Genomic DNA, 60,948 nt, shown 5'->3' with positions numbered 1-60,948 from the left:
TGGCAGGTGGAGGGGCAGTGATGTTACAGGTGGAGGAGCAAAACTGCAAGACAGCAAACTCACAAGACAGAGAAATCGAAGTTTGTTCTCCAGAGATGAGGTTGATTTCCCTTCAATTTTTTCATATTTTCTAAAGATGTGGAAATGGCACAAAAAAAAACTTGAGAGCTGTAACCAAGACAACTGTAACAACATGAGTAGACAGCCACCAAGGTTTTTCAAGTCCCTCTCTTACTCCATTTTGCCAACCCAAACTTCCAGGTACATGACGGGACACCTTGCTTGTTTTTGTTGTTTGCGCTCCTCTGGCAGGTGGAGGGCAGTGATCCCTTCCCTTCTTCCCTCAATCTTTGAGACTAATGTAAGTAGAAGACATGGCACTGTAAATGTTCGAACATTTAAAATATTATACCACTTAAAAATAAGAAATATTACTTTTGTTACTAAGAGTTCATACTTATTATACCTGTGTCACCTTTCACACTATCGCTGTGATCATGAGCTATGGGCTTTGTAGATACAGGTCCCGGGGTGAATCGTGGTGCAGGGGCCCTTCTCTTTTTGACCACAGGGCGATGCACGAAGATGGTGGGTATAGCCTCTGCTCTCAGCCTAGTCTTGCCCTTTTTTGTCTTGACAAACTGGTCTGCATCAAAATGTGCCTGCGGAGTGACTTGAGGTTACTTCACACACAGAACAACTCAGTTTTGTCTGCCCACATACATATTCCATAGTGGTTAAATACACAGTATTAGGAAACACTTTATACTTACTGGACATGTTATACTCATTACATACTGTATATACAATATGACCAAGAATGTGAGACAACTTTATAGAAATTCATATCACATATGTTACTGATGCCATTTGTCATACTTTGTTAAACTCACAAATAATAAAGTTCCATAACTTCAGTTGGGAACAAAGACCACACCTTATCTCCCCAAGGCAATTTCCCATCCAATAGGTGTGCTATATAGGTGTGTATAACCCTTTCTCCTGTCTGTTTATCCCTCTTTCAGCACAAGAACCAGAGGGGGATTCAATGGAGCCTGAATACCTGCACTGAGACCCTCACCCTGCACCCTGAGTCTCAACTCTCAGTGTTTTTCAAGCCTTTCCCTGTTTTTTGTATTAAACAAAACATTAAGCTTTCCCAATGGTGTGGTTTTCGTTTTGTGAAAAAGTGCAAATGCAGTGTTTGTATATAAATCACATATTTTTTTGCTGTTGGTCGTGAAATTGCTCCTACTTCCTCCGCTCTGTGTCAGTGGGGAAGCTGTACATTCGTACTCCTTTCTCTGAGCGATTGGAGCATCCCCAGGCAGCACAGCAAACCATGGTGGCGACTAGGAGGCAGCACAGCAAACCAGGACAACAAGGAGGAAAAGGCACAGACAAACTGCATGATATGCTATTCAATGTTTATTGAATTCCATGTATTTGCAATGGATGTTACTAAAACAACACATTTAACATCATCATCATCATCATGCTGCTGCTGCTAGTCCTTTGATAGTCACCTGTCGGTCTCCTGTCCTTTCTGAAAGCCATAAAGATGACATTAGTCATTTAGATAACTTGTGTCCTCAATTACCATGGTTACTGAAACTACCATGACTTTAAGAAAATTGTAGACATTAATCTAATCTGAATTTTAAAGCATTACTTTAGATCCCCTCCCTCTAAATATATCAATAAACATTAGAAAGTGATGCTCCTGACTACCATACAAATTTAAGAAGATAATATTGGTTTTAAAGAATTCAAAGCTATAAATAAACAGCAACAGGCTCTTTAACCAAGGCACTGTTAGCCTAACATGTAAACTAGTTGTTCACACTAATCCTAATATTATCACTTAATATTAGCAAATTCTATTTTATTTTTAAAAACATATTGATGTAAATACATACACATATCGATTTGTTGTATAAATATTGCAAATCAAAACCTTTATTCACTAATAATGACCAAAAATCGTAGTTCTATCTCCTGTTATCAATGCATTCACATTGCCCGCCATGAACTTCCGGGGAACGATCCTCTTCTACATGAACCACGTGACGATAACCGTTTTTGGACTTGAGGCGAAGTCCCTCCCCTTCCGAAAGCCTCCATGGGACCCCGGAAGCGGAAAATTATACATTGAAGTCAATGGAGAGAGAAAGGTTATCTTTTGATCCCGTTTGAATTGTGCCACGAATGACACATATGATGTTTGTCAATTTAAAAGAACATTTTGCAAGTCAAAAAAATAAAAATGTGTCGTAAAACTGTGAAGTTACACATTTTTTCGTGTGAAACCGCTCAGTGAACTACAGGTCTCTCGTCTCGCACAATACGCGTCACCAACATAAAGATGGCCGTCTCGTTAGCACATTTCACCACATTCTTTCAGAATGAGAATAAAAGTATTTTACGAGGTGAAAATCACTACAAGTCTGGGCACGTTGAGAGCTGTACCTATATGAAAGGGGAGTTAGTCGGTTCTGTAAGAGCCAGCATGCGGGACCGGCTTTACAAGGTTTCGGTGAGTAATATGAGTGCAATGTGTAACGTTAATGTCAGCTAGCTAACATTAGCTAACAAGGTACACTAACGTGTTTTGTTTTAGCAACTAGTTTTCTCCTTAAGAACTTCGTGGTCTCTGTGTATGCTGTGGATAACATTAGTGTTCACAAGAACAAGGTACACTCCCGTGTTTTGTTTTAGTTGCTCTTCAGATTGAAGCGGCCAGTTTTATATCGACTATACTGTATGTGTGATCTCCTTTTTCTCGTTGTGTCATTTGAGTTTATTTGCTGTGTGTCGATTCAAGGATTTTGGTTATCTAGTCACAGCTGTGTGTGACTCCCTCTGGTACACCGGTATGTGTTTTCCTAATGTAGAGAGCATTGATTAATTAATAAACTACACACTGAGTCTAGATCCTGACCAAATCCTTTTTTATTGTTGATCAAATGTTTTTCAAAAATGTATTCATACACATTTAGAAAAATACAATGTACAATCACAACCAATACAACACAAATTACAAAAAATACAGAAAAAACAAACAATAACAACAGACAAGAGGACAAAACTATGGAAAAATAAACCCTCCCACCCCCAGATCCGGACCATCCTTGTATTATTGCTCATTCAATCTATTATAGCATGCTAACAAATGGTACTTACTTTATTTTTACAGATCTGCATGGGAGACGATGGCGCGATGCAGAGCGCTGTCTGTGATTGTGCACAGGAGATGTACAAATGCAGCCACGCTGCAGCATTGGCAATATTTGCCATGTGGCAGATCAGCTCCACAGATGTTGAGTGCCAGTGGAGGAAGCCTGGCACTTCCAAAGTAGTCCAGCCGGTGTCTCAACTTTACCAACAGCGAGAGGAGACATACAACCCACTGGCCAGAGACATCGCCAACTGTCAACTGGGGGGTTGTAAACGAGGCCGAAGGGGTGAAGGCTTTTGTGGAGGCCTATCAAGTGACAGTGTTCGAATCGAGTCTGGTCTCTTTGTGAGTGAGTCGGGTGTTCTGGGAGCATCACCCGATGGACTTGTGCAGCCACCTGCCCTGCTGGAGGTGAAGTGTCCACACAGCCAGAGGAACATGACCATCATGGAGGCAGTCCAGTTACCATCCTTCTGTCTCCGTGAGGAGGGTGGGTCATATATTCTCAAGGAGAATCACCCATACTGGCACCAGTCCAAGGGCAGCTGCATATCACAGACCGGAGTCTCTGCTACTTTGTTGTGTGGACCACGAAGGAGGCGATCATCATCCCCATCCCCAAAGACCCTGCATGGCATGGAAATCTCCTCCTCCTGGAACAATTCTACACCCAGCATATGCTCCCTGTGTTGGCCAGTAGAGAGGAGGACATTTCAATCAATCAATCAATCAATGTTTATTTATATAGCCCAATATCACAAATGTTACATTTGTCTCAGTGGACTTTACAGTTTGTACAAAATATCAGTATGACAATACGACACCCTCTGTCCTTAGACCCTCACATCGTACAAGGAAAAACTTCCGGAGAAAACCCAGTTAAAACAATAAACATACTCTTAACACCCTCGGACTCTGCGTTGTGTTTCGTATGTGTGATGGGGTGTTATGCAGAGGGGAGGAAAACAGGACACAGCAGATTGGGATTGTGGTGGAGATGCTGAGCAGTTATTTAATTGTTGCATGTAATTATTATTATACTGCGTGCTTCTTAGTTATTCCATCTTTTGCTGTAACATGGATCTGTATGTAACTCTATATTTACTTGTTATCTACCACACTTCCTTCTACATCATACACCATCATTATACATGATGGTGTATATAGGATATATATATTTGTATACATATCTGTAAATTGTATAATTTTATTTAAACGTCTTTTTGATCTCTCAAACTGAGTAAGATTGACAATAAAGTTGACTTTGAAAAATATATATATTCTTTATGAAAATAGTTGACTGTTGTCAAATGAATCCAAATGAAACGTTGGACTGAACTACAACTACGCCTTTAAATCTCTACGGACTGTTTTTCAGTGGGATGGCAAGTTCCTATCTTTAAACATTTATTAGTTTTTTTCTCAGAACAGATTTGATTTTCTGAAGTTAATTTAACTTTGCCGACCATGTAAGGTCATCATTAAAAGGTACAATCAATTTGTTTAGGGTTGACTAAAATAATGAAAAACATTCATTTGGATAATTTACTGACAGAATAAGAAACTCAATGATGCTCTACTCACCTGTTCCCTTTTTATAAAGTGAAACAGTTGAAACGATAGATTTTAGTAAACTTAAAAACAACCTTCTCCAAAAGCTATCAAGGAATATACCGAATACTTGTTTTAGAACTTTATTACATATTTTTATATAAATAGTTTGAATGATCCATAATTGACAGAAGCTTGTGTTTACACTGACCTGTTACTCATATATTAATGTCTTTGTAACTTCAGTAAACCACTACCTCACTAATTTCTTTCATTCATCACGGTTCAGTAAACTAAGTGATACATGAACCAGTTTAATCATTATAATAACGTAGGATTGCAACTCTTTGAAAATGTATGTGGCTCTTAAAAGAGCTGTTGTGTTTGGGTGTGCTGGTCTCAGGTCAGTCTAAGCCCTCTCTCCGCGGATGCGGCGGGCCAGCTGGATGTCCTTGGGCATGATGGGGACCCTCTTTGCTTGGTTCATCTTACTGGGGGGCAGCTACATGGATGTCGGTGCAGTCCACAATCATTGCGCAGTTGAAGGCAGAATGAATTTATTATTGACTCCGAATGAAGCACAACTTCATGTCATACAATGCAATGACTTTATTTGTAATTGTGTAAAAAAATATGAGCATTGATTAGCAAGCAGGACCTGCAGGAACAGAGAATGGTGATGGAGTTGGGAAGAGAGAAGAATAAAGAAAACAGATCAACTTTATTATCGGATATTAAAAATTCAATTTCAAAACAAGTTGCCGCTCCTACAGTTTTCTAGTATGTAAAGATGATTTCACATCCATCCATCCATCCATCTTCTCCCGCTTATCCGTGGTCGGGTCGCGGGGGTAGCAGTTCCAGCAGAGAGCCCCAAACTTTCTTTTCCCTGGCGACATCAACCAGCTCTGACTGGGGGATCCCAAGGCGCTCCCAGGCCAGCGAAGAGATATAATCCCTCCACCTGGTCCTAGGTCTACCCCTTGGTCTCTTCCCAGCTGGACGTGCCTGGAACACCTCCCTAGGGAGGCGCCCAGGTGGCATCCTAACTAGGTGCCCGAACCACCTCAACTGGCTCCTTTCGACCTATGCAAAATATCACACTCAATACATGTGTGTCTCTGGGGGGTGCATTGTGCCTTTGATGTATATAAATAATATACCATAACCAAATACTATTACGTACAGTGGAAATCAGGTTGCCAGAGCAGGTCAGTGTGCATGTTCCTCAACGTCTCAGCAGTTACAGGTGAGGTAAAGAAAATAAAAGAGAAAAAGGTCAGTAACAACACTTTAAAGTAACAACACTTTGAATAATTATCTCTTCTAACAATTTTCTCTCAATAAGCACACAACGACTGTCTTTCCAACAAACAGATTGTCATCACAATGAAACACGTCCAGAAGAATGTCATGCAAAGCTCCATGCCTGCCTTCGACTCTCCCTGAACTGCTTCCTTAGCACCCGGTGGAGGGCGCAGTAGGCTACTCTTCAAAAGTTTCACGAAATACTTACCATCATGTTTGGTTACTGTTTAACATTTTGGTTTACCTCATGTAATAAAATAATAACTTCATGGTAAGGCTACTAAAAATGACAAGGCTAAGTAATGTAATGCTAACTAACGTGCTCGCTACTCGTCGCTACTAGCTAGGTAGCTAACTTGACTATGTTCCATGCACAACATGTATATTACCTATTATATTACCTGATATGTCTGATCCAGCGACTCCTGGTCCTTTCATCAGACGGGAATCGATAGAAGGAGCAAGTGGTATGATCACTTTTATGACTACAACCTGGTACAAAGCACACAGGCATCTTGTAAAAGTGAATTTATTTTTAGCTATCTATAATTTATTGGAGGGAATAAATCAGTTATGAGATCTTTTTCTTCTTCGCTTTAATTACGAGTCTTATTATAAATCACCGAGCATGCCTGTGACATCACTTACGCGACCCAGAATGGGATTTGGGATTTGTAGTCTTTGTAGTAGCGTATTATTCATAGTCTTATATTTCAGCAGTTTTACGACAAAATGTGACTTTTTTGACATGGAAATGATTGTTTAAGATTGACAAACATCATATGTGTAGTTCGTGGCACAATTCAAACGGGATCAAAAGATACGTGTTCTCTCTCCATTGAATTCAATGTACATTTTTCGCTTCCGGGGTCCCATGGTCCGGAAGTAGATGGGCGTGACTTCGCCTCTCCATTATATGGCTCTGTGTTAACCCATGTTAACCAGTGGAGAAATAACCGGAAATACCAAGCAAATGCTACCCCGACGTAATGATTTATTTTTTAATAGTCACACTCGATTACGGCGATTTTCTTGTTGCCCCAGCTGGTCGACACCTCTTTTAGCAGAAACAAAGGCTACATTAATGTATTACATCGATGTTAATCCGTGCGTGTGGATGTGGAATTAACGGACGTGACGTTGTGCGATTGAGTTGCCAAGCAACAGCTTCGGTTCATGTTAATTTACAAACTATTCAACTACAACCGTAGTTATATTTAAAAACATGTTAGAAGGCCTCACAAAATACTTTAATGCACATTAAAATGTAAATGTGAAGGAATGTGTGTATAACAAAATACATCGGTCATTAAACGAAACCGGAAACAGACGTAGGCAAGATCCTCAGCTCGATGATTGGATGGTTATCCGCAATGCATACTGGGATTTGGTGTTTATGTGATGTGAAATCTGAAAACGTTTTTAAAAAATACAATAATACTTTATTCCGAGTGTGCTTGCTTTTCTCTTTGAAAGTCATCACATAACGACATTGTAATACACGGTTTCGGCTGCATTAAGTATGACATATCTGCCGTAATTCTCTATTTATAGAGCCGTGCTGAGAAGACTTCTGGACAAACAGGAGAACTGCCGCCAAAACTGAAGATGTGACGTGGATCATAAATATATAAGCAATTAAACAGCATCTTACATTTATTTTCACACAATACGTCTCCTTGCAGTATCAACACTAATTCGGCTGACTTTTATATTTGATCCAATTGGTAGATAGGCTGTATTTAAACCATAACCGTGCACAGCTGATAGAAAGGGACACCTGGTGGTCAAAGCACGTTATTGAATTATATTATTTTATTATTAGACATTAATAGGAGGATGTGCAAAACAGACAAACTAATAAGGCTTAATTTAAACATTAAAGAGTACTTTAGGTTAAGGTCTTATTTTGAATAAGAAAAAAGCTTTAAGAAGAATATGGAGGGATGAAACCCTCTTGAAACCGCAGGTCCTTCCTTCCTGCAGCGGTCAGACTTTACAACCAGCACTGCCCCTAGTAGACCCTCCTACACACACCACAACACAGACTATAACACCCCTTGCTGCTAAATACAAACCAACTTTGTGCAATATGTGCTATATGTGCAATATATATATGCCATTAATAACTGTGTAATTTATACCTGGCCACTAAATCAATATATATGCCGTTTTGTTTTTGATCTGTATTTTTGAAAATTATGTAACATTTTATCTTTTTTTTTAGCATATTGTTTATTATATTATAACTTAGTACTTTTTTAGCATATTGTTTATTTTATTCTAACTTAGTACTTTTTTTAACGCATGTAAGATATGCAACACTAAGCTGTCTGTGGCTCTTTCCTGCTGTAACGCTGCACATTTTCCCTCTGTGGAACTAATAAAGGTATTCTGATTCTGATTCTTTAATGGTCACACACATGCAGAGCACACAGCACACACAGTGACATTTGTATCTACAGATAAATATTAAGCCTGACAAAGTACTTAACGTCTAATATATTGCTTTACTGCAATGTTAACTATGTTTAAGCACTTATTTGTTATTTATTAAACTGATATTATACATATGTATTATACTCTTATAAGATGTATGTAGATAGTATAAGAAATGTGCAGAATGACAGTTTAATGGTGGAGTATACACACATATTGATAGATGTCTTGTAATGCACTGTTGAGGAACCTGCGACCCAAGTTTTTCATTCATTGCATAACTACACATTAGTTGTGTATAATATGATATGTCAATAAACCTTAGCTTATAAAATCTTGAAATCTTGAAAGGGATGTTCAAACTAGTCATTATATACAGTCTTTAATGAACTATTAGTAGAGAATAATGAGTAATGAATATACTTTATAGGGATCCTATTCATATCTAATAATAAAATAATACAATTCAATAACGTGCTTTAACCACCAGATGTGCCTTTCTATCAGCTGTGCACGGTTATGGTTTAAATACAGCCTATCTACCAATTGGATCAAATATAAAAGTCAGCCGAATTAGTGTTGATACTGCAAGGAGACGCATTGTGTGAAAAGAAATGTAAGATGTTGTATAATTGCTTATATATTTATGATCCACGTCACATCTTCAGTTTTGGCGGCAGTTCTCCTGTTTGTCCAGAAGTCTTTTCAGCAGGGCTCTATAAATAGAGAATTACGGCAGATATGTAATATTTAATGGAGCCGAACCGTGTATTACAATGCCGTTATGTGATGACTTTCAAAGAGAAAAGCAAGCACACTCGGAATAAAGTATTATTGTATTTTTAAAAAACGTTTTCAGATTTCACATCACATAAACACCAAATCCCAGCATGCATTGCGGATAACCATCCAATCATCGAGCTGAGGATCTTGCCTACGTCTGTTTCCGGTTTCGTTTAATGACCGATGTATTTTGTTATACACACATTCCTTCACATTTACATTTTAATGTGCATTAAAGTATTTCGTGAGGCCTTCTAACATGTTTTTAAATATAACTACGGTTGTAGATGAATAGTTTGTAAATTAACATGAACCGAAGCTGTTGCTAGGCAACTCAATCGCACAACGTCACATCCGTTAATTCCACATCCACACGCACAGATTAACATCGATTTAATACATTAATGTAGCCTTTGTTTCTGCTAAAAGAGGTGTCGACCAGCTGGGGCAACAAGAAAATCGCCGTAATCGAGTGTGACTATTAAAAAATAAATCATTACGTCGGGGTAGCATTTGCTTGGTATTTCCGGTTATTTCTCCACTGGTTAACATGGGTTAACAATACCGTGTAGCTGTCACGTTTGAAGGGGACGAAACCGTGACATGTTCACGTCTCCCAGCATGGTAAATCGTCACATGTTCACGTCTTGCCGTGATACCGGGTTGATTTTTTACGAGTGGGGGGCGGACCTCACCTCCTCTAGGGGGTTCCTCAACTCCTTTAGGGGGGTCCGGGGGGATGCTCCCCCAGGAAGATTTGTTTTTAAATATTGAAGCAACATGAAGAGATCTATTGAAGCAACATGAAGAGATCTATGGATACATCTCTCAAAATCCATATGAAACAGAACTGTAAACAGATTTTCTTTTTCTTTATGGATATTTTACAAATCACTCCCCTTTTAAACTGTATTCTGGTTTTACTGCCATATAGTATTTCATACCTGTTTTTCATTTATTCTCTTATTGTTTAACTATAATGATCATATGAAGGTTTGCCGCGGAAATAATTTTTTGAATAATTGTGACAAAACCGTTCTAAACACTCAGAGAGTCCTTTAGCTCACCTGAGCCCCTCAGTCTGACAGGGGAGGACTCTCCTCTAGCTTGTTGTAGCTTGTTGTGGAAACAGCTCCTTAAATCCGTTAGTGCAGCTAGCTAACCAGATGCTAACATCACGGTCCCCGCTTGTACCGGTCCCTCTCTCTCCCTCTCTCTCCCTCTCTCACTAAATGCACTATTGCCACACACACACACACGCACGCACGCACGCAAAAATGTTTGACCTCACAAGGACCAACGGACTCATAAGGACTCTTAAGGACTCCAACGGACTCTAACGGACCCTAACGGACACTGAAGGACTCTGAAGGACTGTGAAGGACTCCGAAGGACTCTGACGGACGCTGAAGGCATGGTGGCCTGAACGCCTCATCAATCGCGCTATCCTCCACGTTCGTTTCAACGTTTTTTAAGGAGTGCGGCTTGGTTTGGATAAAACCTATAGGGGACGATGTTTCTCCACCTGTTCTTTGCTCTTTCCTCTTTAGACTAGGACAGGCGACGATGAGGTGTCCTTGCTCACGGCAGTAATAGCACTCCCTATTATCAGCTGTTTCGGTGCTACCACAGGGAGGAGATCTTACCCGTCTGTCACTTGCCACAGGCTCACGGTGAACTGGAAGATAAAAAGCATTTTTATGAGTTAACACAAATTCATCTGCCAGTACTGCGGCAGCAGCAAGCGACACAACTTTCTGCTCATTTAAATAGGTGTAAATTCTTTCCGGCAGTTGATTCTTAAAATCTTCCAAAAGAATGAGCTCACGCATGTCCTCCCTGGATGTGACTTTGCTGGCTTGACACCACCAATCAAAAAGGCCACCTTTTTCCTCTTGCAAACTCTACATAGGTCTGGTTGACATTTTTCTTACCATTCCTAAATTTGGGTCTGTATGCCTCCGGTACCAATTCATACGCTCGAAGGACTGTGGTTTTTACTATATCATAGTCAAGGCTCTCCTCAATAGTCAGGACATTACAGACTTCCTGAGCTTTACCCACCAATTTGCAATGCAACAACAGAGGCCACACTCTCTTTGGCCACTGCAGCATAATAGCGATGCGTTCAAAAGCACTAAAGTACGTGTCTACCTCTGACTCTCTGAAAGGTGGGACTAATATAATGTGCCTACTCACATCAAAACTATCATCGGGATTTGTGTGTGATCTATGGGTAGGTGTTGGACTGGATGGTAGAGCGACTCCCCGCTCTATCTCCAGAACTTTTACCCTTAGGTGCATGGCTTCCACCTCCAACTCCTTGTGTCTCAGCTCTACCTCCCTGATGCGCAGAGTCAGCTGTAGCTCCTCTACAGACATCCTAGCTTGGGAAGGCAGGCCTTGGAGTGGGGCAGAAAAACCTGCCACATCATCCACTTCACCTGTGCGAGTTGTCTCAAACACACCCCTCTTGATTAGTTTTTCACACAGGAGTTCTTTTAATTCCTGCTTTTTGGCATTTATAGGCACAAATACATCATAAGACTGGGCAATTAACACAAAATCTGCTCTTGTGCAGTCATCTAAACTCTGAATGGAAGGTTCTGTAGTAAACAACTCCAATTTACTTTCCATTTTAAATTTTAAACAGAAAAACTGTCAACCAGAGATCCAGAATGTACAAGAAAAAAATATATAGATAGCAATGCTTACCCGACACGACGAAAATAACAGAAGGACCGGACGGACGAGCCCCCAATTATGTTACGCCCAGGCCTAGGGAAACCTAGGCGCAACACAAAGTGTGCACTCTCTCCTCTTTTTCCACTCCCAAGAACATAGACAATGAGACAGTGAATGCCGTTTGGTAAATTTAATTACCAACGTTTTCTTTTTAACAAATAAGTGCAACAACCCACAAAAGAAACAAATCTCTGAACACAAAAATCTTGCCTAACAAATAAGAAAATAAACATACAAGACTCTTACCTAAGTACAAAGGGACAGATACAAATACGCAATGGTTGGGAGCAGGATAAGCTGAGTCAGAGAGAGGGCAGAGTGACCGCAGAGTGACCACACACACACACACACACACCCACACCCACACCCACACCCACACCCACACCCACACCCACACCCACACACACACACACACACACACACACACACACACACACACACACACACACACACACACACACACACACACACACACACACACACACACACACACACACACACACACACACACACACACACACACACACACACACACACACACCACACACACACACACACACACACACACACACACACACACACACACACACACACACACACACACACACACACACACACACACACACACACACACACACACACACACACACACACACACACACACACACACACACACGCAGTTTCATTCAAGCTCGGCTCTGTGTGTGTGTGGCACGAGCGCATGTTTGTTTTTGGAATGTTGTTGTTAGCATCTGGTTATCTAGCTATGCTAACAGATATAAAGAGCTGTTTCTAGAGTTCTGTCCATCTTCATATCTAACTAAGAAGGCATATTTCCCAAAACGCAACACTATTCCTTAAAATCATTTATTTACATTAGTCTACCAATCCACCAGTCTTGTTTTGGTCTGTGATAAAAGAAATACAGAAAATGTTGTCAGCTTTAATGAATCACCATTTTAACTTAAAACATAAAATTAAAAAGCACAATAGTGGGGTGTTGTTCCTGAAATGATGTTACTAATTGCAGTGTAGTTTTTTGGAAGTGCAGTATTCCAGATTATTATCAGTTCAGTTGAGCAGTCGTATCCTCAGAGTGTTCCTGATCACATGCTGCTCAGCCATAAACGCCGCCACAGTCCAGGGCACTGCATATTCCAGAGTCACCAGTCCTCCCAGGTTGTACCTAAAACCTGAGTAGTCCCAAGGACAGGCCCCCAGCAGACTCAGCCCCACCCCCCAGCTGAACTCCCACAGGTAGATGAACATGGTGTAGGCTGCCAGACGCAGAGGCAGCGGAAGATGCAGAGCCAGCAACCGCTCTCTCAGGCTCTCAATGAGGTAGATAGCGATGGCGTACATAGGCAGTGCCCACAAGCTGCTGTGGCCCGCCAGCCTCCTGTCCGCGGTGCTGCACCAGTCCCACACTGCAGTGAAGGCCACCTCGCACAGGCAGCCATGAAGCGCGTACACGTACAGACGAGCTACAGCAGAGAGAGGACGACCTGGGAGGCTCCCATGTGGTGGGGCTTCATCTTCAAAACCACTTCCTGTTATAAAGGAACACAATGTTCACAAAAACAAACATTATGGTACACTGACCTGCTTTTTGGACCATAAGCAAAGATGATTTATGTTTTTGAAATATACTAAAGTTTGAATAATCAGTGTACAGGGAAAATGGAAAGGTGTTATGTGCCATCGCTTTGCTAGCTGGCAGCAGTAACTTCCTAAAGTCTCAGTTGATTGTCTGTCAATGTTTACAACAGGGCCTAAAAAAAGAATTGGACAAACAAAACCCATAAGCCCACAACTTGTGTTTTTTTTAGGGCTGTCAGTCGATTAAAATATTTAATCGCATGATTTCCATAGTTAATCGCAAATGAATCGCACATTTTTGTATCTGTTCTAAATGTACCTTAGAGGGATATTTTTCAAGTTTTTAATACTCTTATCAACATATGAGTGGACAAATGCTTTATGCAAATGTTTGTTTATTATCATTTGAACAATGACAAATATTCTCATGAATATTAAACACAACAACCTCTGAACATTACAAATATTTGCCTCAATTCAACCTGGAACCTCTCTCATACAATACAATAGAGAGACACTGTGATGGATCGTTGGAGCTATGTGCAGCTCAAGGCATATGCTGCAATCATGTTGCGCGCACTATCCGTGGTGAGTGTGCTGACTTTTTGTACAATGCAGGGCCGTATTCACCATATACATTGGGGGGACACATCCCCCCAATATTCAGATACACTCAAAATGTCCCCCCCAATAAATAGCAACAAAAAAAAAAAGTTTTAATTTTTGTATTTGGTGTATTTCGCTGTTGCACGTCTGAGTCCACCTTCAGTTAGCTTGATGCTCCAAGCAGGTCAGTCATGTTTTAATTTGCCCTCCATCAGTTCTGGTATCTTTTCTAGTTAGCCCTAAAGTAATCTATATTATTTTATTTCGTAATGGTAATGTTAATGAAACCTCCGGTTTAGCTTCTTTGTGTAAGTAACTTGTAGTTCTGATGTTAAAACCGAACTTTTCAGGAATAGTAGCTAACTAGCTGTGGGCTAGCTGGTTTCAGTTGTTAGTCAGGGTTTGGCGGGCTAGTGTCAGCTATGTGGAAAATGACGGTGTCGTTTTGGATGTAATCCAATAGATATTTATTCATGTGGATTATTTCTATTTTATTTTGTAATTTGTAGGGTGTGGAAAGATTTAAAACTGTGATGTGTGACATCTATGGAATACCAAAGGTGCCAGAATTAATTAAATAATAAATACTCTACAATTATTATGAAATAGTATTTCATAATCGTCAGAAGCATTTAAAATATACTCACACGCAGGAGGTTTGCAGTGTGAATCATAGCTTGTGCTGGGTTTAGAACGCTCAGAATTGCTAATAAACATGTTTAATTATCTTATATCCAGCGCTTCTGACCCGTATTCATCACATCAGCAACTGCAGATCGCCGAGGTCAAGCTGTAAGCATGAGCAAGAGGAAGGGTGGCAGTGACATTAGACAGTTTTTTGGGCAGCCTCAGAAAAGAAAAAAAGTAAGTTAAGAGCAGTGAGAAAGTGAGTATTGTTACCAGTAAGTTGGGGGTCTTTTTGATTTTGAATGAGCGGCAAGCAGCTAGTGCGAGTCGTGGCTGTAAAACAAAAGGGCAATAAAGTGTTCCTGTTTCTACTGAAATTGCGTGGCACAGACCTTTCTATGGATTGAAATGCTTTAATGTGATTATGGTTATAGTTGTACTTTATTCATCCCTAATCTCTGCCATTACAAACAACAAAACAAGAAAAGCTAAACTAGATAAAATAGGGCGATGTAATACAATGCACAATTAGACATTATGGTAAAACATTTTAACCAGTTAAGCCCCAAGCCTGTTTTTCAGGTCTCAGGTTTGAAAATGACATTCCCAGAACAATTGACTATATCTTCACTTCTAAAAATGGTTAAATGAATAATCTTTTTTCTCAAAGCAATGATAAACCTGTGAGTTGGATGTAGAAAAAGTCAGAATCAATATAGATGTTTTTAAAGTAAATGCAGATTGAACATAGTAAAACAATTTAAATGATAGTGTCTGTGCAAAAAATAAACCATTACTTATAGTGAAAACCACCCTTAAATGATGGGATAGTAGACTAAAAGCTTTAGGAATCCAAACTATAACATATAATAAGTACCCTGTATCAAGATTGATTCAAAACAAGTATTTCCAAGGCACACCTTTATATGATCATTATAGTTATACAAAATAAGAGAATAAGAGAATAACAGGTATGAAATCATTCCAACTCACACTACAGTTTAAAAAGGGAGTGATTTGTAAAATATGTATAAAGAAAAAGTAAATCTGTTCAGTTCTGTTTCACATGGGTGTTGTTGAGATGTATCCATAGATTTAGTTCCTAATGTTGCTCTCAAAGTGCACCAGATTGATGCTTTTAACTTCAACATTAAAACAAAAATCTTCCCGGGGGAGCATGCCCCCGGACCCCCCTAGAAGGGGTTAGGTCCCCCGCCCACCCACACCCCCCATCAAATTGTCCCACCCACATTGAGGATGCTTCCTATACCCATGCCTGAGACACAGTTTCGTGACTATTGTTGTGTTTTGCCCCCACAGGCAGGGGCATGGGGTTTAACAGGTTTTAAAGTATCCAATGTGTTAGTGATTTTTTATGTATTTCCCTTTAGAATGGCAGCAAATTAGTATTCAAATTTTTATTGAATTTTTGATCCCCCCCAATGTTGACTCCATGAATACGGCCCTGGTACAATGTCCCACTGTCTGGCTACCTGCATAAAGTGCTCGGCGCAGTTGTCTGCAGTTTTCATAACTGTCAGAGCATGAGACTGAAGTTCCTACTGTGGGTCAAAATAATACGCTGTGACCCCGAGGTAACTGTCATTACTGAGTGAAGTCTCCGGTGAGCGTGGAAGTGTGGTCTGCAAGCGGGCGGCAGGAGCGGGGCTGTCAGCATCAGCCTGTAGATGTTATTTTAAACTCGATGCGCACTGAAACTACGGGGCGGGCAAAAAATACACATGCGTTAATCGCGTTAAAATAATTAGTGGCGTTAAAAAAAAATTGCGTTAACTTGACAGCCCTAGTTTTTTTTCCAACAAGTCCTGCAACTCAAGCCTCGGCCACACAAGGACGATAACGCAAACAGACTGCAATCGTTATCAAAAAAGTCTTCCGTCCTCACGCAACAGGCACCAGAAACGTGTCCGTTCACACGAGACCGCTCGAAAGCGGCGGAATACATATGCCAGGCCCGTAAGTGGCGCTGTAGTCCTGCCACAAAAGCAGTGAAGAAGACTTACCGCACATGGTTGCCATGTTTGCCCTTCTGTTTATTCTCCACTTTGGACGCTCTGGCTCTTTTTCTCCCTCCCAGAGGCAAGCGCTGTAAATCTCTCCAGTAGTCCACCAGCAGATGAAAAACACCCACCACTCCGCCTCTTCCAAGGGACAAGGGGACCGTGCCAACACACTCTCACTCCATAATCGTCCAGGAGCGACGTTTGGTCAGTGTCCGTGGCGTGCAGTTGTGACGCTCCTAGGCTCCTTCAGCTTCATAAAGGGACGCAAATAGCTTTCAACTGATTGCAATGTATTCCCATCTGCGGCGGGATTTGACGCTCATGGAAGCATGGCATTCGTTTGTGTCGGCTGCCCTTCAAGGCAATGTGAGCGTCCATTCTCATTCGATAACGGAGAATTGTACACCCGGAAGTAAGTATTCCCCTTACTGTCGATTGATTTTACAGTGATATCTGCACTACTCATCGACTAAAAAACACCAGATTATCCTTGTTAATTACACAACATTGATTGGTTTAAATTGTGTGCAATGCTTTTGTATTTTTCCCCTTCGATTCGGAGAAACAAATATTTTTTCGGAGTAAAGGATGGCAGAAGACACACTACCCAGAATCCCCAGCTATTGCTGATATGGCAATTGGCAATTTGACTTAATACAACATTCGCAAGTTGTACATTTGACTCATACAATAACCCAACTTCGAGTGATGCTCTAGTTTCTTCATGTTTTGTTTTTTTCCCTCTTGCTTGCGCCGGACTGAAACTGTCTTTTCACCGACATCTCTTCACCTGCACTAGTGGCCATATCAAAGCCGTGATTGGTCAGATGTCGATTCATTGCAACGGTGTCGGGTTACAGACGTGCTCCCCTTGTCACCTCTCACCCCCAGTTTCCACTGGGTCCGTCTGCGCCGTGCTGCGCTGCGTCACGGCTGCGCCGCGATTTTGGTCCAACCTCCTATAGCGCCATAACCCACCGGACGCGTCCCAGAAGCGTTTCAGAAGCGTAGCATCGTGCGTGCAGGCTCGCAGTTTTGTTATTGATTCGGGCATCCTGGACATTTGTACTTCTACAAGAAAGTAAGTAGGCTACGTAGTTAAATGTTTTATTTTTGTGTCTGTTTAAATTGTGTTTATTGTTGTTATACATTTCCTATTTTGTTAGTCTACAGACACAGTTAATAATAATTGTAATAGTCCACTTCCATGATGAAAACCTCGTCGTCCATTGTGCGTATCGTAGTGGAGGTGTTGTGATGAAGGAGGGAGGTCTGCTAAATTAGTATATGTGGGGGATGGGCCTGGCCCGGATGCTCACCTTTCCACTTCCTGCGAGGGGGGGCTGCCTGCCCGACCTTAAGTTACGGCTGCGCCGCGGCAAAAATAGGATTCATCCTAATTTTAGAGAAGCGCTGCACCGAGCAGCTTCTGGGACATGTCTGGGACGCGTCTGGGACGCGTCTGGGACGCGTCTGAGCCGTAACGCGGTGCGTGTGGTGGAATAGCACCCATTGACTAGAGTGGCCACGATCCTGACGACCGCCACGGCGCCGCCGTAACACGGCGCAGCGCGGCGCAGACGGACACGGTGGAAACTGGGTGTCACTCTCACTCTCGCGGGGGGTGCGCGGATAACTGCACACAGCAGCTGAGGCCCTCTGGGCAAGGCGGGGCCCCATGCAGCTTGCGTGATTGGCCTGTAGGGAGGGGCGGCCCTGGGTAAATGTGTGCATTTTATTATAAAGTTGTGTATATTTACAGACTGTTGCAAAAACTAAGAAGCTTATAAACATCAGGTTTAAGACTAAAGATGTTTGAAGTTGTATTTGAGTTATTAATTTACATTTTTTGTCAAAGAGATGCTGATTTGAAACCGTTACATACAGTTATGGCATTTCCTGTTTCTGCCGGAGAGAGGGGAGTTTGTCCCAAAGCTTGCCGCTGTATTTACTCCCTCCATCTGACAGGAGGGAGCCTCGTTGAGCTGCGAGTGTCACTCCACGGAGTTCATGGAGGGGTAGGGTGTAGGGCAGGGGGTATCAAACTCAATTTCATCACGGGCCATGCACAACAGCATTTTGGTTGCACTCAAAGGGCCGGTTGTAACTTTAAGACTATATATATATATACATATGTAAATATTTAATATACACGTATGTATTATATGACATTATTGCCTCTGCATTGGATCATTATCGGATAGGGTAATAACTTCATAATTAACTATGTCTGAAAGCAGAAGTCTAGGGGAAATCATTGGAAGTCTCTTCAGTGAGAATGTCACAAAATGATTTTTTTTTTAAGCCAAATTCTGGGGAAAAATTGAAAATGTAAAAAATAGTGAAATTCTGAAGAAAAAAAAAGGAACATTCTGAAAAAAAGTCAAATTCTGAAAAACAAAGTCAAATTCTGAAAAAAAAAAATCAAATTCTGAAAAAAAAATCATATTTGAGATGCATTGTGGGACATGTCGTTTATGGGCAACGTGCTTCTGTAAATCGGCATGTAACCGTATAATAAACGTATTATATTCTTTCAGAGCTCTTGTGGGGCCGCTGCATTCTGGATGAGCTGCAGAGGTCGGATGGCACATGCAGGTAGACCAGCCAGGAGGGAGTTGCAGTAGTCTAGGCGTGAGATGACGAGAGCCTGGACCAGAACCTGAGTCGCTTTCTGTGTCAGCTGGGGACGTATCTTCCTGATGTTGTAAAGCGTGTATCTGCAGCAACGGGTTGTAGCAGCGATGTTTGCAGTGAAGGACAGATTGTTATCTAGGGTCACACCCAGATTCCTTGCAGTCTGAGTCGGGGAAACAACTGAGGTGCCGATGTTGATTGTTAGGTCAAGAGTGGGACAATCTTTTCCCGGAAGGAAGAGCAGCTCAGTCTTGTCAAGGTTGAGCTTGAGGTGATGAGCAGACATCCACTGAGAGATGTCAGCTAGACAAGCAGAGATGCGTGCGACGACCTGGGTCTCTGAGCGGGGAAAGGACAGAATTAATTGGGTGTCGTCAGCGTAGCAGTGGTAAGAAAAACCATGCGGGCTAATGACTGATCCGAGCGAGTTTGTGTACAGGGAGAAGAGGAGGGGACCAAGAACAGAGCCCTGAGGGACCCCTGTAGTTAATTGACAAGGGTCGGACTCAGACCCTCTCCAAGTCACCCTGTAGGTACGGTCTTTCAGGTATGAGGTGAGGAGGGAAAGTGCAGAGCCTGAAACTCCGGGTTTTTGGAGAGTGCGAAGGAGGATCTGATGATTCACCGTGTCGAATGCAGCAGACAGGTCCAACAGGATGATGACAGAGGAGAGGGATGCAGTTTTGGCAGTGTGCAGTTCCTCCGTGACAGCAATGAGAGCAGTTTCTGTGGAGTGACCTGCCTTGAAACCAGACTGGTGCGGATCCAGAAGGTTGTTCCGATTGAGATAACAGGAGAGTTGTTTAAAGACAGTGCGTTCAAGTGATTTAGACAGGAACGGGAGGAGAGAGACAGGCCTGTAGTTTATAACATCAGACGGGTTGAGAGTGGGTTTCTTTAGGAGAGGGTTTACTCTTGCCTCCTTGAGACTGTTTGGAAAGTGACCAGAAGTTAGAGAAGTGTTGATGAAATGGGGGAGAAACGGTAGAATATCAGGAGCGATAGTCTGAAGGAGGTTTGAAGGGATAGGGTCCAGAGGACAGGTGGTAGGGCGGGCAGAGGTAATGAGGGTAAGAACCTCACTTGGAGAGAGAGGGGAAAAGGAGGTAAGTGTGTTGGTGGAAGGAGGGTCTGGTGACCCAGCGGTGAGTAAAGGGGAGTCAGAAAAAGAAGAGCGAATATCATCAACCTTTTTTTCAAAGTGGGTAACAAAGTCGCTTGACAGAAGTGAGGAGGGGGGAGGGGCTTTTGGAGGGTCCAAGAGGGTGGAGAAGATGGAAAATATTTTTTTAGGATTGGAATAGGAAGATTGGATCTTATCTTGAAAGAAAGTGCTTTTTGCCTGAGAGATCGAAGCAGAGAAAGAGGAGGAGAGCCTGATAGGTTAGTAGGTCGTCACGGTGTTTGGATTTCCACCGTTTCCGCTCTGCTGCCCTAAGGACGGTTCTATTAGCATGCAGTGCATCATTTAGCCAGGGAGCAGGAGGATACTGACGAGCCTGCCGAGATGTGAGAGGACAGAGAGAGTCCAGAGTGGATGAGAGAGTAGAGAGGAGAGTTTCTGCAGCAGAGTTTGGAGGCAGGAGTTGGAACGAGTCAGAGGAAGGGAGGGCTGAGAGCACCGATGAGGCAAAGGTAGAGGGGGAGAGGGAGCGAAGGTTACGGCGGACAAGTGCAGGATGAGAAGAGATTAGTTTGTTATGTTTGGAAAGGGGTAGAGAGAATGAAATGAAGAAGTGATCGGATGTGTGGAGCGGGTTTACAGAGAGGTTAGAAGTAGCGCAGTTCCTTGAGAATATGAGATCAAGGACATTGCCAGCTTTATGAGTCGGTGGGGACGGAGACAGTGAGAAAGCAAAGGCGGTTATCAGAGATGTTAGTTCGTCTATCTTCCCTGTCTGGAGGTTGAAGTCTCCGAGAAGTACAGCGGGAGGGCCAGTTTCAGGGATGTGTGAGAGGAGATTATCTAATTCCTCCAAGAAGTCCCCCAAGGCGCCTGGTGGACGGTAGAGAACAACAATGGTTAACTGTATAGGATGGGTTACTGTGACGGCATGGAATTCAAAGGTGGAAGGAGTGAAGTTAGGTAGTTTGAAGAGGGAAAAGCTCCATTTGGGAGAGAGCAGGAGACCAGTGCCACCTCCTCTGCCAGTTGGTCTGGGTGTATGGGAGAAGGAATATGCAGTGGAGAGAGCTGCTGGGGTGGATGTGTTGGATGGAGTAATCCAGGTCTCAGTGAGAGCAAGGAAATCCAGAGACTGCAGGGAGGCGTAGCCAGAGATGAAGTCAGCCTTAGGAACAGCTGACTGGCGGTTCCACAGGCCACCTGAAACTAGATGTTGGATCTCAGTGGAGCATGTGGGATAGACGAGAGCAGGCCGGTAATATCGATTACGAGATACACGGGGCCAGTGATAATTGCGAGAAGACACATGAACAGGAATGGAGAAAATACACATGATTATAGCATGAGGGGCTAAACAACCAAATAAAATAATAAAATAAAACACCAGCGATACTTAGCTCAATCAAAGTAGGATTTGCCTCCTCTTTGCCTCCCTCGTGACTCCCACAGGACTCTAATGTCTTTGCCAGTCTTTGACTCCCACAGGACTCTAATGTCTTTGCCAGTCTTTGACTCCCACAGGACTCTAATGTCTTTGCCAGTCTTAGCCTGTCTGACGCTGAAGCTGATGCTCCAGGAAAGTGCTACCTAAAATGGACACCTGATTGCTGAGTTCTCACAGCTGTAGGGCAACGTCCCTTTAATTAGTTAACTCTGCAGCTGGTGGCCCTCAAAAGGAAATCTAGACTGGCTTCCTCCTGATGTGTTATTGTCTTTTAAGTCAATTACATTAAACCCTAAGTTATAAAGTTATGAGTTTAACCCTTAATACAGTTACACCTGCTCAATAAAGCTCTTAGTATTCTACAAATGTTTAAATCAAAGTTAACCCTAGCAGTCAGTTAGTTCACTTTTAAGGTTTCAGTCAAATGACTTGTTCCAAGTTTCTGCCTGACAGATACTGTAGCGGTTTTGAGTTTTGAAATCACAATTCCAGTCAGATCAACTACAGAGCATGGATACAGAGTACACACACTGAAACAGAGAAGTCTAAAAACACAATGTTACTCACACAATTCTAGAAGTCTCCAGTAGCTTTCTTGTCAAAATCGAGTTGCACACTGAAATGCCACCGAAACTGAATACGTGACGTGGATCATAAATATATCAGCATTTAAACAACATCTTCAATTTCTCTTCACACAATACGTCTCCTTGCAGTATCAATAGTAATTGAGTTGACTTTTATATTTGATCCAATTGGTAGATAGGCTTTATTCACCCCATACCGGTGCACAGCTGATAGAAAAGGACTTGTAGTTTTTAAAGATATTACTGATTTTCTTTGAATACAAGAATGTAAATACTGAATTGAGAGAATAGTCAGGGGTGTTGGGTGATGGGAGACACATCTATGGAATCAGAATTTCAATAGCTTAAAAGACAGGTGCAGCCCTCTCAGTTAATCTTTGACCATTAAGTCTAATACAGTCAAGCATGCAGTTGAAAAGTTACACAGGAACAGAGGATGCATGTTTCTAAACTCATAACTAGATCAAATCGGCCTTAGATACTGTAGCATTGTGTTTCATGACATTGATTTACATTTGAATGACTCACTGTATATTGTGGTTGCCTGTCGTTAGTGCTTGTACTAATAGGGCGGATATCATCACATGTTTTGAATTTTAGTGCTGGGTCCACAGGTCTGTTGACATTAGGATTATGAGTTCTGCTTTTGACCAATAAATGCAAAACATGGTGATCATGGTTGGTCCATGAACAGTCCTGGAATGATTTGTTCCTGTTTTAACCATGTAAAAACCCCTTTTTTTTTACACTTTGTTTTTTCAAAATTACTGCCAACAATAATGTGTTCTTCTTTCAAAAATAATTTTAATTTGTGTTTTTAACAAAAAAAAGATACATTTAAATTATATTACATTTGGTCAGCTTTATTATATCTTAGGGAATTTAATATATTTTTTATATACGTCCCCATGATAACGCTTTGAGAGCATATACAGTCCGGTTCCCTTCCTCCGCCACAGGACACACAGCGTTTCTTAGTGTGCTGTGCATGCTCTTATGTGGATTAAAAGGCTAATAGCCCAGTTTAACAAGTTAAAGGCTTTGAAAATCTTCAACAGGTTTTCACCCTCAACTACAATACATACATGTAACCATATACCAACAACAAATCAAACTGGTGACATAAGATAAGATGTATTTTATTGATCCCAGATTGGGAAATGTTTGCGTTGCAGCAGCATAAAAAAACAAGGCATTGCACTTAAGTAGAAATTAATGATATCCTTGTCATTATATTATTTCTCCTTAAAATAAAGTCAAGTGAACATTAGTCTCCCAATATCATTGAATCCGATTCCACCACTTGGCAGACTTAAACCGAGAGTAGGATGCAAAGACAACAAATGTCGTATAATGAATCAAAGAATGGCCTTCTACAAATACTGAACATAATTAACAGGAAACAATAGTATTTCTCACCTTGGTCATTACTCCTTCTCGCATTTAGCTTTCTCGCCTCCATCCCTGGGCAGCATATGGGTCTCTGTGCCTTTGTAATCCCTCTGCTTCCCTGTGTGTGTGTGTGTGTGTGTGTGTGTATGTGTGTGTGTGTGTGTGTGTGTGTGTGTGTGTGTGTGTGTGTGTGTGTGTGTGTGTGTGTGTGTGTGTGTGTGTGTGTGTGTGTGTGAGAAAGCCTGGTCCACCTGAGGATCAAACGCCTGTGTGCATGTATAAAAATATTGATCTCTCTGTGGGAGACAGCGGCTGGGTGAATGGTTTCTTTTGAGCAGTAATCGCCGGGTTATCAGTGAACCACAGTAGGTGGGTGTGTCAGAGAAGCTCCCCAGTGTGGATATTTGGACTCACTGGCCAACTTCTATTATTCTTAACTTTTACGGTGCATCTCCATTTTCTGTATTAAAAAAACCCGATTTGACTACACTTTTTTTAAAAGGTTGGTTCTTACCAGCAGACAGTAAGACATCTGCAATAATATTTTAGACAAACAATAATTTCTTCCACCTTAATATTTGTGTTTATTATTACAGATATTTTAACCCTAACCCTTTATTTTATTGTGGAATTTGCGTTTGTTTATTTCGTTAGAATCTTTGTATTTTCTGGCTTTTAAATATCTTTCGATAGTAACAACAAATTCTAGACAAAACTAATCATAAGTTTAATTATACAATCGTTATGAATTTAAAAAGAACACAACATTAAACTCATGAGTTAGAGTTGCAAATTAATTGTAGGTCTTGAGAGCAAATGAGATTTCAAAATCAAACTAAAATAAATACATTCAACATGCAATACAGTTATTGTTTGTATTAATTATATTTTGTATTGATTGTTGCCCCTCATTAAATCGTGTCTGTTTATTTTAGTAGCTGGAACAGGTGATAATGTAGAAAGGAAATGTATGATACCTTACTAGGCTACATAAAGATTTTAATTAGTCATGTATCTCCAAATCTATTATGAGTAACTAGAATTACTGTTACATCACTATCAGCGTGACTAAAGCTGCCAACACGCAGATAAGCATTCAATATAAATAAGCAGTTTCACACATGCACAGACCATAAAGTGTCCCTGAGAGCAGATGTCAGTCCTGACACGGTGCAACTGCAGGTTCCTGTGTGTTTGTTCTGTGCGTGCTCTAATAAAACAGTTGGTTGAATGGCGGGTCTTTAGATCAGAGTCCAGTGATTCTAGCAAACACACCTTTAGGGCTAGGAAGGGGGACTGCACCGCTATGGGAGTCAATGACCATAAAGTTATCGAGCTGACAAAGGTCGGACTCTTCACAAAGTGCTGAGATGTGCTGACTCTGTGTGTTGCCTTGTTACAAACTGAATTACCACTAAACAGTATTTGGTTAGTGAAATTAGCCCTCTCTTTCTCAGAGAGCACAGAGAACCTTCACTTGTTGCTCTTTCCTTATTTATCATTAATATGGGGTGGGACTGGTATAGTTAATTGAACAGAAATCAATTTGTCTGAATGATGATTAGATCCTAGATGAGTCCTATTCTAAAATCCAGAAATTAAAAGGCACTTCCATTTCCCTTGCCTAGAAGTTCATGTTTTTTTTTCTTAATTTAATCGCTTACATTATCTTATGTATCCAATGGAAATATCCCATTTGCTTTTTGTCAATGAAACCCGAGGGACGCTCTCTTCAAGGTTTACACAGAAAAGTCTAAATATTGCCTAAGTCTAAAATACATTTTGAAATCCGATTAGATCACCGAGAGAATCTGTGGAAATCTTTTATGACCTTCTCAAATCAATCTTGATACAGTCTGAGACTTATTTGGGCATGCTGTCTGAACAAGGCCTCTGAGTCATGGATGGAAGTCCATTGAATATTGGGTAAAGATCAGGTGACGAGATGACAGGACATGGGATGAGAATACAATCTCTGTGCTGCCTATTTCTATGTTTATGGAGTTGGAACATGTTTTTTGGCTCAGAGTGAGCGCTCCTTTGCGAGGATCTTTGTAAACGGAGCACGGAGATCAACACATGGAGCAGAGACGTCATGTAAACTGTGTTCGTGTCTGTGATGCTTGAGCAATGTGCAATTTGGATGTGTTATGTGCAGAATGTTTGAAGTTTGTAACTTTTGGTCTGAAGCTAGTTTAATGTGTGCTAAGCTAATGGTGATCTGTGCTATTTCTAGCTAATAGTGATGCTAATGATAGCTAATGCCTTTAATAGTAGTATGTGTGTTGTTTGTACAGTGCTACTTATATGTTATGTAAAGCCTGCATACTTATATGTGTTTTATTTCTGTATTGTTACAGTTTTACAAAAGAGGAGCGGACAGTGTGAACTGGCTTACTGGTGTGGTTTCCTGGTTGCTGCGTGGGGTTGGCCAGACACAGCGAAACCCAGCCTGAAACCAGCCCGAGGACACACACACACCCGCAGCCTCGCCGCGTCCCGCCGTCTCAACCCTAGTTTCTATGGCGTGATATTTGTGCCTCTATCCTGAGCACGCAATCAAACATGTTGAGCATAGAAAATGCTATTGAGCGCGCACTTGAACATTTTTGAGCACAGAGAAATATATTTTCTCTCATAAAACTCCTGCTCCGTGCGCAAGCAGACCGCTGCACGCGCTCTCTCTCCCCCGCTCGCTCGACGTCTCCAGCCTGTGCGCGCTCAGCTTTGCCTGCGCTCGCTCAAGTTGTCACAGCGTTACAAATGTGCCACAAAACCAACCAATCGGAGAACTCGAGAAGGTCAATTCTGATTGGCTGGTCGTCTCCAATCATATCTTCTATCTGAGATGAGAGAGGGATTTTCGTGATGATCAAGCATTTTGGACTTCCGCTGTCGCAACTCTTCTCTCTGGCGCTGGACCAGCCAATCAGAATTGACATTTTCGAGTTCTCCGATTATATTCATATCAAATATCATATTCATATCAAATATTCATGTGGTGGCAAGAGGGTGGCAGGAGAATTTGAGGGGTGGCATCCTCTGGCAGAAGTATATGCTGATTTAATGGCAGTCATATCAATCAATGTTAACTTGGAAAGCCACAATATTGATATTTTAACTCAATAACATTAGGTGACATTATTGTGGCACATCAGTAAAGCCTTACATAGAGATATATAAGGTGGCAGACATAATTGAATGCATTTTAACTGAACAATAACTGAATGAGTTTGTTTCTCTCTTAGACCTGCAGGGGTACCAAATACGCAGCTGTTACACACCTACTATACATTATACACTTAAGTGACTGTACAGTCAGAGTGTACTGTCTGTACACCATGTCTTTTCTACAACACTACATGTGTACATTATACAGTACATACTACATACATAGTGATGTACAAAAAACGGAAGTTCACACTAACTTAATACTTATATTCTGTAAATTCTTCACTTCCGGTTAGCATTAGCATGTGAAGAAATGCTACGTTTTCAAACCGTGAATCGAAGGTGAAATGACATGTGATGTTGTACACTGAGCACACTGGGATTAGCACTCATTTATTGATGCTGAATAACGTTTATCAGGGAATGTTTAAATAACCACAGACACCAGAATAATGTAATTTAGCAACAGAAAAAAGCAGGAATTGCATTGGACCCGCCCCCCGACGACGCCGGCCAATAGGAGAAGACCTCAGATGACAACAGGAAGAGCGAAACAATAATTGATCTCTTCTACCCAAGCCCCCAGGAAGTGCGCCGGAGTCTGATGAGATTGATTGATTGATTGATTGAAAAGTTTATTAACAGCTTGTATATTGGGTACAGTACAGTACAGCTCAAAACATACAATTATTAAGGGGATGCAGACCAGAGAAAGACTTTCGTCTTGTTTACATCAGGGTCCCCCATTTCCAATTCATCATATCATTTAAGACATATAAGACATATTTGACATACAGATGGCTTATTTACAATTTACATACAGGTGGTTTTTTACATACAGATTGCTTATTTACAATTTTCATTTTAGATTTCGTTCTAATACATCCTAACCGGACATTTAAGACATACCAAGTCTACAGACAGTTAGTAACAGAGTCTAAAATGCGAGTATATACATAGATGGGGGGGGGGGGGGGGGGGGGAGCTGTCCATTGAACGACAGGTTGAGATTTGTACCATTACCGGGGCCAGTTTTGCAATGCTCTCCCCCGAAGGTGCTCTTTAAGAGAGAATATTCGTGCTGGTCAAACGGCGGTACTACACTTCCTTTAGGTTGCTGGGCCCGGAAACACTTTTTCCCATTGACTGACATGGGGAAAGAGTGGTCTGTAACTCGTTGGATACTTTTTTAAAAACTAAATAAACTACCCAGTATGAACATTTGTATAGCCCTTATTAAAAACATTCGTTCCTCAAGTTGTACAAATGTGCTTATAACGTTATTCTTAGAGTTATTTCTCTCGGCATTATGAACGCGCATCTAACCCACGGGACCGCGCCGCCCGGCACGTTCATGTTACGTGTTCAATACTACATGAGTTTATCTTTACCCATGGATGCACAATAACAACGGACCATATCACCTTACTGCCATCCCACGGAGCTGTAATAATGGATATATTGCACATGTTTGCTGTAATTCATCATTTGTAAAATATTATACTACATGGGCTGTATGATGTAAATCTTGTACCGTAAATGTTGTATTAAATAAAGTTAATATTACCGACGTAGATTAACGTTCCTGTAGCTTCTTATTGCACTTGCAATTGTTTTAGTTACTTGTGGGCTACTTAACATGAATAATCACAGTTACTATCCTTTTACTCCATCACATTTCAAAAATAAATAGGCTATTGTTATTTTAACTCCACCACAGTAATCCATCATCAGCTTTACTTTTTAGATAAAGTTTTAACTCACAATTGATCATAACAGGCTTCAACTTATACATTTTTATATATTACCAAGTGGTTTCATGTACAACCCACACAAGTATCATGCTAAATGAAGCTCTGTTGCATGGATATCACTAGATCCTGATGTCAGCGTAATATAAAAGTACATAACGATTGATGTGTAACTTAGCATAATTGACTAGCTAGCCGCTAGCTGCTAACTGCCGCCTCGTTAATATAAATCCAGTACCATGCTGTCATGAACGCGCAGTGCTGTTACGTGTACGCAAATTCACGTGCTTAATGTGAACGAGCCTTTTGGGCGGCGTGGTTAAAGTTGCGCATGCTCTATGAGTTCTATACGGGTACTTCTCAGGCATGCCGGGTAATCTGTGACGTTTCACTCTCTCAAAAGTTGGGCCATTTTGTCATCATGCGCTAATGAGCAACTCTCATAGGAATGAATGAGGCCCCGCCTCCCACGCTGTATCCAGTTCTTATTATACATCCATGCTTCTACCCCCTGACCTGGGCTGACCATGGATGTATAATAAGAACTGGATACAGCGTGGGAGGCGGGGCCATTAATTCCTATGAGAGCTGCTCATTAGCGCATGATGATAAAATGGCCCAACTTTTGAGAGAGTGAAACGTCACAGATTACCCGGCATGCCTGAGAATTACCCGTATGTGCGCTCATAGTGCATGCGCAACTTTAACCAAAATGCTTGTTCACATCAAGCACGTCAATTTGCGTACACGTAACAGCACCGTGCGTTCATGACAGCATGGTAATGGATGGTTGTTATCATGGATTTGATATTAACGAGGCGGCAGTTAGCAGCTAGCAGCTAGCTAGTAATGATGCTAATGTAACATCAATCGTTATGTACTTATATTACGTTGTAACAGGATCTAGTGATATCCAAGCAACAGAGCTTCATTTAGCATGAAATAATTATTGCACTGTATATATATATATATATATATATATACACACAGTGCAATACGAAGCTACAGGGACGTTAATAACGTCGGTAATATTAACTTTATTTAATACAACATTTACGGTACAAGATTTAATCATACAGCCCATGTAGTATAATATTTTACAAATGATGAATTACAGCAAACATGTGCAATATATCCATTATTACAGCTCCGTGGGCTGGCAGTAAGGCGATATGGGTCCGTTGTTATTGTGCATCCATGAGATAAACGCATGTAGTGCTGAACACGTAACTTGAACGTGCAGGGGGGCGCGGTCCCGTGGGATAGAAGTGCGTTCATAATGCAGAGGGAAATAACTCTCAGAATAACGTTATTAGCACATTTTTACAACTTGAGGAACGAATGTTTTTAATAAGGGCTATACAAGTGTTCATACTGGGTAGTTTATTAAGTTAAAAAAAAATTATCCAACGATTTACAGACCACTCTTTCCCAATGTAAGTCAAAGGGGAAAAGTGTTTCCGGGCCTGGCAACCAAACGGATGTGCAGTACCGCCGTTTGGCCACCACGAATATTTTCATCTGAGTCCGGCACACTTTCTGGGGGCTTGGGGCTGACGGGAGATGAGGAGAGCGCCTCCTTTTGCAATTTCATTTGTACACCACCGCATCTTTTGTGTAATTAAATGCTGTTCACTTTTATAAGCTTCCCTTGACTCTTTTCAGTCTCTCCTGCCTTCAGGGAGGTTTTAGATGGTTTATAACAAAAAGGAGAATATACGTACGCCTAAGTGCTAGTTTTTTTGCGAGTCCAAGTACCGGTTCCCGACGTTCCGGTTTTAACCGGACTTGAACCGAAACTCCAGTACCGGTTTGGCGTACCGACGCAGCACTATGGACAATCATGCGATTAATTCCGATTAAACATTTTAATCGACTGACAGCCCTAATTTACACACGTAAATTCATCATCTTAACAGTTTTTTTTTCTGGTGATAGGCACTGCTCAATCCACTCCTCCATAGTAAAGCCACCCCGGAGGTCGAAGTTAACCTTAAATGTTTCCATCTTAAGCTTTGTTAGTTAGTTAGTTTCGTAACAGACGTAATGTAACAGCTGTAACGGTTGTAGCTTTTTCTCAGACGCAGAGGGACTTGTGAAAAGTAACTACAATTCCACCCGTGATATACGCTCATTATATCACGGCTAAGAACCAATCAGATTGCTTGATTTGACTTGTCCGTTTTATAATGTGTATTATCATTTTATGACGTTGTTCATCTTTTTTATATTCAGTGTTCCTTATAGGTTCATGTAGTTATTTGAATGTGTTTTATTTCCTCTTTATATGTGTATTATATGCACCAAACATCAAGGCAGATCTATTATAAGTAAATAAAATGAACTTGGAAATAAAATTAATTCCGATTCTTAAATAAAAAAAATATTGGTAACACTGTTTCATTCGTCATGTTTTATTTTGAAAATCCTGTATTTCTTCCGGTTTATTCGTGTCTCTGTGGGGTCTGTGGCAGGTCTGTGGCCCATGGATGTATAGTCTGTGGCCACGATCATGACAGAATGTACCCACTCCATTTTTTCAAATCTAACGTAAGCTCAAAATTCAGGGGAAACGCTGTATATTAAAAACGAATTCAATATTATTTAGTTGAAATAGATTTCTAAATGACAATGCTCGTATATGTTATATAATTGTTTCTGCCCGCTAAACCTGCTGACATGTTTCGTGTAACAAATAAGCAATCATTTTTTAATGTTTAAATCTGGCATGGACCTTTAGTACCTTGATAACGTCATCATAAACCTTTGCGTGGAGTCAGTGCAACAGCGCCAAAACAAATAAATAAGAATGAGCGATATGAGAAAATATATGGTGCTACGATTGGATTAAAAAGGCTACTGTGGTCTGGATGCAGTGAGCTCCAGTGGCGCAATCGGTTAGCGCGCGGTACTTATATGTCAGTACAATGCAGAGCAATGCCGAGGTTGTGAGTTCGAGCCTCACCTGGAGCAGTCTTTTGATACATAAAGTAAATGTTTTCACATATCACATTGTACTGTTTGCCTGAAATACAGGAAATCTTATTCAGAAGGGAATTGACGTGGTGGCTCATTGGGACATCAATATTTTAGCGTCAAACCTGATAACAAAACCATCATACTATTATCCTGACATGTAAAATATGTCTTACTTTTCTTCACAGAACGAACTTGTGGTATTTCAGCTTTGGTAAAATTAGGGGGCAGTATCTCTCCATCTGCAAAGATACAGTCTTTCAAAATGTAATAATAGGACACATCACTCATGTGTTCACAGTAGTAGTATTCCCCCTTCATATCTTCATTTGATAGTTTAAGAAATATTTACAAATAATGTATTATGGTTACTAAATTTGTGGGAACCAAATACCACATCTTGCATGCTATGGCATTTTGTTTCTTTTCACATAATAATTAAACATAAAAATCGAAAATTATTTTTCCAGTCATAGATATTAAACTGAATAAATATGTATATTTGTCAATTCTACTGATTTATTTTTCTTAAATCACAATATCATGTGGTAACATTCATTTTATTAAACATTGTTTAGTTTGCAGGGAGGAATGCAAACTAAATATTCTCATGATAGAGATTATATGACAATTATCCACCACTAGGGTTCAGTGTTGTCCACGGTTTGGTGTTTTTATTAAGACCATGATCCTGACGCAGATGTGACTGCTTGAATATGACTGGCTGCTTATGCTGTTTGAATGAAAACAGTTGGCTTGGCTTTGCTCTTCCCACTGTTGCACTCTATGCATTGTGTGTGTGTGTGTGTGTTCCCATTTCTTACACATGCTGTTACATTTTACACAAGCTGATTTGATTAGCTAGTAACTGCTGCAAGACACATATGGATATCTGAATTATTTCTTTTTACGTGTGTTGATTGAAATGTGCGTGTGTGTAAAAAGCTGAAGATGTAAAAGACATTTTCATTTTGCCATGCTTGCCATTCAAATACTTAAAAGCAGTGTGGGAGGAAAGTTTTGGGTATTATGTATGCATGAATGGAAAGATGAATATATATGATATGATGCAGACCTCAATTGAACACACACACACTCACAGTATGAACCCAAGGGAGGATGAGTAAGACGCATATCATTGACTGTCACAAGCTCAGGAGCAAGGCTAATGTAGAAAACATGGGCAGCTTGGAGACTTCAACTTGCTCCATAATGATCACTTGAGGCCAGCAGAAATGTGCATGAGATCATCATTTTGCAAAAATAGTGGCCGTGTGCGCGTATGTGTGTATAAGAATGTTGGATTGGGTGCAAAGAGAACTCCATTTCCCTCTCAAGCAAGGTGTATAGTTTACTCAAGTGTGGGATGGGAAAAAGACTCAAGAAGACACAATCTGATCCAACAAAAACATTGTTTTACTGTCCCTATCATGTTCATACCAGACTTGTTGCAGGAATATCTTCATTCTGTCAATGAATTCCTCCTTCTGTCTCCTCTTTCCTCACAAGATGTAGGCTACTTTATTTATTTACAATGTTAAAATAAATGTGAAAATCATAAGTAAAATATGATCTTTTATCAGTTATCATAACAAGATAATTCATATTTTCTAACATACAGTTATGGCGCATTTCCACTGCAACGGGGTAGCCCCGTTTAAGCGTCCCTAAGCGTCCTCGCTCAGGCTGCCTCGTTGGCAGTCCGAGGCCGTGGCGCATTTCCATTACAGTTTAGGACCTGGGGTAGCAACGCAGTGTAGGCGGGGCGATCGGCTTTGTTTTTGTTCACATTTCGAGTTGTTCCGTCGAGCTCCCGCTGGATTTTATCATCCCCAATAGGCGCTTTCACACTGCGGTACTTTTCCCACAAAGGTTCATGTGAACTTAGTTCATGTGAACTCTTTAGTTCGCATGAACTAAATACAGATCGCGTTCACACTGGAAAAAGTCCCTGGGGGTGGATTAGGCAAATGAAGCCGCTGACGTCACTTGTTCTTCTTCTGCTTTGGGTTTACTGGCAGGCCGCAAACCACTTCACGGCGTATACTGCCGCCCAAAGTCCCCGGCCGGAAGTCCCCGGAGTTAGGGACTGGCTTCAGTAGAAGCTGCTGGGACTCCTAGCAGTTTCTACTGAAGCCTTCCGAGTAAATCGCCAGAACGCCGACACCTCCTCATCTCCACCGCTCCCATGTTTTATTTTGTGTTGCCATAAGTTAGTCTCTCTGCGTTTCTGCGCTGGGCTAATGCTAATGCTAATAATGCTAATGCGAGGATAATAAAATGGCGGCTTCACAAAACTTTTTGGGAGTTTTGCGGGGCGTGGTTTGCAATCCTTCCAGCCAATCAGAAATTTAGCTCTTTTCTCACAAAAGAGCCGTTCGAAAGTCCCTGCTCTCTAGCAGGGACTTTCGAGGGGGTAAAAAGGTTCACATGAACTAATTTTAGTACCGGCTCTTTTTGGTGTGAACGCGATAAAAGAGTTCACATGAACTAAGTTCACATGAACCTTTGTGGGAAAAGTACCGCAGTGTGAAAGCGCCTATAGAGATGTAGGAACGTCGTCACCTCCTCGGTCGACCACGGTGTGCTTTTCTTATTAGACGTAGCCATTTTTGTAGTACATCCGTTTACAAAATGCTGTTTATAAAAATGCTGCAAGCTTGCTTCTAAATATATATGCGACGCTAGGGATGAACTCGCGCGTGATCTTGTGACTATTCTCTCTGACCAATCAGCAGTCGAGAGTGTTGACGTCACTAGTTCAGCCCTGGCCCTGGTCTGATAGAACCACGATTTTATGGGGCCGGAAAAAGAGGGAAAAGTACCCGCTAGCCGGTACTAGGCTATATGGAAAGGCCACCAAAAGCTGGCCTGGCCGCTTGAGGACGATTAAGGACGCTTAAACGGGGCTACCCGCTGCAGTGGAAATGCGCCATTAGATAATGAATTAGATGTGATCAGATTAAAGGAATTGTGATGTGCAAAAGCTAGAGAGAAGAGAGTGCAAAAGCTGCATGTGCTTTTAAATTAAACTTGTCACTGCAGCGTAATGTCGGCTATTTTTTTTGTTGCAACAATGTTAGCCGAATCCTACTGTAAGGGTTTCAACCACAGTGTATGCTAAAATGTTAGCATGAATCCTACAGCCATTCAACTTAATAGTGTTGCAACAGGGAGCCTGCTACTCTCACATTGTTAACAAAGAGTGCTCTGTCTGTCTTGCGCCAAACATTACATATTATTTACATGAAGCCTGATGCATGTCAACCATGTCAACCCGGTGAATGCTAAAGTGCTAGCATGATGTCTTTGCCGAACATAGCTGTTCACTTCCTGTGAATGTTGTGTGTGAAAAAGCGTTAGCGCAGAGTTTACTGCCTAGCTAAAGTGTTAGCATTGAGTCTGTTCTCTCTAAACATAGCACTTTATTGTCTGTGAAGGCTGTGTGTGCGAAAGTGTAAGCACAAAGGTCACTGTATCTTTTTTTGGCATATGCTAATGTTTTAGCATGGAGTCTTTTGTCCGTCAATATAGTTCGACCAGCGCCATATAGATAGAATATGACTCTATCATATTAGATATATCATAGATTCTATCTATATGGCGCTGAGTTCGACTAAATATAAAGACATCATTGGGGTTAACTGCATTGCAACATATGTGTGCTAAAAGGTTAGCTAGTTGTCTGTTGTTTCTAAACATAGCATATTGTAACATATCATCTTGCAGTCCACTTTCTGTCAATGTATTGTGAGCTAAAATGCAAGCGCAAAGCATAGTGTCTCTCAATATGAACCCAGTCTCTCACGGCATTTCGTGTTATAGGCACGAAATTAATCTATTGATTCGTGTTCACCAACACGATTTCCCCATTTTTTTCGTGTCAGACAGAACGATTTTAAAACAATGTAAATAATAACAAATTAGATGGAAAAAAAGGTTTAAAAAATACTGATTTCAGTATTCTGACACAGTTTCTGTGTTTTGTGTTGCACTGTTGGAGAAGCCTGTGAAACAAGATTTTCATCGACATAACTACACTGTAGCTATGTTCGTTTGACAAATAAAGAACCTTGAACCTTGAGAACGATTTTAGAAGCAATGGATTTCTATTTGTAGTATGTTTCGTGCCTGGCCTGCACCAAATATTAACAAATTAGAAGGAAAAAAATATTTTAAAAATACAGATTTCAGTATTCCGAGGCTCTGAATCCCATAGGCGGCGCGTGAGTCTCAGGTTTGGGAAGGCTAAATAACTTTTTTTTACCTTATGCTGCCCGCCTCCGGCGTCTATAGAAAAGAGATCAACTCAGTGAAAGCACCACCTGCTGACCAATCAGAGCTTACATCTATCAAGTCATATTACAGGATAAAGGAAATACAGTTTAAACTGCCGTATGCAGAGAAGACGCCGACGTGTCGCACTTATCATTCATATCACATCATCAATCAGATCATCGATCATATAATATCATATATTTCCTTATGAGTCAGCTTCTCTAGCCGTATCTGGCCGTGCAACACTTACATTGTCACATATACTGTATGCAGACGTATTATTTTAAGCAACACATTAAGTTGACGAAACACTCAACTCAAATGTAATTAAAGTCAGATCCACTCGTGTCTTATATGGGGCAGTATCATAAAACTGTTGTACGTAGTTTATTTATTTTTTAACCAGTTGTTCTGTATTCTCCTTGCAAGTGCAACTATGTGGCTTGTATCCTGGATTATATGTTTAAGTCATGGATGTTTAAAGCTCATATTTGTCTAATATTAGTTTACTTTTAATTAATGAAGTATGACACTGCGCTGTCAGTACACTTTTCCCTGTTTGTGATTGGTCAAATGTAGCTAACCCCGCCCCTTTCACGTGAACGCGCTCTCAGCTGGAGAGAGAAACTCTGGCCCTTTCTCATTTCATCAAATCCCCCTCCTCGACTCCTCGGTCCTCCGGTAGTGACCCGGAAATTAATTTTAGCGCGCCATGTTGAAGGACATCTCATTTCTCTAAATGCACGTCGAGGACCGAGCATCGAGCATCGAGGAGCCTCTCTGGAGGAGCTATAACCGAGGATACACTGATGGGTCCTCCACGGTCCTCCACGGCTCCTTTGCGGATGCATTTCCGGGAACAGAGATGTTTCAAAAGAGGTTTCTCAATACTCAAATTTCCCCTCCTCGACTCCCCTCCTCGAGACTTGGTGCCGCCCACAGGAGATGCGAGCGGAGGACTGAGGAGGGGAACCGAGGAGAGAGGAGTGGAAGCAGCAGGCGGTTAGAGAAATGAGAACTCCTCTCCTCTGAGTGGTCATTTTAAAGAGACGTCCATTAATGATGACAGGAGGCACAGCAGCCCTCTGTCTGATGGACAGATGTGTTCATGACCACTTATATGTTTACTTTGATTAATTCACAGTGCGGTATAATGAGACAATAACAGGCTACAGATGCGGACATATACACACACATATATTTATATCCAATTTCAGAATCAAACAAGTATGAGAGCACTCTCATAATAATGTAACACAAACCCGGATGTCGGGGCGCCCAGGCATGTTGAACTCCCTCCGATCGTCGCTCCCGTCTCCGTGTCTGGATGCGCCGATCAATGCGGGAAGTCAGCTCAATCAGCCCATCCAGTGAGTTGGGCAGATCAAAAGACACCAGCTCGTCTTTAATGTAAGCCGCCAAGCCACGCAGAAAGGCGTCACACTGGGCTGCAGAATTCCAGTTGCTGAGGCGGCCCCTGGTGCGAAACCCAATAGCATAATCCACCACAGATCCATTACCCTGGCTCAGGCTCAGTAGTCCTCCTGCAGTGTCTGGACCCACAGACATGGGTCCAAACACCTTGCGTAGCTCCGCGGAAAAAGCGGGGAAAGAAGAGCAGGCGGGTCTGCTGCTCCCATTCAGCTGTGCCCCACAGTCGGGATTTCCCAGTCAGATGATTGACCGTGAACGCCACACGAGCTGCGTCAGAAGCGAAAGTTTGTGGCTGCAGTGCGAACAGGATAGAACAGTTATGGCGCGTTTCCACTGCAGCGGGTAGCCCCGTTTAAGCGTCCTTAACCGTCCTCATGCGGCCAGGCCGGTTTTTGGTGGCGTTTCCATATAGCCTAGTACCGGCCAGCGGGTACTTTTTCCCTCTTTTTCCGGCCTCATAAAATCGTGGTTCCCTCAGACCAGGGCCAGGGCTGAACTAGTGACGTCAACACTCTCGACTGCTGATTGGTCAGAGAGAATCGTCACAAGATTGCGCGCAAGTTCATCCCTAGCGTCGCATATATATCTAGAAGCAAGCTTGCAGCATTTTTATACACAGCATTTTGTAAACGGAGGAGCTACAAAAATGGCTACTTCTAAGAAAAGCACACCGTGATCGACCGAGGAGGTGACGACGTTCCTACATCTCATTGGGGATGATCAAATCCAGCGGGAGCTCGACGGAACAACTCGAAATGTGAACAAAAACAAAGCCGATCGCCCCGCCTACACTGCGTTGCTACCCCAGGTCCTAAACTGTAATGGAAATGCGCCACGGCCTCGGACGGCCAGCGAGGCAGCCCGAGGCCTGAGCGAGGACGCTTAGGGACGCTTAAACGGGGCTACCCCGCTGCAGTGGAAACGCGCCATTAGTAAGAAACGGGCTGCAGCCCTCCGGTTCCCCGGCATATCGCTCCGGAGTTCCCACCCGAGGCTCTGGAGTAAATCCCATCGGAAAGGATGCAGAAGCGGGGGCCGGCGGCATGGGAAGAGGCGCTGGAGCAGCCACTACTGCCGCTAGCTGCTGCACAGTAGCCGTTAGCTGCTGTAGCTGCGCAGCTAAATAGGTTAGCGTCTGGTCGTGTGTAGAGTTAGCATGATGAGCCTCGGTGGCCAGGGAGGCTATCGAGGCTTCCTGCCTCTGGAGAGCGTCCTCAACTCTCTCAAAACGGTCTCTAGGTGAAGAGGAGTGCGCTGGGTCCATGTTCTGGCCAGATCGTTCTGTCACAATCTTATGAAGGACCCAAATGCAGCACTCGAGAAACCACGGAGTATTGGTAATGTACTTTATTGGTAATAATACCAGAGCAGAGGAATACCGGATGATGTACAGGCAAACGAACCGGAGGACAGCGGGCAGAAGGTGAGTCAGGGCCGGGCAGAAGGTCAGGGAGCAGGCGAGGCGGTCAGCGTAGGAACAGGCAGGGTCAGACAGCAGGCAAGGCAGGATAGTCCAAGGACAGGCAGGATCAGGGATCAGGCAGAGCAGGCAGGTCGGGGACAGGCAGGGTCGGAACCGGGTAGGCAATCTGATGACAAACGCGTGAAAGACTAGCATGAAGGCAAAGTACGATCTGGCAACGGGTGTGTGTCTGGTGAGGGTTTAAATACTGGCAGTGAAGCTAATGGGTGCAGAAGAGAAAGAGAGTGAGCAAAAACGTGGGTGTGGTTAACAGGTGAGACAGGTGAATGGAAAACTACTGGTGAAAGATGGAGCAGACTGTGACAGTATGATCCTATCCGTGACATATGGATCTTAACAAAGATCCGCTATACAGTAGTAGCCTACCAGACATACATCTACCGTACTGTATCAGAGTTTATTTCACATGAGCTCCAGTGTGGAACCCCACTGCACCCCCTGGTGGATCAATGATCCATTGCAGCTGGCTTCATTATAATTACATTTATTTATCAAGGGGGCGGTCTCAAGTCAGGCTGGAGGTTTTCCCTTGATCGAGGGCAAACCCTGTGCCGGCCACGGCCCTCGCGTTTCAAACTGTCTGAAATTGTCTGTACCTCAAAGACCGCACCTACAGGGTAACTTGGAGACGGTCCGAGTCCGACCCTTGTCAATTAACTACAGGGGTCCCTCAGGGGTCTGTTCTTGGTCTCCTCCTCTTCTCTCTGTACACAAACTCGCTCGGATCAGTCATTAGCCTGCATGGTTTTTCATACCACTGCTACGCTGACGACACCCAATTAATTCTGTCCTTTCCCCGCTCAGAGACCCAGGTCGTTGCACGCATCTCTGCTTGTCTAGCAGACATCTTTCAGTGGATGTCTGCTCACCACCTCAAGCTCAACCTTGACAAGACTGAACTGCTTTTCCTTCCGGGAAAAGATTGTCCCACTCCTGACCTAACAATCAACATCGGCCCCTCTGTTGTTTCCCCGACTCAGAATGCAAGGAATCTGGGTGTGACCCTAGATAACAACCTGTCCTTCACTGCAAACATCGCTGCTACAACCCACTGCTGCAGATACACTCTTTACAACATCAGGAGGATACGTCCCCTCCTGACCCAGAAAGCGACACAACTTCTGGTCCAGTCTCTCGTCATCTTACGCCTAGACTACTGCAACTCCCTCGTGGCTGCTCTACCTGCATGTGCCATCCGACCTCTGCAGCTCATCCAGAATGCAGCGGCTCGTCTGGTCTTCAACCTTCCTAAATGTTCCCACACCACACCGCTCCTCCGCTCACTTCACTGGCTTTCAGTAACTGCTAGAATCCACTTCAAGACACTGGTACTTGCGTACCATGCTGCGAATGGATCTGGCCCTTCCTACATCCAGGACATGGTTAAACCATACACCCCAGCATGTGCACTCTGCTCTGCATCAGCCAAACGGCTCGCTGCACCCGCACTGCGAGGGGGACCCAAGTTCCCATCAGCAAAAACACGTCGGTTTGCTATCCTGGCTCCAAAATGGTGGCATGAGCTCCCCATTGACATTAGGACATCAGAAAGCATACACATCTTCCGGGGCAGACTGAAAACTCATCTCTTTCAACTCCACTTCGAGCGATATAATTACTAACAAAGCACTTATATACTAATAAAGGATTGGCTTATCTATAGCCAGTTGAGTAGCACTTGAAATGTTTTGGCTCTATGAAACCTGATGTACTTATATGATTCTGTTTTCTTCAAGTTTGTATCTTCTTGGTCGAATGCACTTATTGTAAGTCGCTTTGGATAAAAGCGTCAGCTAAATGCAATGTAATGTAATGTACTGTGTTTCATTTTACAGTTTAAACACTATTACCGTAAACACAAATACCGTACTTGGAAGTTACTGTGTTTCATTTTACAGTTAAAACACTATTACCGTAAACACAAATACCGTACTTGGAAGTTACTGTGTTTCATTTTACAGTTAAAACACTATTACCGTAAACACAAATACAGTACTTGGAAGTTACTGTGTTTCATTTTACACTGTTACAGTAAATAAAAACGTGTAAATACTGTAATAAATGTTACAGTAAGTAACTTGTCAATTGCCGCCAGTTAAATACTGTGAATTTCGCGGTACGTTTCTTACAGTGTTGAAATGACCACACAACTATATGTGTGTGACAAAGCAGACATAAGAATAAACATATCCCCAAGGAAAAGTAACTGCAAGTCTAGGTGTGCTCACATCTCGACTCTGATCTGGCACACAGCAATTAATTACCTTCTCTCATTAACACACTTTCATGCACATAAACACTTGAACGCTTCCACACCTCCAAAAGACTGTATATCACTATAGTCTTTTATGATATAAATGTCACAATAACAGGCAAATGCTTTTATTTGATACATGATGAATGCACTTGCTATAAAAGCAAACAGATATTGGGTATAATGAAGCCTTTATTTACCTAATCAGACAGCCAATTTTAGGTTTATTGCTTTCGACAATAACATGTTGTTTCTAAAGGTTTTTGTGAGGTCATTCATGTATTAAAATGATCCCAAAATTGAGCAAAAACACAGACATGACGTTTGAGAGATTGATCCAGAACATCAAGCTCTATTGCAGTATTTTGGTCTTTTGAAAGGCGTCCTGAAACAGTATATCAAGAACTTTTGATCCAAGCCCCCCCCGCCCGGCACGTTACTTACCACACAGCTATGTGTCACATGCTATAATTCACATCTGCCTTTGGTTAGCACTGAGTGTTCACTCACTATCTTGCTGTCTGACAGCTCCCAGGCCCAGCTGTTATGTATTGCGGCCCCGTAGGCACTGCTCATTACATGTGAAGGTATAATTATTATCATTATTGTTTTTTTTTCCCCCTTCCACTATTCACTCAAGCCTGGAGCAACTCAACTGATGAAGCACCTGTCAAGTTGCCAAAAGGAAGTGATGTAATTTTGCCTGGACGCACACCAGCCAACTTTGAGGTCAAAGGTGTGTCTTGTCATAAGGCTAGATGTTTATGTGTGGGTGTGTGTTGGATACAACCAACAGCTAGGAAGGAGTTTTGAGAAAGACTATAGTGATAATGTTTTGTTCCTAGGAAGCTAATTATGTAACTATTCTTCCTGGGAAGTGATTTAATTTTGGGGGTCATCTGGTGAAGAATTCCCAGATGTGCCATTTACAGTTCTTTAACCTCCACTTTCGAACCTGTGGACGTCTCCCACACTTCATCATCATTATGATCTTGAAAGTAAGTGGTCAGAATAGGATTGAGTGTGCGTGTCTGTATGTGTGTGTGTGTGTGTGTGTGTGTGTGTGTTGGAGGGTTCACACAAACAGATGTGAGATTGTTTTGTGGTGACTCCACGTCTTTATTGTCTCAGAAGCAGAGGTGGGAAGTAACTAAGTACATTTACTGAAGTATTGTACTTAATTACACATTTTAAGATACTTGAGTATTTCTATTTTATGCTACTTTGTACTTCTACTCCACTACAATTCAGAAGCAAATTGTGTACTTTTACTCCACTACATTTATTTAGTCCCTTTAATGACTTTACAGATTTGGATTAATGATTTGAAATACAATCAACGCTTAAATCAGACTTTAGTTACACCTGGAGTAAATTCACAAGCGACACTGCAGTATACAAAGTCATTAAAATATATATATTATTCAGAAATAGGCCAATCTGCATAATAAGTACTTTTACTTTTGGCACTTTAAGTATATTTTGATTTGTACTGATACTTGAGTAACATTTTGAATGCAGGACTTTTCATTGTAACAGAGTATTCCTAAACTCAGGTACTTCTACTTTTACTTAAGGACATGATCTGAGTACTTCTCCCACCTCTGCTCAGAAGGCTGTTATCATCTTTGTAAGAAGGGTCATCGCAGTAAGGTTCAAACCTTTTTTTTGCGAGGACCTCTATTGGCCTTAGTTGTTACGATAAGAGCAAAACAAGAAGTAAAGTGACAGTATAAAGAGCAATACAATTCTAGTTGATGGTAGCAGTAGATGGTAACCTTGGGTTTGAAACTTGTACAAGATGGTTTGGGTTTTACCTTAAATGGTAAACGTACGGATAGGTCTTCTGGCAGTGAGTATTGCAAGTCAAGTTGTGTGAATCGAGGTTTACTATCAAGACACGACTCATATTTTGCATAAGGATGATGAAGGGCTGGATGGATGGGTCCAACAAACACACAACTTTAAACCAGAAGACATAGTTTCTGGTTTGAAACCAAATTAGATTTGATATACTGTATTTAAGTTAACTTTTGTAACATACTTAAGATACTAAAGTTACATTACATATTTCACTTATGTATGTAACTGTTACTTAAATTGTGTAACTAACATTCTTATTTTGATAGGGTGATTAAATTACTATTGGTGTGAGAAGAGAAATGTGATCCAACAGTAGCATTATGAACAATATATCCTTGATTTTCAAAGCTTAACAATCAGCAAATGTCTATGTAGAGGTTTATGATGATATGAGTCATTATTTTTTACTCTAGAATGTTATCAAAGTGACATAACAATTGTTGTGCGATTTATAGCAGAATATTATCACACAGCCAATGCAGTATGCTTCCGGATGATATCTCTTTACACTTTGGCAATATTTCAGTCAGGCTCAACTGTTTTGTTAGAGCCCTCTCTGTTCAGATTCATCTGCCAAAATAACAGTCCCATTGAAAAGCATGAGAAGATTTTGTCTTGTGGCCAAAAACAACCTTATCAACCCAAGGCAACAACTACTGCCCATGTTTCATGTTGAAAGGCCTTTACCTAATGGATTGAACAGTCTCCAGGTTTGTATGGGAATACATGTTTTAATTCAACGAAGGATCTCATAAGATCTATCTGCCAATACACCCTGAATTACATTCTACGTTTAAAGTGTAATGTCCAGGGGTCTTGTTTTGCTTTGCCAAGTTCCACGGACACTTAAAAGGAACGAAAGGTTACTGTTATTTGTTCTGTGCATTCTCAAGAGTAATGCAAAGTGAGTGTAGCAGCAGGTGGCAGCTAGGAACTTGTACCATTTTCAAAGTTTTGCGTATACTGAGCACTGTGCTGAAGCCAAGGAGCCAGATGCACTTAAGCAGTGAAGTGTCTATAAGTGTGTGTGTGTGTATTTGTGTGTGTATGCGTGTATGTGTATGAGTGTGTGTCAAGGACAAGGGTGTGTAAGAGCGTTTGGCTGTCTTCCCTGCTGCACCTCCTTAACCTAATTAAACATCTCGCCAACAGCCTTGCTCCTTTGCCAACTTCAATCACTCACACACACACACACACACACACACACACACACACACACACACACACACACACACATACACACACACACACACACACACACACACACACACACACACACACACACACACACACACACACACACACACACACACACACACACACACACACACACACACACACACACACACACACACACACACACACACACACACATACATGTGTTATCATCGGTGCATTCACCCTCACTCTGATCGGGGTGAATGCCCGATGGCACCGATGATAACAAGATGCCCTCACGATGGCCTTACGAAGGGCAAAATGGACACACGAATTCAACACGAAAATGAACCTTCGCAAGGTCCTTCCGCAATTTTTTGGCATGCCAAAGATTTTGCCACCGCTCACGAAGTTGCTGCCGGAGCCTGAGAAACTCCACCAGCGATCATACGATGGCTTAAGATGCCCTCACGAATGGCCAGATGTTGCTACGATCAGAGCCGAATTTGAACATTTCCTTTATCGTGTGTCCATCGGGTTGTTTTATTGCACAACAAAATCATGTAAACAACCCAATTTGTGTTCTGTGAAACTAAAAAGGATATAATATATTATTTTGAAGGCGAGTTGACAGAAAGTTGTTGTTGCTATGGAAACAACATGACGGAGAAAACTTAATATCTTCTACATATAAAGACGGATAAAGTAAATACATTACACAACACACACACACACACATTCAATACATACATACAGTATGATGGCTTGAACTAGTGGGAAAAATGGCACTGTTTGTCTGTAGCCAATGCCTTGAACCTCGGCAAAAATGGCATTAGAAGCATTAGAAAGTCAAGGTAAACTTGCGGTTAACTTGTGGTCTGCAATGCGTGTCACGCTCGCGCACATAAGTAAATATATATGCACGTTCATTCTCACAACGCGTCAGACACAAGAAAATGTACATTAAAGGGGACCTATCATGCAAAATGCACTTTGTGATGTCTTTTATACATAAATATGTGTCCCCGGTGCGTCGGGGAACTCACGCAGCGTCAGAAAATGAAACCCTCTCTCTTTTCCTCCGTACCCAAATCTTTTAAAAACGGATACAGATTTGCTGCCGATCTGACGTCAAATCGGCAGCGGACCCACAGAAAATTGCTATCAGAAACAATGCCTGACGTGTTTTGGACGTAATCTCGTCTTTGTTTACATTAGCAAGCCTCGCTAACACTCAGAGCTAACCTGCACTGTAGAGCACATGTGTTTAAAAAGCAGGAAATAAAAAAAGGAACTCACCTTGTGATAAACCCGCAAGAGAAAAAGCATTTGAGCTCCATACTGTTTCAGAAATAATCTTTGATGTGGTTTAGAACAGGATGGCGTTTTATCACAGCAGAATTTAACTTTATCTCCGGTAGAATTCTGATCAGGCATTAGCTCCGCCTCCTCTTTTATTTATTTTTTAAAGCTAAGGACCCAAAATCCGCGTTTCTCTAACAGGGCTGCAAAAGAGGGGTATGAGCAGTATGAGGCATGGCTACAATGGGTGAACTGTTTGGTATTTTAAGCAAAAAACATCACAGACATGTTTTGTATAGGTTTGGCCCTACAATATATTTTTCCAATATAGCATGATAGGTCCACTTTAATTGATCAGAATCAGATTTTTTTAAATTTTTTAAATTTTAATTTTTTAATTTTTTATAATGGGACACAGGATTCGGTCCGGATTGATTTGCCGTTCGGTCCGGATCCGGACCTTGGTCCGGAGTTTGAGAAGCCCTGGTGTAGATGAAGGATGTGTCAGAATGTAGGAAAGCCAGAACTCTTGTTTGAACACTGGATAAAGCCAGGTTCGTATTCTCGTTTCATGTTGTTGACCTATTAGAATCAAAAGTTTTCACAGAAGGATATCTCTTTGTGTCGCTCCATAAATCAGAAAATACTGTCATGAAAAGTAATTTCCTGATACTAATAATATTACTAATAAAGTGTGATATAAATAGTCTACTTGCTTTCTGATTGTTGTACTTTGCTAAACGGAGACATTAAGTACATGTTTGGTCTGTAAAATGTCCGAAAAGTAAAAGAATGGGAGATAAATATCCCAAAATCTCCACATTTTATTATATTTGTTGTGTTTGTGGTCCTCTTTCAGTTGAGACACTGTAGATGAAGGATTCTTCAGGAAAAGACCAAACACTGGATGTCTTTCAGTCGCCAACATGTGTTTTCGAGACACTGATATTAACGGGGAAACCCTGCAGGACTCAAATGCCTCGTCTCTGTTCCCTTAAACTCATTTTGGAGTGATTACCCATCAGCCCCGGGGGTAACGCTGCCCTTCCTCGTGCACGTTGTTTCACTTTCAGAAACACAGAGGACTCGCCATTGGTATAAGCTAGTTAGCTTAGCATTGCTGCTAGCGTTGTATTCTGAAGCCATGGGCTAACTAACTTACTAGTAGGCCAGCTGATGTTAGCTAGCTAATGAATGTTTCTTGTGCTTGGTGGTTTCATGATATAATTGTCTAATCAAATTAGGCCTAATCTAAATCAGTGTAAAAGTTGGCCAAGTAACGTTAGTTGCTCTCACAATGTTCGTAATGAATTCATAGACAGCGCAAAGTTCACGCTTAAAAGTCAGGTAGGGGAGAGTGGGGTAAGTTGAGCAATTTTTTTTAGTTATGCTGTCCTTTAAGCAAGGAGAAATTACACATAGTAAAATTGAAAACACACACCTATAATTCAGGATGTCTCCTACAGTATCAATGGCAATGATAATAATTAATATTTGATCAAGGGCAGTGAAAATATTACTTCTTAAAAAAAAAAAAGTCTTGTCAAATCAAATCAAATCAAGTTTTATTTGTAGAGCACATTTAAAAACGATGTTGGTCGAGCCAAAGTGCTGTACATGTAATTTAAACACATAAAAACACATTACATCACAATAAATCACAACAGATAAAAACAACACATGGAACAGTCAGGAGTCGTGACCCCACTCTAACTAGAAGGCCAGAGAGAAGTAGTGAGTCTTCAGTATGGATTTAAAAGCCCCTAGGGTCTGGGCCGACCTCACATGGAGGGGAAGAGTGTTCCAGAGCCTGGGGCCAGCTGCTGCGAAGGCTCGGTGCCCTCGGGTTTTGAGCCTGGTCTTAGACACTACCAGCAGCAGCTGGTCAGCAGATCTTAAAGCTCTGGCTGGGGTGTAGCGCTGGAGGAGTTCAGCTATATAGGCCGGAGCCAGCCCAGTTAGGGCTTTAAATACAAATAAAAGGATTTTAAAATCAATTCTGAACCGGACTGGAAGCCAGTGTAGTGAGGCCAGAATTGGGGTGATGTGGTCACGCTTTTTGTGGCCAGTCAGGAGACGTGCAGCTGCGTTTTGGACTAGCTGCAGGCGTTTAATTGATGCCTGGTCCATACCCACATACAGAGCGTTACAATAGTCCAGTCTTGAGGTCACAAAGGCGTTAATAACCCTTTCCAGGTCTTTAAAAGATAAATATGACTTGGTTTTGGCCATTAGTCTTATTTAAAAAAAGCAGGATTTTGTCGAATTTAAAAGTGCTATTAAAGGTCACTCCAAGGTTCAAGACAGAGGGGAGGATGTTTTTACTTAGGGAGCCCAGAATATCAACCGGAGAGGCTAGAGGTTGGGGTCCAAAAAAGATGACCTCGGTCTTGCTCTCATTGAGGTTGAGGAAGTTTTTGCTCAGCCAGGATTTTAACTCTGTTAAGCAGTCCATCAACTGCTGTAGTGAGTTGACATTTGCTTTGAGAGGCAGATAGATCATTACATCGTCCGCGTAGCAGTGGAAGGGGATATTGTGTTTCGTGAGGTTTGAACCTAGGGGCAGTATGTACAGTAAAAAGAGGATGGGGCCCAGAATTGAGCCTTGGGGGACCCCACAGGTAAGAGGGGCTTTGGCAGAGGAGAAGGCACCTAGCTGCACTAAAAAGCTACGGTCTGTCAGGTAAGACCTGAACCATGCAAGGGCAGAGCCTGTGATGCCTGCGGACTGTTCAAGCCGTGACAACAGGATGCTATGGTCCACAGTGTCAAAGGCAGCTGTCAGGTCTAACAGCACCAAGACAGCTGGGCTGCCTGAGTCGGCGGCTAAGAGCAGATCATTAAAAATTCTTAAAAGGGCTGTTTCAGTGCTGTGCATAGGTTTAAAGCCAGACTGAAACTTTTCATGGATGCCATGCGTGATTAAGAAAGACTGCAGCTGGGCGTAGACTACTCGCTCCAGGGCTTTTGATAAAAAAGGTAGCTAGGGAAATGGGCCTAAAATTTGCGAGAATGGAGGGGTCAAGATTTTTCTTTTTAAGTAGTGGCTTGACCACGGCATGTTTGAAGGCAGCTGGGACACATCCTGAGCTAAGAGAGGTGTTTATAAGTAATAAAATACTTGCTCCAACTGATTCGAAGACGTCTCTGAAAAGGCGAGAGGGAATGCTGTCTGAGGTGCAGTTTGTCGGCCGCAGGTGCATGACTACATCCATTACATTACATTACATTGCATTTAGCTGACGCTTTTATCCAAAGCGACTTACAATAAGTCCGAGAGAGAAGAGAGGGATACAGGCTCAAAGTGGTCGAGGACAGCAGGGCACAGAAAGGGAGCAGAATCTGGGGTAGCACTAGTGTGGGCTAGCCTAAGAGCAGATACTTTTTCAATAAAAAATGTAAGAAACTTATCACAGAGAGTAGTCGATGGCACAATTGGAGAAACATCACAAGGATTAATGATCAAGTCGAGGACATTAAAAAGAACCTGAGGTTTATGGCTGTTTTCGGAGATTAACAGAGAAATGTGCTGTGTTTTGGCTGCTTTGACTGCCGTCTGGTAGTTAGCTAGGCAAGCACGAAGGATTTCTAGGGAGACATGGAGTTTGTCCTTTTTCCATTTTCTCTCTGCACGCCTGCAAGCGCGTCTGAGAGCACGAGTACAGTCATTGAGCCACGGCTGTGAGAGAATTGTGGCTCAACTTGCCCCAGTGTAGGGGTAAGTTGATCCAGGTCAGGGGGTAAATTGAACCACGGTTTAAACCTGGGCATACCTGTTCAAACCTGGGCATACCTACAACAAATCTTAAAGGTATATAAACAATAAATAACAAACCAAATACAAGCGTAGTTTTTCAAATATTTTTAATATAAATTTCGATTGAATTGATACAAATTGTTTTAACATGTTAAAAGGAAAAGTAATCATACAAATGGTGATACAATTTCATACATCTTACCAATCAAACACAGGGTAAATTCAACTTTAAATGTAGCCTACAATGAGCTCTTATTATCCACTCGGCCTACTTTAATTAATTTCTCCATTGAAAAACTGGCTCAACTTACCCCAAGGCCCATGGTTCACTTCACCCCATAGCCACCATTTTAGAAAAAATAGCCTAGCATTAAAATTCAGAGTCATCTTTAGCTTAATGATTCACATGGTTTAATACGCTGCCAACACATCAACTTATACAATATATGTTTTTAAACCTGGATACTTTTTTTTTGACATGACAGCTGATATAGCTGACATTTAGAACATTTACTTTGACAAGCAAAAAACGTTTTTTTGGAAAAATGTTTACTTACCAGACCACAATGTGTATCTCTCTTTCACAGGCAATGAGAAATGGGTGGAGCTTGCATAATTTCTGGTCACTTGATTACAACTATAAGGCGTTGCCTGGTTACAGGGGGTGGTTCAACTTACCCACTGGCTCAACGTACCCCCTTCTCCCCTACAGTGAATGATGAGCGTCATGTTTTGAGAGCAGCATGCCCAGACATAAAAAGTTGAACTCTTTGTTGTTTTTAGCCTCATTGTAGCCTGTGGCTTACCTAGAGTTTTAAGCCTCGCCTAGCAAGCAAAGTTTCAATCACTCAAGACTTTCATCAATGCTACTCTGGATGATAAAGGATTACCAAACTCTTTCTCCCTTGCCTCTTCGCAATGTTTACAGGTTCGCAATGTTTATAGGTTTTAAATGTTTATAGGTTATTGCAATGCGTATGTTATTTCTCTGAAAAAAACCAAAACACTTTTATCTTATTTTACTTCTATACTAGTTGATGTAAGTTTTTTTAATGTATTTAAATATTTAAAATGCTAAACGAGTGATTACATTAGGGGCGACTGAAGCTCAGTTAGTAGAGCTGGTCGTTCATCGACCGTAGGGTTGGTGGTTAGAATCCTGGCTCTGATTGTCCGCATGTCGGAAGTGTCCTTGAGCAAGACACTTAACCCCGAAGTTGCTCCAAATGGGCGGAGCTGATGTGTGGTGAGCTGTAGTGCGCGGATTAGCTGTTGCCTTTGCATCACCCAGGCGGGGGCTACACATTGGTTCGTGGACATCCATTTGTAAGCGCTTTGGGTGTCTTGAAAAGCGCTTGCAAATAATTATTATTAGACCATTTATTATGTTCTGATTGACCTCTGACCAATGAACGATCTTCATCCTTGCATAATGTTAAATCTACGCTATTGTGTGTTACTTTGTTACAGACCTGTGCCACTGCTGCTGATGTAGTGAATACTGCAGAACTCCCAAGCACCCCCTGCTTGATCATTCAAGGTAATGTAATGTTCAGGGATGTGATTTTTCCTGTTTATACAGGATTTCCTGCTTTTCTGACCAGACTTCACTGCTGCTTTTACACTTGTTATATAATTTATCTTAGGACATCCCTGTTCTGCTCCACCATCAATGAGGTATAGGATACTGAATGGTTACTCTAAAGCAGGGGGCCCGCAGGGGCAACGTGAGGTGCCCGCCGGGCACGTTCTAAAAATAGCTCGCCAAGAAAATCCAAAATGTATAAAATACACAAAACAAAAAAGGAAATAGAATCTACCCCATGCATAAACGAAACCTAAATCATAGCGAACTCTATCTACTTACTACAACTCTATATCTATCTAACACCCCTCCTCCCCCCACCCCCACAATGAATATCGACCAATCACGTTCTTGCTTGATTTGCGGGACCAGCGTTGCAGTCGGGAAGAAAAGCAATGTGGCACCTCCCCGCTGATTTTCCTTCTGGCAGAATCTACACATCAGCCCCATTGAACAGCCTATCATGCCAGCCTATACAACACATGAGGGCCAGAGTTTTACTCTGTGTGTTGTAACTTGCATATATATTTATTCCACTTGACGCACACACACGCATGGCGTAATCTCCAGTGGGGACATGTCCCCAGCACTTTTCGAAATCCCGTTTGTGTCCCCCCACTACAAATATGTTTATTACTTTTTTTTAATGCAAGCCGTCATCGCCACGGAGGGGCAAACAGTCTGTGTGTGTGTGTGTGTGAGAGCCATGGGCGTCGCCTGGGGTAGGCATCCGGGGCTTTAGCCCCGGATGTTTTTTCTTTAGCCCCGGACAAATTCTCCCTCAATAATATAATACATGAACCGTACTTTACCTAGAGGACGGCAGGAATGTAATTTCCCGTGTTCAGTGAATGCAACAGAGGCAAGACACCACCAAACCAATCAGAGAGTTGCATGGAAATAAACGTGTTTTATTGGCTGACAGGTACGTACCTCTCCTCTGTGACGGTGTTTAAACTTTCAGCCGCGGACGCGGAGTTTCTGAAGATGGACATTAGACATTTTTTTAATAAAAAAGATGGCAATTCTCAGTACACGGTTGATCCTGAGACCTGTCAGTTAAAGTGTTTCATAGTTAGCTTAGCTAAGCATCAACCTAGCACTGAAATATATGGATGTTATGTGACAGTATTTCTGAGAAAAAGTCAGCTGAAATGGTGGCATAGTTGCCACTGCTTTACGTGTAGGCAGCATGTTTGAAGTATTTGCAGCAGTAAATGTGGCTGTTTGGCCACTGACGTTGCCATAACAACACCTGCATTTAAATGTGCAACCTCTTTTTGTGACAGATTTTTGCATGAAATTATAATTCTTCTGATTGATATTTCCTATTGACAGCTAGTTAATATGTGAACATTATGAGATGGACAGCCAGCTAACAAGCTTTTTATACAAATATTTCAGATCAAAGCCAATCCAGTAGGGCTCCTGAAAGGGGGCAAGGGACACTATAGGCGCTTTCACACTGCGGTACTTTTCCCACAAAGGTTCATGTGAACTTAGTTCATGTGAACTCTTTTATCGCGTTCACACCAAAAAGAGCCGTTACTAAAATTAGTTCATGTGAACCTTTTTACCCCCACGAAAGTCCCTGCTAGAGAGCAGGGACTTTCGAGCGGCTCTTTTGTGAGAAAAGAGCTACATTTCTGATTGGCTGGAAGGATTGCAAACCACGCCCCGCAAAACTCCCAAAAAGTTTTGTGAAGCCGCCATGTTATTATCCTCGCATTAGCATTATTAGCATTAGCATTAGCCCAGCGCAGAAACGCAGAGAGACTAACTTATGGCAACACAAAATAAAACATGGGAGTCGTGGAGATGAGGAGGTGTCGGCGTTCTGGTGATTTACTCGGAAGGCTTCAGTAGAAGCTGCTGGGAGTCCCAGCAGCTTCTACTGAAGCCAGTCCCTAACTCCGGGGACTTCCGGCCGGGGACTTTGGGCGGCAGTATACGCCGTGAAGTGGTTTGCGGCCTGCCAGTAAACCCAAAGCAGAAGAAGAACAAGTGACGTCAGCGGCTTCATTTGCCTAATCCACCCCCAGGGACTTTTTCCAGTGTGAACGCGATCTGTACTTAGTTCATGCGAACTAAAGAGTTCACATGAACTAAGTTCACATGAACCTTTGTGGGAAAAGTACCGCAGTGTGAAAGCGCCTTATGCTCCCAAATATTAAGCCTTGACCCCGATCTTAAAATTGATATGATAAAAAAATGATCTGCATTGTCGGAGGCCTTTTTTCCTGTCAAATTTTTCAATGTCAAATTGTACAGCTTTCCTTAGTTTTGAATGCAGAAAGATGACTATATTAGAGTATTAAGTGAAAATGACTATATTAAAGTGTTAAGTGAATATATTAAGTGAATTACTCAAACTGCATTTGTAGGAATGATTCTGTCCTATGGGCAGATAACTACTCTTAATAGTGATATCTACAAGAGGTTTCCAATGTAAATTTAACTATTTTCAATTGGTTAGTATTACATTTTGTGACAGTGTGGTGACACTCATTTTAATAAAGACACATTTGTGTATCTTGAAATTCATTTATTTGACAGAGCTGGAAACTGATTGACTTACATACTTGTTTGTGTTTACCTACACAGTCATCACAGATGAGCCAAACAGAATAGAGGATGAAGAAAGGAGAACAGGAGAAAGGGACACACAAGAAGGAGATACAACAGACAAGAACGACAATGGAGACAACAATGAACAGGAACACCAGAACAGACAAGAACAATGGGTAACAATTTTTTTTTTTTTTAAATAATAAACCCGTTTCTGATTCTGATTCTTTGATTTTTGTTGACATATGGGTGTTGAGAGATGTATCCATATCTCTTGATGTTGCTCTCAAACCGCACAAGATTGATGCTTTTAACTTCAACATTTAAAAAAAATCTTCCTGGGGGACCCCAGAGGAGGTTAGTTCCCCCCAAAATAGCACTCATTGCACTTATGTAACTCCGGTGTAGTGTCCCCTCTGCAACAGATCACTCAGAGCTGGTGATTACTTTCCTGCATTTCAATGGACAGCATATAAAAAGGACACGTGAGCTGCATTGCTTAAGAGATCCTCACATGCTATCTCTTTTACAAAATAAGTGTCCAGTCAACAACAAAACATCAGTGATCGTATAGTGGTAGTATATTTTTCACGAGCAATGTGAAACATTAAACTTATACAAACTGGTGTACAAAACTCACATACCTGCGTTGATCTACTGGAGTGTCTCTACTCTTTCTTCTCCACATCTCTTGTCCACCATCAGAGATTGCAAACATTTCAGAAACAGGTAGGAGACAAACAACTTGTTCGCTGGGCATGTCAAAAACCTCCCTGCTTTGATCAAGACTTTAGGGAGCCTTTCAGCCCCTCTAGTAAAGGGACTGGAAAGCAAGCTTTGAAAATTCAGTACCATCTACATGCTTGTCATGTTCCAGACACTGCTCTCAACCACTCAGGCAGTAGATTACAAGACAGCAGTTGAGAACACACTGAAAAGTTACCGAAGTAACGAGAAAGCACATGAGGTCTATGACAAGACCAAGGCCCTGTGCAATGATCTTGATATTCCCGAAACTGTGACACAGAGGAAGAAGCGAAGAAACATGGAAGACTTTGTAGTCGAGGCATCATGTGGAGCAATGTGAAACATTAAACATAAATAAACTGGTGTACAAAACTCACATACCTGCATTTCAATGGACAGCATAAAAGGACACGTGAGCTGGGTTCTGTTGCTCAGATTAGCTATTGATGATCACGTTGATAAATCATATAAAACAAATAGCCAATCACACAAAAAACATGTTGCTGTGACTGTGAGCATTAAACAATTAACATTAAACTAAACAAACACAACAGTACGTTATTGTCCTTATAAAATAAAAACATACATTTTGTCCACCAAGATAATACAGGCACCTTACCCTCAAGAGATCCTCACGTGCTATGAGAATCTCCCACAATCCATTGCCGTAACAAAGCTAATGCAGGCACACGTTTGTGACACCAGATGGCGCAATTGTGTATGTGCGTGTGGGGAGTCTTGCAGTAGAAAATTCGACTGTAGCGCCGCCACTGTGGGCTAAGCCCCGAATGTTTCCAGGTCCAGGTGACGCCCCTGGTGAGAGCACCCCTTTATCTATTTAATATAGATAAAGTAAGAAATCATTCCAATGTGTACAATAGGACAGTACAAAAAACAGTTTAAAAGGGGAGTGATTAGTAAAATATGCATAAAGAAAGAATGCTAACTAGGTAACACAAGATAAGAATAAACAAGTGTAAATGATTTGTTATTGGTTGTGATCATATTCTAAAGATGTTTGGATTATTGAAAAGTATACAGCTCCCTTTCATCTGAGTGTTGAGAGCTGTATCAATAAATTCATTTTGTGCTCAAAGTGCACCAGATTGATGCATTTCACTTCAACATTTAAAACAAAAATCTTCCCGGGGGTGCATGCCCCCGGACCCCCCTAGAGGAGGTGAGGTCCACCCTAGAGGAGGTGAGGTCCCTCCTGGAGGATGTGAGGCCCAGAGGATGTGAGGTCCACCCCCAAATAACGCAGGTTAAAATAATTAAATTGCATACATTTTCTTTTAGTAAACACTGCAAACGGGTCCCAAAGACCCAAACAGCACACAAAGGTTAAAGGTATAGCATATAATAATGTTAAAATTAGCTAAATATATACACTGCAAAAACCAAAAAAAAGAGGAGTAAAAGTAGCCCCCGACTTGTTTTATTTTTTGAAAGTAGCCCTCATCCTAAAAAAGGTTGGTGACCCCTGCTCTAAAGAGCTTAAGTGTTCCTTTGCATCGAGGGGAGAATCTGACTGAAGGCATTCCATCTCTCCTGCACTCCATTCAAGTCCAGTCTGTGAAACGACACTTACGATACTCTGATGCCACATGTTTCAGCGATTCACCTTAATCAAAAATTTGAGTTGACATGTTCTCGTTCCAGCTGGGCTCGTAACCATCTACCCATAGAGGAATGAGGTTAAACCTGTCTAGCCATAAAGGCAGAGGGAGGAGGGCTAGGGAGTTGCTTTGTCGTTCAGCCAGATTATCCTATCTGCAGGGACTGTGATGCTTTTACAGTGACTGTTAAGTAGCCTACCTCCAGGGGCGGTGGGTACTGTAGGCTAGGGAAGGCTTAAATATTTGTTTCACTGCATTCTAAAATTAAAATATAATGTTTGTGTCTTTCACATTTGCGCTGCAGCCACCAGTAAACAGTACTACGAAGCCAGTTCAACAGACCCTGGATATGTTTGAGTTATCTTAACTAATCCTAACAAACGAGATCTTGCTATGCGGTCCTTCGACGCTGGTTATCAACTCAGTAAATCAACCCAGGGTTTCTCTGTCCGGCTGAGAGCGCGTTCAAGGGGCGGGGCTAGGAACATTTGACCAATCACAAACATGGACAAGCATACTGACAGCGCAGCGTCATACTTCATTAATGAAAATGAAACTATAATAATAGACAAATATGAAGAAGTTAAACTTTAAACATCCATGACTTAAACACTTTATCCAGGATAAAAGCAACACAGTTGCACATGCAATACAGAACAGCTGGTTAACAAATATACTATAAATAACTACCGAGTGTTTGAATGCGTAGGCCTACATTAACAGGTTTATGATATCACTGCCTCATCTAAGACACGAGTGATCTGACTTAATAATTAAATAATTAACATAATTACATTTGAGTTGAGTGTTTCGTAAACTTAATGTGTTGCTTAAAATAATACTTCTGCATACAGTAGGCTAGTGACACTGCAAGTGTTGCATGGCCAGATACGGCTCGAGAAGCTGACTCAGATAAGGAAATATATGATATTATGATATTATATGATCGATGATGTGATTGATGATGTGATATGAATGATAAGTGCGACACGTCGGCGTCTTCCCAGCATACGGCAGTTGTTCTGTATTTCCTCTATCCTGTAATATGACTTGATAGATTTAAACTCCGCACACTGTGCTTTGATTGGTCAGCAGGCGTTGCTTTCACTGAGAGTTGATCTCGGTTGATCTCTTATCTATAGACGCCGGGGGGCGGACAGTCAGGTAAAAAAAGTTATTTAGCCTTCCCAAACTTGAGACTCACGCGGCGCCTATGCCTACCTCACTGATGGTAGAGTAGAAAAGTGCTGTCTACCTGAAGTGGAGGGTTCTGTGTCATGTCCTTGCATGTTCTGCACTGTATATTTTTCTGGTTTTTGGTCCTTGGCCAATCATGAATGTTACTCGGATCTGGAATTGACATTTCTAGCTCAAGTATTCTTTTGTTTTGATTGATTCTAGGAATGTACCTATCCACAATAACGCATGGCGGGGTACCTGTTCATTTCAGGTGACACAACGAAGCCTTCTGGATGGATGCTATCCATCGAGGGACAAGTTGTAATGGGCCCACACCCATTTTTTTTGCATGGGGTAGCTGCTTTATTCAGCAGCTATGTCTTCAACCTCGAGTATCCCGTTGGATCATGCACACTGGAGTTCATCCAAAGGTATTGTAACACTCAACACATGATCAATGTCATCAGTAAGACTTATCATGCAAAGTTGTGTTTCACTATCTGGTTATTAAGTCCATGCCTTTCTACAGAGGCCATAAAGTAGATTAAATGCTTTGAGTATGAAGCCTGAAACCAACTATGCGAATTGGGAACACACCATCACTTGATGTTGCTGGGCTATCTTGTTAAAATATTGACATAATGGTTTAATTCACATTATAGCATGGCTTCAACATTTGGATAAGTAAGTAAACCTTATTTTAGTGGTACCTGAGGCACTCTGCTAGGCTAAAAATAATGTTATTGTGAGAGGATGATCCAACAGGTTTGGACTAGTAACAGTCTTCATCAGGGTGTGGTGTGGGAAAAGACACAGGTGAACACCTTGATAAATGCTGCCTGCAATACATGAGTCTATTTAAAACTGAAACTTATCTTTGCTTATTAACAGGTGCTTCATGGGCATCAACCCAGAGAAAGAATCCAAGGCAAAGAAGCGAAGCTCCATTAACCCTCATGTGAGCACCCTTCACCGGAAGCTGATAGACTTTGAATGGTCTGCATAGACAACTGTCATGATCCTGTCATGATCCTGTCGTCCCTGCGCCTCTTTTTTTCTTTTGAGTGCGTGCATGAAAACTGTTAGTTTATTAGTTCCTTTTTTCACCACGCTGTTGTAGAACACAGCATGTAGTTTAATGTATTTCAGAATATGGTTATTTTGTCTTCATAGATTATAAGCGTATGAATGCACCAAGGATTTGAGCAGGCAGAGATACATCCTTTTCATTGTGGTAAAATGTAATCAGGTCCCTGAAGATACTCTGAAATACAAAATGTCAGAATTAGCCGATTTCACCCATTAGCGGGGAGGCTGTTTATTTGTTTATTTAAAGGATCCGTTTATTTAAAGGATCCGTTAAGGGATTATCCGTTTGTTATGGATAGTTGAGGTTAACTAGTTCATGATATTTTCAACCTGTTTGTTTAATCTGCAGGTTTAATTTAGTCAATAAATATGCCAGTGGGCTTCCATTGATTTGACCTCATTTGTGCGTTTGGGGTGTTGTTTTTAATTGAACAATATACGTGTATTTTTGTAGTCTAGCTCCAGTACTTCCTGGAGAAAGCTCACCCTTTGGTTTCCTGTCAAACACTATTGGTAGACATGATTCACGTCATCCAATAGTATTTGACAGGAAACCATTGTATAACATAATTATATATAATATATCGCAAATATAGCACAAAAACATGCATTATTTGATTCTTGTACTGCGATTACCGTGAAGACGCCATTAATCGCGCACTCAAAAATGAAGAGCTGGTCATTTGACCAAGCAAATGCGAGAGATGGCCGAGTTGACTGCAGTAGTTTACCGCAGTGCAGAATCGCCGTATAGTTAAAATCTCCTAACAATGTTGTCCATTTTAGACAGAGGCTTATTATATTTACAGCCCTTAATAATATTCATTTTCTTGGCTCAATGTGTGTCTTGGCCGTTTTCGTTGTGATCGCTAAATTCACCTTGTTTTCCCTTGTTTATAATATTATCACCGTTCCAAGCAAACGAGTGCTTTTGTTTTGAAATCACTTCCGCGAGTTTCGCACCCCTCGCTCCAATGACCATTAGACCATTTAGTAAGGTACAAAAGAAAAAACGCCTCGCAGACGCTCTTCCGTTTACTTTTTTAATAAAGAAAAACAAATGGTCCGAAGATACACGGATTCATCTCCCTCCATCATGTTGATTTGAATCCGAAGTTCTGAACATGAGCCCGCCCCGCTCGACCTTCTGAGCCAATCACAGCGCGATGATGACCTGCCTTCCGTTCAGGGGCGGATCTAGACAAATATTCATGGGGTGGCAAGAGGGTGGCAGGAGATTTTGAGGGGTGGCATCCCCTGACAGAAGTATATACTGATTTAAATCGCAATCATATCAATCAATTAGGGGTGTAACGGTACACGTACCCGTACTGAAATTATTCGGTACGGGCCCTTCGGTACCGAACGAATATAGCGTTAAACGTAAAAAATTGAGAACATGAACAACTTTCTGGAAGTAATCTATATCATAGAGCGACCAAGTCATTTCATTGGACGAGAGGCATATGAGAGCTGGTCACAGGGATGCGTTCAAATGTAGTCAGTAATTTGAGGAACTATCGAAATGGCGAACGCAGATAAAGTTGAGCTGAAAATCCTCCAGCATCATTGAAGTCTCCGGTTTGGGAACATTTTGGTTTCGCAGTTACGTACAAGGATGAAGGACAAAGACAGGTGGACCGAACCAAAGCTGTTTGTCGGCATTGTTCAACTAACATTGGTTACGCGGCTGGCAATACATCACATTCATTTGAAAAGGCATCACCCGAATGTGAATATCACCGGTACCAAAAGAAAAAAGACTGAAGTGCAAACCCAACTCCCACTAGCATTTAAGCCTCCACCACTCGCAAAGAGTTCAGACCGAGCCAAAGCTATTACAAACACCAAATATCCTTATGTTGCCATGTTAGCAAAGCGCTACCTAGCTGTATCTGCTGCCACTGTCCCTAGAGAGGGTGTTCTCCACAGCAGGAGACATTGTTAGTGCCAGCAGATCTGCCCTTTCAGCAAGCAATGTGGACAAGTTCATCTTTCTTTAAACAACATGAAAATACAATGACAAGCAAGTCCTAATGTCAAGCTGGCTGCTTAGGTACTAGTACAGTTCAAATACAGATTATTTCAGTTCATCAAAATGCTGCACCTTAATGTTTATTTTACTATATTTTGTATTTATTTGAATACATTAGTCACAGTTTAATAATAATTTAAAAAAAATATTTAATGTTTTGTGATAATTTTTTCTGCTGTACCGAAAACGTACCGAACCGAACCGTGACCTAAAAACCGAGGTACGTACCTAACCGAAATGTTTGTGAACCGTTACACCCCTACAATCAATGTTAACTTGGAAAGCCACAATATTAATATTTTAACTCAATCACATAGGTGATATTATTGTGGCACATCAGTAAAGCCTTACAAGGTGGCAGACGTAATTTAATGAATTTTAACTGAACTATAACTGAATGAGTTTGTCTCACTCTTAGACCAGCAGGGGTAACCAAATCTATGCAGACTGCTGCAATAAGTACATTAATTAACTGTCTCATCGATGTTTGTCTGAATGAATATGATACTATTAACAATCATATTATTCCTATCAGCTGTCAATCACTGTTAATAAATAATAATAATAATAATAATAATAGATTTAATTTGTTAGCGTTTTTACAGGTGCTCAAAGACGCTTTACAGATATAGTGAAGAACTGTTATGATTCAC

The 60,948-nt window shown here is 41.6% G+C and overlaps 1 protein-coding gene and 1 non-coding gene across 4 annotated transcripts; one reads left to right on the top strand and one right to left on the bottom strand.

Annotated features, from left to right (window-relative positions):
• Positions 1 to 1,497: 1,497 nt before the first annotated feature.
• LOC117551552 (transmembrane protein 229B-like) lies at positions 1,498 to 24,347 on the bottom strand. 3 transcript variants are annotated; one of them, XR_004569813.1, is made up of 3 exons: positions 24,074 to 24,347; positions 10,785 to 10,937; positions 1,498 to 1,546 (listed from the first exon to the last, which is right to left on the bottom strand). XR_004569813.1 is itself a non-coding variant. In XM_034224453.1 (2 exons), the coding sequence occupies exons 1-2, from the start codon at positions 24,114 to 24,116 to the stop codon at positions 13,076 to 13,078; spliced, it is 522 nt and encodes a 173-aa protein (XP_034080344.1). In that variant the 5' UTR covers positions 24,117 to 24,347; the 3' UTR covers positions 12,858 to 13,075. The 3 variants fall into 3 exon arrangements, 2 of the variants coding, with proteins under 2 accessions (XP_034080344.1, XP_034080353.1); XM_034224453.1 differs by lacking the exons at positions 1,498 to 1,546; positions 10,785 to 10,937 and adding an exon at positions 12,858 to 13,554; XM_034224462.1 differs by lacking the exons at positions 1,498 to 1,546; positions 10,785 to 10,937; positions 24,074 to 24,347 and adding exons at positions 12,858 to 13,554; positions 16,861 to 17,048.
• A 7,500-nt stretch (positions 24,348 to 31,847) lies between these two features.
• Positions 31,848 to 31,941, top strand: trnai-uau. Its single transcript has 2 exons — positions 31,848 to 31,885; positions 31,906 to 31,941. It is a non-coding gene; the product is annotated as a tRNA-Ile (tRNA).
• The last annotated feature ends 29,007 nt before the right edge of the window (positions 31,942 to 60,948 follow it).

Source organism: Gymnodraco acuticeps, unplaced genomic scaffold, assembly GCF_902827175.1.
Source record: "Gymnodraco acuticeps unplaced genomic scaffold, fGymAcu1.1, whole genome shotgun sequence".
Lineage (NCBI taxonomy): Eukaryota > Metazoa > Chordata > Actinopteri > Perciformes > Bathydraconidae > Gymnodraco > Gymnodraco acuticeps.
This window is presented reverse-complemented; position numbering and strand designations above follow the sequence as displayed.

Excerpts from the sequence above, each read along its gene's own strand:
- LOC117551552 (XM_034224453.1), bottom strand. The coding sequence starts at position 24,116 with ATGGAGGCGAGAAAGCTAAATGCGAGAAGGAGTAATGACCAAG. Across the intron at positions 13,555-24,073 it reads GAGAAGGAGTAATGACCAAG|GAAGTGGTTTTGAAGATGAA; the intron begins GTGAGAAATACT and ends CCTTTATAACAG.